The following is a 72089-nucleotide window of genomic DNA, read 5'->3' as shown; positions in this document are numbered from 1 at the left end:
TCTCATCCTTTTTGGGCACCTAGGGCAGCTAGGTAATACAGTAGGTATAGTACCAGGCCTGACACTAGCTGTGTTTTGTCAAGCATGTCATTTAACCCCTGTTTGCCTCATTTTCTTCATCTGTAAAGTATGGATTATAATAGCACCTAGCTCACAGGGTTGTCATGAGGAACAAATGAGATAACTGTAAAGTACTTAGCACAGTGTCTCATACATAGTAAGTACTATATGAATGTTAACTATTATTCTTGACCTCCCTGCAGTTTTTGACAGTTTTGATCATCTGCTGGATACTCTCTTCTCCTCATACTTCTGTTGCATTTTTTTCTCCTGGTTCTCCTCCTACCTGTTTGAATATTTTTTATCATCTCCTCTTACTGGATCACATTCCATTTCTCACCTCTACTCCTTAACAGTAGACATCTCCCAACATGTGTATATGTGTATGTATATACATATAGGTAAATACACACATATATATACATATAGTACATGGGGAGAGAGAGGAGAGAAATAGAAAATAATGAATTCTGTTTTACACATGCTTAGTTGAATATGCCTACAAGACATCCATTCGAATATATTTAACAGGCAGCTGGTCAGGATTAATTAGGAGAGAGCATAGGATTAGAAAAAATATATACATATATGTATATATGAGCTATATGTGTGTATGTGTGTATATATGTACTTATATACACACATAGTTCACGGCTATATTTGTGTGTGTATTTCCAGTCCAATTCTCTCTCCTAATTATACATGACTAGGTGCTTATTAAATATTTTCAAATGAATGTCTTGTAGGCATCTTGAACTAAACATGTATAAAACAGAATTAATTACATTCTGTCCAAATTCATTGTATCTTCAAATGACCCTTTTGAATGCACTGTCGTGTTTCCAGCCACCCAGGTTCAGAATCTCAGAGTCATATTTGACTCTTCCTTCTCCCTCAGCTCTCATAATCTGTCAATTTACAAGTCTTATCCATTTTACCTCTTTGATATATCTTTCATCTGTCCCCATCTCTCCATTTCAATGGCCACTACCATAATTGAAGCATTCATCACCTCTGTCCTGGATTATTGTAACTGCCTCCCAATTGGACTCCTGTTTTCAATCTTTTTCTTCTTCAATCAATTCTCACAAATAATCTTCCACAACTGGGCATGTCATCCTCCTCCCACTCAAGAAATAAATATCAGAGGCTTCCTATTGCCTCTCAAAAAGATAAACTCCTCAGTTTTGTATCTAAAGTCTTACACAATCTAACTCCAACTCATTTTCTTGGGCTTATTGTCCATCATGCCCTTTTATGAACTCTGTTTCAGACAAACTTGCCTACGTTGTTATTCCCTAACTCCAAAAGTCTATCTCTGACATCAGTGCTTTTGCACAGGTTTTCCTTCCCTCACCCTCAAAACATACTCCCTCTTCTCCTTCATCTCTCAGAATCGCTAACATTCTTCAATACTCACCTCTTTCCTGATTTCCTTGGTTGTTAGTTTTCTCCCCTCCTCAAATTATCATGCATATATTTATCCAATCCAAAAAACATTCATTAAATACTGGGGATACAATTAATAAAAAGAAAGTCCCTGCCCTCAAGCAGCTTATAGTCTACAGGGGGAGAAAATACACAGCAGAAGATAGGAAAGTGGGGGATGAGGGGTAGGAGGATATCAGGAGGTACCTGGTGTGGGGACATCTTATCCTATGGAGCTGAAATCAGTTAGTGCAGCAGATTGCAAAATAGAGTGATTTGAGAGTCCAGTTTCTGCCCTGTATAAAGGAAGGTACTGGAATGAGTTTGGTACTCTGCCCTTCAGCCCTCCAAACAGAGGAGAAAGGAGAATAAAGGTGGTGGAATCAATCAGGACTCTGTAGAGTAGCTGCAAGGTGAGTAATTTAGAAGTACTAAGTTTATCCAAGGAGGTACATCTTTTTTTTTCAGATGAGCTGAAATCAGGCATGGAGCAGAGGATGCATATATACAATTTGTAAATATCTATCTATTTCCAAGTTATAATCTATGGTCAAATGTAAGTGCCTTAAGGGCAGGGCTGTTTTTGTTATATCTTTGCATCAATAATGAGTGTTATATAGAAGGTGCTTAATAAAAGCTATTGGGTTGGATTGGAGATTTATCTTAAGTTCCACAGGAGATCAGGTCTGATCGTTGAGATGATGATTAAACATGACTCTGTTTAAATTTCACTTCCTTTAAGAATGACATTTTTCCACCTTCTCTTAGTCTTCTGGTATCAAATGGACTAATAACCATTATCCAGAATAGAACTTTTCCAAGCAGACTAGGAACAATTCCATTCTGCCATTACTCCAAATTTCCAGGTAGTCAATTACTCCCATTTCTGCCTTCTCTAAACTACATGACATTGGATCAATGTCAAATTACCCTTTGCTCATCAGTAAATGCTGGTGGACTTGCAGACAGCATGTGGATTTAAGAATATAGAGTTAATGCTCTATCTTAGAGTCATCATGAGTGTGAAATTCTTCAGGTAGATGCAAAGGGTTAACGGAAACAAAACAGGCTTACACAGATATGTGTCCATTCTAAAGAAATCAATAACTCCTCCTCCCTTCTCCTAACTTCCCCCCACCCCACCACTTTGATAAAGGAAGTTTTCTTAGGAAACCCTGGACTAAAGATTGACCTTGTTGAGTCAAGAAATGTAAGGGATGCTAAAAGATTTCCTGGGATCAATGATACAGTTTAAAGTACTTTCCATAAGCAAATCAGTTTCAGTTTTATGATCTAATAGAAGGAAACTTGCAGGAATCATTCCAAAATGTGCCACCCTGGGTCAAAGATGAAATCACACTGAAGTATCAAGCAATACCATCAAATACCTTTCCACCAAATTATGGAGTAAGTGGCTGGAGAAAGCTGAGTTTCCAGATTGGCTGCCAATGACATCATGTCCATGCCTATAATGCCCAGCAGTGAGTCTGGCTATGTGCTCTATTCTGATATATAAATTCTGTTTCATAATAGCAAAACAATACTCCAGGCAAGGCATTTCAGGAGGATTATTATGCTTTGCAATTGATTAAAGTTGTTCAACCTAAACGACCTAAGCAGAAAGAATTTTTTTTGCTTTCTATTCCTATTCTGTTTTCTTCCTTATTTGATAACCTCTTTGGTTTCTCTCTTTTCTCCTTCATTCTTTTCTCCTTTTACTCTGAGATTATCCTTTTTTAAAATTTAACAATACACTCCCTGCCAATTTTGGATCCCAATTTGTAGTTCCTCGATTCATTTTCTCCATTCTGTCTCCTGCTTTCCAATCTAGAGCTTAGTACAATTAACAATATATATTGATGCCCAATTTTAATACCTAAATAAATGGTATAAATATAAATAATATAATATTGATATTAATTTTATTAATTAATTTTATATTAATTAATATGATATAAATATAAATAATTAATTAATTATAATGAGATGCAATTATTACCACTAAATAAACAAAAAAAACCTCCAGGTTTTATGACTCGCTAAGTTAGCTCCAACCCTAGAAATATTATAAATGGATGTACAGTTTACTGCTCGTTCAATATCCCCACAGTGATCATAGCTACAATATATAGCACACATTATGTTGTGTTATGTTGTTATGAATGTTGTCTTTGCTCCTCATTGACATTATCACAACTAATGCTACTTTTATTGTTACCAAATATATGTATATGTATGTATGCATGTGTATTTTACAGATACCCGCACGTATGTCCTCTCCCCATAAACACAATGCATGCCAAAAATCTTGATGCAGTTTTAATTTTTAATTGCTAAAAAGTGCACTAAGACTTTTGAAACACCCTGTATTTCAGAATTTGAGAGGCAGCATGGTGCTGTAGATAGCGTGGATAAACCTTAAGTCAGGAAGACCTGGGTTCAGGCTCCACTTCTAACATAGACCGGCTTATGTCCTGGTCAAGTCACTCAAGTTCTTGAGGCCCAAGACAGCGAAGACTATAAAACTGCAGAAAAGGTGCTAGTAGACTGAATCTTTCCCACCCTAACCAGGATGTGAGCTCCAGACCCACATTTTCAACTATCTAGAAAATATCTCTGATTGGGTTTCCCTAGGGCAAGTCAAACTTGAAATATATAAAACTGAGTTTATTATATCTCTTCCAAGATTGTTTCTCTTTTCGACTTTATTATTTCTAGCTATGGTACTAGTCTCCCATGCTAGAAAACTGCCTATTTTCTGTGATCTTATTCTCGTTCATTCTTCATATCCAATCATTCCCCAAGTACTATATATTCTGTCTCTACAACATTCTTACCGTCTGTCCTTCCATATTGTACTACAGGGAGAAATTGTGCACCAGGGCAAGAAGAGGTTCAGTTTTGAGCACAAAAGGGTCTATACTATACTATACTATACTATACTATACTATACTATACTATACTATACTATACTATACTATACTATACTATACTATACTATACTACACTACACTACACTACACTACACTACACTACACTACACTACACTACACTACACTATACTATACTATACTATACTATACTATACTATACTATATACTATACTGTACTATACTGTACTATACTATGCTATACTATGCTATACTGTACAGTACAGGTATAGGTGCTAAACCAGCCACTCTGTTGCTCACTATCCAGTCACAGATCCAGAGCTAAGGAGATGACTTGAACCTAGGAACGGGATTTCAAGGTGATGATTGGTCTTATACTGTGTACTGGGCAAGAAGCAAGCTCAGAGGCAAACAACATTCCTGTGTCTCTGATCCCAGGAATGGAGTGGATCTCAGTTTCAGCTTTAAGCTAAATCTCAAGCCTGCAAAGAGATAACAGGATAGGAATCTCAAACAAAAGGAAAGACTACCATTCTGTTGCTTTGAACCAAATGAGCTTTTCATGTGGCTGATAGTGACTGAGTCCAATAACAGACTATTAGAACTTTCAACCAGCAATCATAATATGGTACAGATCCCAAACCAGGTCAGAATCTTGAAAAGCTCAAGATGGGGGTTAGAGATAAGACTTTGCCCTTGATCAAACCACTGTCAAATCACTAAAAGCTTGTAGGTTCCTAGCCTGAGCTGTTCCTGAAATTTTGGAATAACACAACACTTCTATTCCAAGGAAGCAAAAGCAAGATCAGCCTAGACATTTCCTCAACACAGAACATGGTCTTAACTTGAGGTCTGAAGTTAGTAAGTAGGATGGAACAATAGAAAATGAGTCAACAACAACAACACCTTATCACAAAAGTTGTTTTGATGACAGGGACACTCATGACACAAACTCACAAGAGATAATTACTCCAAAAGTCTACAAGAAAAGACTCAAAGAATTATTGGGAGAAAAAGTTACATTAAAACAATAGTTGAAATATTTTTAATAAATTAAAAGACAACATTAGAGGAAAAGGGAAAAGAAGTAAGAGAAGAAAAGATTGGAAAGTGAATTGGCACTTTGGCACAAGAGATAAGAAACCTACTCCCTAAAAATTAGAATGAGTCAAATACTAGAAAATAACTTCATGAGACAACAAGAAATATTACAAACAAAATCAAAAGACTGAAGAAAAGGAAAGGTAAGGTATTTCATAAGAAAAACAACTGAACTGGGAAAAGAGTCTGAGAAAAGGTAGTTAAAGAATCATTGAACTACCTGAAGGCCATGACCAAAAAAAGAGAAAGAACCTAAATAAAATATTTCAAGAAATCAAAAAATAAAACTGCACAGATCTCTTAGAACCAGAAGGAAACATAGAAATATAAAGAATCCATCAGTCACCTCATGAAGAAAAATCCAAAATGAAAATTCCCAAAACAACATAGCCTAAATCTAGATCTTCCAAGTCAAAGATAAACCACTTCAAGCATCCAGAAAGAAAGCACTGAGGTACCACAGTCAGTATCACAAATGATTTATCAGCCATCATTATAAGGGAACAGAGAACTTGAAATAACATTCCCGAAGGCAAAGGATTTTGGCTTACCACCAAGAATAACTTACTTAGGAAGCAGTATAATCTTACAGGCGGGGAAATGGATCTTTAATGAAATAGAGGACTTCCAAACATTCCTGATGAAAAGACTAGATATAGAAACTTTGAACTTAAAATGCAGGAGTTAAAAAGAGCATAAAAAGGTAAATATGAATAAACTATCACAAGGATCAAAACAAACATTTTAATATGGGAAGATGATATGTGTCCTCTATAAAAACTATCATTATCTTCAGAATCAGGGAGAGATCCTAATTAGCCAGAAGACCTGAAAGTACTTTTATTTACCTTGACGATCTTAAAAGTAAAGAAAGGGAAGAGGAATACACTTGATGGGGGAAAAGAAGGTTAAGGAAAAATTACCTCATATTACACAAGTAGAAGTCTATACAAACAAAGAGGAGAAAGGGGAGCAACTGACACATGAACTTCACTCTTATTCGAACTGTTCAAAGGAAGGGAGAACACACAAAGGTATACAGTCATCACAGTACAGAGAAATAGGTTAGAACTGGGAAAATGAGAAAAGGAATTAAGGAAAGTACATATTAAGGGGAGGGGAGAAGGATTAGCCCCAAGCAAAACAAATTCTAAGAATATACAAAAAATTTTATGGATCTTTTTTAAGGAGGCAAAGAATGAAAATTTGAGGAGATGTACATCAATTGGGAAGTGAATGAACCAGTAATGAACCAGTAAATGTGATGGAATACTATTAATCTGTAAGAAATAATGGAGGGGATTATTTCAGAGAAACCTGGGAAGACTATATGAACTCATGCAGGGTGAAGGGAGGAGAATCAAGAGAATAATTTATACAAAGACAGCAAATTGTAAAGATGAACAACTCTGGAAGACTTAGGAGCTCTCTTCAGTATAATGACCAACCATATTTCCAGAAAATCCATAACGAAACATGCTACCTACCTCTTGATATATAAGCGAAGGACATAGAGTACAGAAGGTCACTTTTTTTGGACATAGCCAATGTGCAAATTTGCTTTACTTGATTATATATATTGGTAACAAGGGATTTGTTTGTTCTTCATCAATAGTCTGGGAGAGGAAGGCTGCATATATTTGCTGTTAGAAAAAAAAAAAGTCCTATTGTGCTATCTTATTTGCCTGATACTCAAAACTCTGCTCAATCCAACATGACTCTCCTTCTCTAGCCTTATCTTGAACTACTCTGTTCCACAAATCCTACATTCCAGCAAAACTGGATTGCTTTTCCCCCATCTAGAACCTACTTACAATTTCCAACTTTTGTTTCTTTGCTCATATTATTCATTAAAACTGGAATGCCCATCCTCTACCCTGTTGAACTACAGAATTCCAGAATCTAAGCATTGTTAAAGACCTCAGAAGCCATCTTGTCCAACCCGTACCTAAGGAGGAATCTTCATTTTGTGCCTCACAAGTGGCCATTAAATGTTTGCTCAAAGACCTCCAGTTATTAAGAACCAATGACGTAAAAGCAATTCACGTCAAAAGTCTAATAATTAGTGCTTCCTGACAACATGGCTACATTTCCATTCATTGTTCCTAGTTCTTCCCTCTTCAGCCATGATTAATCCCTCTTCTATTTGGCAGTTTGTGAAATAATTGATTACAGCCGTAGTGCTCCCCTCACCCAAGCTTTCTCTTTTCCAGGTTAAATATCCTCATTTCCTTCAACTGATTCTCATTTGCCATGAACTCAAGGCCCTTTCTCATCACAGTTCCTTCCTCAAGATACACTTTATATTGCCATTATCCCACTTAAGTTGTGGTACACAGAACAGAACACAATAATTCTGATGTAGTCTGTCCAGAATTAAGAGTATTATTGTCTTCCCAATTCTGGACATCATGTCTCTCAGTGATGATTAAGATTATATTAATTTTCTTGGGTGCCAAATGATACTGTTGACTCATATTGAATTTTCAATGCACCAAAATCCCAAATTTTTTCAGAGGAAATCTAGTCACAATGCCTTATATTTTATACTTTTAATGTTGATTTTTTTGATGCAAGAGAAGGCTATTATAGCATCCCTGTAAAATTTCATCTTAATATAGTTGCTCTAATGTTTCAGCCTGTCAAGGAAAAACCTTTTTAAATCCTTAGTTGTCACCCAGTGCATCAGTTATTCTTTCAGGTTTGTGTCACTTATGGATATTACCTCAGAACTGTTTTCATTTGCATTTCTTTAATCAGTAGGGATTTAGAGCATTTCTTATGTGAGTATTGATAGCTTTGATTTCTTTTGATTATTTCCTGTTCATATCGTTTGACCATTTATTCATTGAGAAATCACTCTTATTTTTATAAATTTGGCTCAGTTCCTCATATAGTTGAGGAATGAGGCCTTTACCGAGTAACTTGCTATAAATTTTCCCCAGTTTCCTATTTTTCTTCTAATTTTATAGCTGCATTAGTTTTATTTGTGCAAAAGCTTTTTAATTTCATGTATTGAAAATTACATATTTTACTTCTCATAATGTTCTGTCTCTTATTTGCTCATAAACTCTTCCTTTATCAGATCTGACAGATACATTTTCCCACACTCCCCTAATTTATTTATATTACCCTTTATGTCTAAATCATTTTGACCTTATCTTGGTATGTGGTGTGAGAGGTTGGTCTATGCCTAGTTTCTTTCAAATTGATTTCCAGTTTTTCCTGTAATTGAGTTCTTAATCCAAAAGCTTGGATCTTTGACTTTTATCAAACGCTAGATTATTATGGTCATTTACAACTACATGTTGTATGCCAAATCTATTCCACTGAACCACCACTTTGTTTCTTAGTAAGGACCAGATTGTCTTGATGATTACCACTTTGTAATATTGTTTGACATTTGGAGCTGCTAAGATGCCTTCCTTTTTTTTTTTTAATGATTCCCTTGATATTTTTGACCTTTTGTTCTTATAAATAAATTTCATTATTATATTTTCTAACTTTATAAATAATTCTTTGGTAGTTTGATTGGTATGGCCCTGAATAAATAAATGACCTTAGAATGGTCATTTTATTATGCTGGTTACTACATTGACTCAGTTCCCTTCTCCTAGAACTTTCCTTAACATCTGGGGCTTTTGTCTCTACAAAGGGATCTCTCCACCATGCAACCCCCTTTCTTCCCATTGGTGAGTTCCTTTGTGGGGCCTCTATTATGGAGAAGAATCCAGGATAGCAAATCTCCATTTTTCTCTGAACTATGCTTCTGACTTTCCATACTTAATACCATTTCCCCAGTTGGGTACCTTCATTTCCATCCCTTCTGCTTTTCAGCTCCCTTTTGTATGTGGTTTTTCCCCATTATCAGATAAGTGCCATGAAGGCAAGGGCTGTCTTTCTTTTTGCCTTCATTTGTAGCCTCAGCACTCAGCATGGTTCTCAGCACTAGTAAGCACTTAATTCGCAATTCCACCAACAATGAAATAGTGTCCCAAAGTTTTTACCTTCCCTCCAACATTTGTCACACTCTCCTTCTATCATTTTAGTCAGTAGTGTAGGTATATGATGGTACCTCAAGGTTATTTTAATGTGCATTTCTCTAATCAATGATTAAGAGTACTTTTAATTGTTGATTTCTTTATTGAAAAACTGTGTGTTCATATTCTTTGACCATTTAGCAACTGAGGAACGAGTCATATTCTTATAGATTTGACAAAGTTCTTCATGTATTTTAGACATGAGATCTTTATCTGAAAAACTATTTATAATTTTTTCTCCCAACTTTCTGTTTTCCTTCCCACCTTGGCTATATTTCTTTTATTTGTACAAGCATTTTTTTATGATTGCGATGGAATACTACTGTGCTCTAAGAAATGATGAACTCAACAATTTTAGAAAAAACATGAAAAGCCTTACATGAAATAATGAAGAGCGAAATGAGCGGAACCTAGAGAACATTATACACAGTGACAGAAATATTGTTTTAAGAATAAATTTGAGCAAATAAGTTATTTTGACTATTATAAAAACCCAAATTAACCCTAAAGGACATATGAAGAAAGATGCTATTTGCATTCAAAGAAAGAATTGATATATAGTATATATAGAATAATTATATATATAATATCTATCAATATCTATTTATCTAATATATATGTATCTAATAGTAATAATACATATCTAATAGTAGCCATCTCTAGGGTGGGGTGGGGAGAAGAAAAAAAAAGAAATTTAGATGATAATTTTGTTGTGTACTTGAAAGGAATAGCAATTTGTGCATAGTAGATTTGCAGTTTCATGTGCAATATTCTTTTTTATTGTACTGTTATGGAAATACTTGTTTTATCCCATAAATTAAAAATAAAATTTAAAAAGAGAAAAAAATTTAAAAAGAATGCTTGTTGCCTGCCTTTCTGAAAAATACATTTATAGGATTTACTTGCTCTTCTTGTATATGTGTGTCCATGTGTACACATGTATATATGTTCCAGATGAGTAGATTAACTATTTGGAGAATAAGGAATTCATCTGTTCAGCAGTGATCAAGAAGCCTCTTTAGCAGAGAGAGTCTTAATTTTTTTGTGTGGTATGAGTCCTTTTGGCAATCTGGTGAAGCTTCTGGACTCTTTTTCAGAATAATATTTTTAAGTGCATTAAATAAAATACATCGAATTTTAAAAGAAACCAATTTACATTATATAGTCATCAAAACATCTTTTGAGTTCATGGTTAAGAATCCTTGCTCTTGGAAAAAGATTGAATGGTTCAGCCCTGGTCTCAAGGACTCTCTGAGAAGAGATGCTTATACGTTTCCTTTTCTCAAGACCTATGGATATTCTCTTTAATTTTCCTTGGTTTTTTGGCAGAGGTTTTCTAGATTCAGGGCTCTCAAACAAAACATAGAGTCAGGTCCTGGTAGGAGATGTCAGGCACTTTGATATCAATATATACACATGCAAAATTATATGCACTCATATAAATGAACACAACAATTTACAAAAAAAACTATATAATGCCTTAATTCTCACTTTCTATCATCAGAATTTTGAAAATTTTAGAATGTACTTCCAACATGTTTTCTCTTGGCCAATAGAGTCTGGTGTTTTTTCAAAGCACATTCTTCATTTCTGACTGGCTGCAAAATCCTTCTCTTTTTAGCGTTGTATTCACTTGACCACTGGCCAGTCCCAGATCCTTCCATCTTGAAAGATTACAAAGGATTTTTTATGCCACACATGTACCCTGTCTAATGTTACTGGTGTAGGCTTTGTAAAACTAGGACTCTTTCAATAATATCTGGTTCATGGTTTCTATGACTTATGACATATGTGCTTCCTCCAATCGGTTTGCTTCTTAGAACTTTGTAACTGTAAATGCTATCTTTCCATTGGGGAAATGGAAATGGGATGAAATATACACATGTATATCTGGTGACTCCTAAAGTCTTATTTAAACCTAACATTATTAATTAAAGAATTTCTCCCCTAGCAAGGATAATGAAGCATGCTCATATATTCCCTGCCTGGTTTCAGTGCAAGTGATCATGTTGAAACGTTGGGAAGTCATTTCTGGCCATTTGTGGCTGAGCTGTTGGTACTATATGATGATGAAAAGGCTTCTAATTGTTTGTGTAAGCAGAGGAACTGATGACTCTGTGGTTACAGACCTGGAAAGGGTTTTCACATGGTGTCACCCCATCTTTCAGAGTTTTGGGATGCTCTGAGAGAGGAGCTATTGGTTGTATTTCCCAACTGACCACAGTGCATTAAAAGGCACATGGTGCCTCTGTTTATTTTTGATTTCTTTCCTAATCTTAAGTGTTTGTTCTGTTTATTCCTTTCCTGATCTTAAGTGAATAAGTTTTCCAAGATGAAAGAGCCCAGGAAACCTAGTGAGTTCAGAAGATCCAGAGGTCTTGCCAGAAATTTAAGTCAGTAACAGAATCCATGGTAGTTAGGAGGTGACAAAGCAAGCTCAAGATGGACATACCTGGATAACGAATATTTCATCATGCTTCAAGGTCTAGACCTTCACTGGCTAGCATTCCGTTACATTAGCAAATGTGATATAAAGAAGGAATCTTCTGATCTCATATTCTCATGCCCCTAAACCAGTTACTGTGGTCAAAGGTATCTAAGTATAAATGTGAGAGTGAGGGGTATAGTTAACTCTTTGTTCTCCAAAAATCACCATTCCTGGAAGCCCTGAAAAAAGAAGCAGCATCTCTAATGTATTTCAGAGATGACATTTTTCCTATGTTAAAAAAAAAGGAAATTTGGGCATTTATTTCTAGAGTAGCTACCACACCAACACATTGGTTCTCAATATAGGCCCATATTTGGAGGATTGGTGCACTCTCTTACCTTCTCCAACTCAGTATAATGACTACCCCATAATAAGTCTCTTCTAGATGTCTTGTGGGTGGCTGTCCTCTTTTTCCCTTTTGTAGTGTAGACACTGGATTCTCTTATATCTCTCATTTGGGGAGAGATTTACCACTACAGGAATTTAAATCATTAGGAGAAACTGATCAAATATCAGCATTTTGAAATCACTCATTACTCATATATAATATGTACATATAACATATATGTATACATAAGCATAAATGTACATATATATATATATATATATATATATATATATATATATATATATATATTGGACATGACTTGAGTAGGTGCTTTTCTTTTCCCTTTGTCCAATGATGAAGGGAGGATTTGTAAAGGAGAGAACATAGAATTTTTGATGCTTTGATAATATGCAATCATATTAAACAACAAGAACCTCATTGAACTCCAGTAGAGAGCCCTGCAGTAAGTGACCCAAATTTAATCATTGTGCTTAAGAGTCAGAGAGGAAAAGAATTTGAATGCCTGTCCAGAAAATTGACTCATGGCAATGCAACTTCCTTAAAGGCTGTATGCTAAATAAAATCTCAAGGGGATCTTGGCAAAATCTTGGGCCCTATTTTATTGGCAAAATCCAAAGATAATTTATCCTAAACACAAGAAACCTCTGTTCTTGATGGTTTCATCAAAGAACTACATGAAGAATGCATGCAATTTACCAGTTGTATTTGAAAATCTAGTTATATAATATTGCTAGTCAACGATAAGTAGAGTTGCTTCTCAATACTCTGTCTTCCTAAAGTGAAGGACCAGGGGTGCAGAATCAGCTAGAAGAGGACCATGAGGTCAGCACCTGTTCCCTTTCTTCACATATGTGCCCCACTCAATACAGACTGAACTTGTGTTTTTTTTTTTTTAATTATGTTTTAAAACTTACTGGGGAGAGAGTTTCTCTGGCTTCCTCTGATAGTCTGCACAGTGAAACATAATGTTTTTCACTTTGCTTTACTTCTGGTACTTTCCCTCTTTCCTTCTTAAGGTTCTCTATGATGAGGAGAAGATCAGAGAGTTGAGCTCCTGATAGCTGTTTGAGGATGACAGTGATTGCCAGGCAAACTAAAAGCTTAATTTCTTCTCTATCAGAGGAATGATAAAGAGTCTTGGGAATTCCTTAGTTGTAAAATGAAAATAGAACTTCATAGGATAAAAATTTCATAAAAGAACACTAGTCTAAATCAGATTCTTTTAAATTTTTCACTTTTTATTCATTCAATAATTTCTATTCATTCATTGTCTATCATATGCAAGGTACTTTTATTAATTGTTATAGAGAAACAAAAAATGAAAGCAGCCCTTACCCTCTAAGAGCTTATGTTTTACCTAGTGTATATAATATGTACACAGAAGAATAGATACCAAAAAAAAAAAAAAAAAACTTGAGAAGGGATAGACATCAACAACTGGGAAGATCCAGAAAGGTTTTGTATAGAGTTGTTAAGTGAGCTAAGTCTTGAAGCAAGCTGGGAATGAATTTTCAAAGACTGGAGTAAAAAGGGAATGGATTCCAGGTATGAGAGCCAACTGTGTTAAGGAAGGATGACAGGATGTGACATTCCAAAACTTGATAGACCAGCTTGGCTGGAACATAGAGTATGTAAAATGTGAACAAGTCTGGAAAGGAAAACTGGAGGCAGATTGATGGGCCTTAGATCCAAAGAAATCCTTAGATCCAGTCCTCCAGCCATTAGGCATGTAAAGTAGTGGTGTCAAAATGAAATAGAAACTGGAAGGTTAAAGAGGGTCACTAATCCACACATAAGGATCTCTGTGGGCCACATCTTGACTTCTTCTAAAATGTGATGTTACTGTTATATTGTATTTTATTTGTTTTGTTAAATATTTCCCAATTAAAATTTAAACTTGGTCAGCTTTGCATAATGTTGTCTGGTAGTTTGACACCTCTGATGGAAGGGAGCATTGGTTTGGTCACTTTATAGAAGAGGCAAGAGTCCCAGAGAGTTTAATTAATTTGCCATACATTTGAAAACGATAGTTAAGGAATCCTTTCATCTTCTATTAAACCCCCAATTCCTTAAAACTTTAGTTCTGACAAACCTATTTAAAATAACTAATGTTTATATAAATAGAAATAAATTACATGCATTATTTTTTAGCTTTATTTTTTCAAAGTTTTTACCTATATTATCTCATTTAATCCTCACCACAACCATGGGTAGAAACTGTTATTTTACAGATTAGGATACTGAGGTTGAGAGAGGTTGATTTGGCCAGCATCACACAGCTAGTAAATGCCAAAGGCAGGATTCTAACTCTGGTCATCCTTCCTGATCCCAAGGAAAGTGCACTATCTACTATGTCACCTATTGATCCCTATGTGATCCCTAATGATCACCACTTTGATTACTTCTCTTCGTCTTCATAGGCCCAGGTCCAGTTTCTAGACTTTTTAAAATACATTGAAATAAAAAAATTAGATATAGTTTTCTTTCTGGAGCCTTGTAATAATGCTGAGTAGAGAAGTGAAATTACTTCCTACCCCTTTTTTGAGTAGAATTACCAAGAGTTTAAAGTTGTGAACACCCTGGTACTGATTAATATATACTTTGTAGAAAGATTATTTACCCTGTGAGATCTAAAATCAAACAAACTGTGTGGTTCCTTGAAGGGTGCTGATCCTAGAGCCATCCCTAGAAAAGGTATATTCCCTGAACTGCCATTTTTGTACAGGTGAAAATAAGTTACGGAGAACAGCAGCCTTGAAGGTGACCAAGGGCAGCCTAAGGAATCTACTATAGTGTGTGTGTGTGTGTGTGTGTGTGTGTGTGTGTGTGTGTTTGACATGGGGGGGGTGGCATTTGTGTGTTGTGTGTGTGTGTGTGTACAAGAAATGTTGCTTTGTCTACCATATACCACTTGTTTTTGCACCACCTGGTAAAGCAATCTCCTTCTCCCCTGTTCCCCAAGTTGCTTCCATGAGGAACCACTCCCTCCTCTAGCACAAAATCCTTCCTCACACCCTCTGAAAGCACTGAGTCTCTGCCAATTACCCTGATTTGCCTTTCCCTAGGTAAAACACCATCCCCATTACACAAATGAAGAAAGGTAAGGGAATTTCCTGCAGTCACAAATTTAGTGATAGAAATTCAAACAGAAACTCTGAACCTCAGGTTCCAAACCTCTGAACCAAATCAGGCAGTGAAGGCAATCCCAATGTAAAGTAGGAAACTTTTGCTCTTGCAAGCTAGAAAAAAATTATAGAGAAAGTACAGTTGAGGTGACTATTTGTACTGTATATTTTCCTCTGATCAGGATCTCCCAGAATTCTCTGAGACTCACATTCATAGAAGCAGACATCGGGGGTTCAATTCTTTATTTTTCCTGGCCCAACATTTTGAAGCCTGTCCAAACTCATGGACTTAGCTGAAAATTACAATCCTATCAGCTGTGTCCAAAACAGATGCCACATAATCACAATCAGATTAGCAAAGCTGGCAGCAGGAGGTAAAATCAGAACCCTGCCTCACATTCCCCCCCACACCCCCGACAACCTCCCCCACAGACACAATTTCCACAGTATGTCTCATCGCATTCAGGATTACTACTAAGGAACAGGTTACTTTGGAAAGTCTGAGCTTGGCTTTTTTTTCTTCCCAATGTCTTCAGAATTCTTTTATTTGTTTATTACGGATTGGATGAAAGAAAAGGAACACACTTATTTGAGTCTTTCCAGTCTTCATAACAGTCAAGGTTTTGTTTATATGTGGGTTTCCAGCTGTGCATGACATAAGTCATTGAAAACTGGCATATCTCTCCTTCAGCAAGCACTACACAACCACAAGCTTGGCACAGGCGAAGAGTGCCAGATGCCTTTACTGTTTCTTAAAGCTTTCTATGTATTCTAGGCACTCCACTTTTTTTTTCTTTTTTGTTGGAAACACTTTCAAAGTAGAACACAATGTTTTGGGTTGCCTGGCCAAAGTTTAGCTGTACTTTTGCATCTTTGCCAAACTTCCTGTTTTTAGCAAAAACAATTTATTATCTTTCTGGTTCTTGCAACCCAAAAGGATTTGCAGGCCCAAATAATGACTTAGTGTCCATGACTTTTCAAAGAATAGACTTGCCTCTTTCCTTTAATGATGCTGTAGACATCAGAATGGAAACATATTTAACCTTTGGGAGTGCTAGCAAGGTGCAGAAAAGGTTTTAATTATTTAAAATCTTTGCAGTCTGAACTTTAAAGAACAGACAATTATTTTTTCATATGCAAGGAAAATAATATTTTCCAGGTGGTTCAGCATGATTGTTGATCTGTCTTGTGTGGTATTTTCAAAGCGAGGTTGGAACGAGTGTTAGTTTAGAATCTGAAGTTGGATGAAAAAGACTTAATTAATCAGCAGCAATCAGAAAAGCCAAACACTTTTTTGAACATATTGACTGAGCTTTTGTTTCATCCTTTTGATATATAATATAGAGAAAAATTTGGGATAAGTCCTTTTCAATAAGCAAAGCAATAAGAGATAGAATGGGAGTAATAAATAGCATGCTATAACTGGTAACCCTGGGTTTTCATTCATCCCTGTTATTCATTGACTGAATGCTCATGGGCACATCACTTGGTCTTGTAGAGTCTCAGTTTCCTCATTTGTAAAATGGGGATAATGACTCCTGAACTACCTTCCTTATGGTGCTGTTTGAAGAAAGTGCTTTGTAAACCTTAAAGCATTACTTAAATGTCAGTTATTGTTAAAAATAATAGTATTTCCTCATTCCTGAAATATACTCCTTCCTCACCTTATCCTCCTAAAGGACATTCTCTCTTGAACTTATTTTTATATACTTTATATCTGCATACTTGTGTAGATGTTGCTTGCACCAGGAGATTGTAAGACCTTTAAGGGTAAGAAATGTTTTATTTCTTTTTTTTAATATTATATATCCCTTGTGTCCTTATGATCACAGGGTCTTGTACACTGTAAGCACTCAAATGTTTGTTGAATAAGAAATCAACAAGGTACTAATGATCAGACATATTTAGTAGAGCAAAGGAATGGGTTGGAATATAGATGTTTAATAAATGTTTGCTGACTTGAATTCAACAAATGAAAGAAAAGCCTGGGAAAGATTTATCTTCAGCAAAACTAAACCTCTCCCCATTGTCAAATGATATCTTCCCCCATGCTTTTTTAGCAATCAGATGTAAGTAATATCTGGATCTCAACTAGAAAATAGAAAGTGTAGACACTTGTCTAGTAATGCAGATGGAGACAGAGAACAAAAGACTAAGAATACAAGTTCTACTCTTGATCCAAGATAAAAAACACACTCAAATCACTCTGCTCAACTCTCCAAAAAAATTTATGTTTGTAATGACCCACTTTCCACGTCCCACTATCCTTTACACACACACATGTGCTGGTTCCTGGCTTCAAGGCATGGTCAGTTCTCCCTCCTTGGAAGTCTTCAAGCAAAATCTGGGATGATTACTTGTCTGATATATTAGAGTGAGCATTCCCTTGGTATACGAGTTGAATTAGATGCCCTGCAAACTACACCAAGATGGTAGATTTAGAGGCAACTCAGTGGAACTCTCTCAACATTTCCCTCAAACAACTTTAAAATAATGCCTCAAATCAACTTTTGGAGTGACAGAGTCAGCAAAGATCAGGATGAGACATTTTTCTGGTCTATGAAAACTTAGAAGATCAGAATGAGAAGTTTGGAGCCCATGCTGATAGTAACAACAACAGAGGCCACCGTAATAGTTTTAAGAGCCCTCAGCCCAGACAGAGTAGAAGAGTCATGCAACTGGTCAGAAAGAGGTTACAGAAAATGCTGACACTGGGTACAGCCATCCCTGACTGGGAACTCTTGCCCATATGCAGTTCTTGATTATAGTTCCAGAGTGAAAAGGAATATTGGGGATAGGGGGTCACAAGGGAGTAGGGGCCCTGGCCTCAGCTCTAAGACAAAGATAGTGCTAGGGCTTGCAACTATAGGGGATTAGAACCCTTCCTGGGTAAAGGTCAGAGTGCAGATCAGGATAGCAATTTTTATACCTCTCCCCAGATCATACTACCTTGTAAACACTGAAAATTTACAGAGACCCAGAACTACCTCTTAAAGCAGCATCAAGAAAAAGCATGAAGCTTAGGATAGTACCTGCCCACTCCATTGTGGGCACAACCTAACTTTAATATGAAGCTGAAAGTCAAGAAATAAACTAAAAAATGAACAACAACAATAAAAATAAACAACAAAAATAACAACAAAATATCAGGATAACAGCAAAAAAGAATTTTACTATAAAAAGCTACTACAGTGGCAGGGAAGATCAAGACATAAATTCAGAATAATATAATAATGTGGAAACAGCTATAAACAGTGCCTCAAAGAAAAAATGCTAATTGGATCCAGTCCTAACAAGAATTCCTTGAAGAGGTAAAGAAAGAAATAAGAGTAGTGGAGGAAAGATCAGAAATATAAATGAGAATGATGCAAGAAGATTATGAAAAGAGTATTAATTGCTTGGTAAAAGAGGCACAAAAAATACTGAAGAAAATAACACCTGAAAAAACAAAAGTAGCCTAATGGTAAATGATGTACAAAACTTCACCAAAGAAAAGAACTCTTTAAAAAGCAGAAGAAACTAAATGAAAAAAAAAGAGGTACAAAATCTCACTGAAGAAAATAATTCTTTAAAAATGTAGAATTGGGAGGTAGAAGTTAATGATTTTGTCAGACATCAAGAAACAGTAAAGCAAAGAATGAAATAAAATAGAAGAAAATGTGACATATCTCATCAAAAAAAACCCCAACTCATCTAGAAAATAGATCAAGTAGTAATAATTTTAAAAACTATTGGATTACCTGAAATATGTGACCAAAGAAAGCATCTCAAAATCACATTTCACAAAATTATCATTGAAAAGTACCTTAATATCTTAAATTTGGAGATTAAACAGAAATTGGAAAAATCTCTCAAACACTTCCTGAAAGAGATCCCAAAATGAAAATTTCTATGAATATTATAAACAATTTCAAGAACTTGCAGATCAAAGAGAAAATACTTCAATCAACCAGAAAGAAACCATTCAAACACCATGGAGTCACAGTTAGGATTACATACTGAGCCACCTATCTGAGGGGAGGGAAGTGCAGGGGAAAGTATCAGTAAACTATTTTTTTCTGAAGTTTTAAGAAATGCTATCTAGTCCCTGTAATGGCAAAGGAGAAAAAAATGTTGGCTTCCTATATGCGTGTCTTTCAAAGAACTTGCAAAATCTTTGATGGTGATTTTTTAATTGCTGTTAAAATAAAGGTATCTCAAAGCAGATCTAGACAAAGTAAGTAAGATGTCTTTAGAGGGAACAGTAATTATTGATGATAAAAATTTATTGTCATCCAATGGCAATTCTACATCAGAATTTTGAAGAAAATATTTTATTCAACATGAAGGAGAGAAGGAAACAAGATGGGTCAATTTGCATGCTCCTTTTTCTCTGAACTTCTCATTCAAAATAAAGCAATCAAGTTGTAAGATATTGTTAAGATGGAAAGACACTTGTGTTTCTTCCAGTAAATCCTGGCCAGAATTGGGAGAAGTTGAAACTATTTGTAAAATGTTAAGTAATTATTTGGAGGAGGGAGTTGAAAGGGTATATTTTTACTTTTGATTAGGAATTAATATTTAATCCATTTGTAGGGGTGGGGAGAGGGGTAGAAACAGAAACCTAGATGTAGGATTTAATTGTTATAGTAAAGAAATGCTCTCTACCAGTGCAAATCATTAAATGTTCTGAAACTTAAAGTCTTGGAGAGTTGTCTGGAGCAAGGAGACATTAGGTGACTTGCTCAGGGTCTCACAGTCACTCTGTGTTAGAGTCAAGACTTGAAGCCCTCTCTTCCTGACTCAAGGACAATCTCTTTATCCCCTCCACCATATTGCTTCTCGTTGCATTAGGACCTGAGCTGGAAAGGTTATTTAGTCCAAACCTTTACCTCACATAAGGGATATAGAACAAGAATCATCCACATACATGGGAAAAAGAGAAAAATTGCTAGTCTCACACACACACACACACACACACACACACACACACACGCACACACACACACCAGAATTTTGAATTATTCTAATAAAGTGACTAGAATGTCCCTGCCTTTTGACCCAGATATTCCACTGTGTTGTTTTTGTTGTCCTTCAGTTGTTTTTCAGTCATGTCTGACTCTTTGTGATCCTATTGGGGTTTTCTTGATAAAGAAACTGAAGTGGCTTAACATTTCCTTCTCCAGCTCATTTCACAGATGAGAAAACTGAGGCAAACAGGGTTAAGTGACTTTCCCAGCATCATATAGCTAGTAAGTATCTGAGGGCAGATTTGAACTTAGGAAGATGAGATTTCCTGACTCGAGGACTAGCACTCTCTGCCCTGTGCTAGGCATACTTAACAAGGCAATCACTGATAAAAAGAGAATCCCCATATACACCAAAATACTTATAGTAGCACTTTTTATAATAGCAAAGAACTGGGAACAAAGTAGATAGCCATTGAATTAGAGAATGACTAACAAACTATGCCACATGAATGGAATGGAATATAACTGTCCTATAAGAAACAATGAAATGAGGAGTACAGAGAAGCATGAACTAATGCAGTGAAATATACAGCCTGGGGATAAACTCTGGGCTGTGCAGATGAAATAAGATAATATAGGTAAAGCATTTTGTAACTTTTAGCTCACTATATAAATGCTATATATAATATATAATTATATTATAGTTATAATTAAAGATGTAGGACTATTCAGAAAATGAATGGTCAGAAAGCTGGATGCATAGCAGTGGAGGCAGTTTTAAAGTGAGATATTATCTATGTTTTATTAGATTTTTATTTGTTTTATGGTTAATATTTCCCAATTACATTTTATTATGGGTCAGGCTGCACTTGGGAGTCCCTGGGCTGCGTGTTTGACACTTCTGATCTAGAGAATGCAGGATTATGGATGTCCAATAATGAGTATCAATAGGAAAGGAACGATCGACTATATTAAATGCTATAGAAGAATCAGACTGAGGAAAGGCACTTAGATTTGGCTATTTTGACAAATTTATATCTTGGAAAGAGTAGTTTCTGGAGAGTGATAAATTATAAGACAGGAAAGATTATAGGACATAAAGGAATGTCTGAATGGTAAGAAAGTAAAGGAAGCTGTAGTGGGGGACAGCTATTTTATTTTTGAGAAATCTGAGAACAAAGGGGATAAGAAGAGTGCCATGGTTGCTGGGGGGCATAGCAAGAATAAGGAAAATTTTCTTGAGCAAAAGGTAGAGCTGAGCACGTGTGTTGTCTAGAGGAGGATGAACCCTAGTGGAGAAGGTAAGATTGACAATGAGAAAAAAGGAATGAAAAATGGAGCCAGGTACACAGAAAGCTGGGAAGGGGTACAACTGAGGTTTGGTGGAGAACAGACCTGGAAATAAAGGTCTCCTTTTCCTCAAAGATGGAAAGGAAGTCAGAGAGGACAAATGAAGATGTTGTGAGGTTTGGAAGTATAGAGTAACGGAGCCCACACGACCTCCTTCTGCTTAGTAAAGTAACAAAAACATAACTTTCACACTCCCTTCCAATGTGCTTTTGTTTCCCCAAATGAATATATTCAAAAGTGGTGCCTGAAGTTTGGGAATTTTATTTCCACAAAGTTAGCCATATTCACTATCTTTGATTCTCAGCTTAATTTTCTGAATCGTGCTGCTTTGGAAATTTATTGCAAAATTATTGTTCTCCAGGGAAACAATTACCATTCTTCCTTCCTCCATGGTATTTCTTTCCTCTGCATGGGAATGAAAGATAAGAGACTCAGTCTTTTGGGTAATTGTCTAGCAAGATTTGATGACTCTGATAGTAAGTCCTAATTAGAAAGGATATGTTTTATTTACCCTGAATTTCTTATTTGCATGAATGAAAGCAGCAGGAATGGTATAAACCCATGTATTATTGAAATTCAAGAATTCTATAAATCTTAAATGTCTTTGGGTTCATAGAACTGGCAACATCCATTATAAGAGCTCAAAGAACTTTACCAGTATTTCATCTGTGAAGTAAGCAAAGAGTAGGTATACTTCATTGTTATATGTTGATCTGGGAAACCTAAGTACAGGTGGGTTAGCTGACTTAGGGTCACACAGGAATTCCGTCTTAATTTGTGCATAAAACTAAGACCTTTCATCTTTAATCTATTCCCATTTTCTTCATGGCTTCGAATGACTAACATTCATTTTTAAAAAGGGTATTTCATATGATATGTTCATTACTTTAGCTACCAACAGAGCTGAGGAAAGGACTTATGAGGTTTGCATGAGGCAGTGTGGTGTAATGGAAACAACTCTGAATTTAGAGCCAGAAAATGTGTTTGAATCCCTCTGTTACTTCCCTGTCTTGGTGATGTCACTTCACCTCTCTAGGTCTCATCTAGAATAAGAGAAATTTCTACTGGATAAATTCTGAAATCACTGCTGGCTCGAAATCCTATGGTATATATTTCCAACTGTTTAATTAACATTTCTCCTTAACTGTTCCACAACTTAACATGTCAAAAACTGACCTCATAATTTTCAATCAATCAATAAACATTTATTAAGTTTTTACTACATGCCAGGCATTGTGCTAATCACAGAAAAAGAGGCAAAGGACAATCCTTGACCTCAAGGAGCTTACAATCTAATAAGGAAGACAATACATAAACAAATATAACCATGGCAAGCTATCAGGATAAACAGGAAATAATTAAGAGAAGGAAGACACTGGAATTAGGAGGGATTGGGGAAGACTTCCTGCAAAAGAAGATATTTTAGTTGGAATTTAAAGAAAACCAGAGAAGTCAGTAGGTAGAAGTGAGTAGGGAGAATGTTTCAGGCAAAGGGGACAGCCCTATAAAATGCCAGTAGCTGAGACTTGGTGCATCTTGGTCAAGGAACAGTCAGAAGGCCAATGTCACTGTATCAGAGAATACGTGTTAGGGAGTAAGGTGTAAGGAGATTGGAAAGCTTGGAGACAACTGGATTATGAAGAGCTTTCCTGACAAAACCTGTTTTCCTTTTCTCTGTGCTCTCATTGTCTGCTTCTAGTATTGGGCATGGAAATTGTTTTCAATTTGATTCTTCCTAATATAACTTTACACTGGACAATAAATGATACTCAGGTTTTCTCAGTTTTTGTGTGATGGTGTAGATTAAGCTACTCTCTGTGAGATTCTTGGACAGATGAGTCAATGAGAGAGCAAGAAGAACTAAAAGTGATTCAGAGATCCCTGATGGTTTTGAAAGCCAATTCATGACCATGAAAGGGAGGATGGGGAGGTGCTCCAGAAAGGATCTCCATTGACTCTGCCTCAGAATAACTATCTGGAACTAAGAATAGAGAGCTGAGTCAGGGGAAGGCCTAAGTTTCTTTATAGAACATACAGGAACTCTGGAAACTAAAGGGCTGCTGTGTTGCCAAGTCTGCCGCTGGTATCATTTTATCCTCAGTGGGTTCGGTTCCTTAGTTTCAGTGACAGTTGTAAAGGTCTGCTAAATTCACTATCAGATTAAAGTTGGACAGGACTGAGAGTGCCTAGGGGGTGTAGAGATGTGATGAGATGAGCAGACCAAGGTAACCAACCCTGCCTCATGGGAGAGAGCAGAGTGCTTAGACAGGTGCAACCATTTTGTCCCCTTGAGAGAGGGAGTTTGAGGATGAAACTTCTATTATCTGGGTTTGGCCTAAATAATCAGAGCAATATTTCCAAAGGAACAGTTAACTGCTTAGTCATCCAGAATAACTTAAAGCATTTCATCACCATTTTTGGCTACAGGAATGAATCCTATGAGGGCAGGGAGATCTGTTTTCTTCCTTAAAGCCCGTAGAGTATTTCACTTCCATTGCCTGTATGGGATATGGATATATTAAATGAAAAAGAAAAGAAAAGCAAAGAAAAGAAAAGGAAGAAAAAGGGGAGCTCATAAATTGAACGTTAAGGTTGAGAAATGAGGCCCAGGCATGGCAGGAAATTCAGAAGTAAGTGTTCCCCTAGCAGCTCTAACTCAGCCATTTTGCAGTAATGTATCCTTTTCTATTTCTGAATCCTCAGTGGAGCTCACGTTTCGTATGGACTTCAGACCCCTCAACTCCGCCAGAAGAAGTCTGCCTGGGTTCCTTTCCCCTCCCTCCCCCTCTTGTAGGTCATGGGAAAATCCTGCCTTGGACCCCTCCACCAGAATCTTGAACAGAGCCCGGCAAGAGCAAAAGCGCTTTTCAGAGCCCAAGGGACCAAACTGACCCCAGGAAGCTAGACAAGTCTCCTTCCTCTGGCCCCTCACTGAGAGCTAAAGGATTGCTTGGGGTTTAGAAACAGCAATTAATATATACATGCGCACATGCATGCACACACACACATACATGTGCATATACATGCCTACATATACATACACACATACACAGAAGATATATAGTATATAGATCCTGGATACATTAGTGGTCCATGCACAGCTGATGTGCTCAGACACCTCTTGGGGGCATTAGTTGCAGTAGCTGCGGCAGCTGGTGACTCTTCTTTGGGCATAATTTATCTATGCACTTTACTTAATGCGCAAAATGCAATTGATGCTGAATCCACATGTATTACCTCCGTGCATGTGCATGGCGTAATATGCCATAAAGCAAATCAGCACATTGAAGGCTCTTCCTGCGCATGCCCAGACCTGTGACTTTAATTGCTAATGGCCTTCCAAACATTTAATTGTGGTTCAACTTGACTAGATGCCCATTCCTCATTGAGGGCTGCCATCCTCTCATGGTTGAAAGTGCTTCCCATCACGGTGACTCCTGATAGATCCAAGGATAAAATGAATGATGACTTGCAGTTGGTATTTCTAGATTTTATGCTGTCTATTTTACTGCTGAGTGCATTTTAATTCATCTTGTGACTGATGATGATTATTCAAAGAGCACTATTTTCAAGATTCAATAGATAAACTAAATAGGTGAGGAAAGCATATCTAGTAAGATAGACATCATGGTGGAGAAAGGAACCCCATACTTTAAGATCTGGCTTTGCCACTATCTGTGCCACCATGGACACGCATCACTTTCCTCATCTCTAAAGCGAAGAGTTTAGACTTAGTAATTTTTAAGACTCTTTATGCATCTAAGAACTCCATGAATCAAAGAGAAGTATTAATCTACTGAAGTGGAAGTTTTTTAAGTGTACTAACACAGAGAGAAAAGCTAAGTTTTTAAACAGAAGAAGCTGCCTTTGGGATAGATTGAAAAAAAAACGAGTTAGAAAAGAGAAGTTGAGCAACTTTTGAGCAAAAGATTACATGCATGGAAAATAAACAATCTTGAACACAATTGTTTATATCATATTTCACTATATTAAATAGTAATTAATATGTTGATATCTAAATGATCATTTCATGTAGAAAGAGAAAGTTATTTTCTATGCAACTTCTATATGTACAAGAAAATAGAGACATGTAAAAAGTATTGTAACAAATGTAGAAATTTAGCATCATCGAGTCCAGAGCATTTGGTTTGCTAATCTCAGATTTATAGCTATAGGAGTCAGAGAAGAAAGTGAAATTGTGTTGTTTTTGTGAGATCAACTTCCTGTGGTTCTTAGTAAGTGACTATTAAGCTAGAATTTCAGAAAATTCATCAGGTTTCACATGAAAATATTTTAAGAAATGAATTCATGCTGGCAAGGAGCACTAAGGACATCAAAAATATTTAAAGTGTGAGGAAAATTGAGAATGAGTGCTTCTTATGATGGATATGCTGGATAACGTATAATGTATAAATAATTCAATCTGTCCTTACCTTTGCCTCACAGAAGCAAAGTATGTACGTACATAAGTATATGTGTGTGCATACAATACATGAGTATATAGAATAAAGTGTATATATCTACAAAGTATGAAATTTATATACAAAAATTATATATATGAGTACTCTGCCCCACAGAATCAAATATATATATTTATGTATTCCTATTTGTATATTTGTCATTTTAATGCATATTTATGTTTGGTTATATTTATATAATATAGAAATTTATTTATATATTTATAGAAATTACAAAGAAACTTATTAATATTGCATGAATGAATGAGTTTTATTTGAATTTATATAAATTATAAATATATGGGTTACATATGATTTTATGTATAAGTAAATGTTGACTATATGTAAGATATATAAACATATATAATTATATAACATACAAATACAAATAAATATAAATATAGAATATATTTATAAATCTATAGTATGTTAATATAAATAGATAAATACATGCATATATTTACTTTGACTCTGTGAGGTAGTGTATTCATATAAACACAAATGTATAATCATATAAACACCATCTATATATGGTACAGAACGGGGTATAGTATATATATACATATACATACGTAGGAAGTATATAATAAACATGCAAAATCTCTCTATATTTTATATAAACACACAAGTATATAGGCATATCATCTACATGGTACACAAAGTATATATAAAGAGAAATAGATACTTTATGTCTATATATACAATCCATATATCTGTATATATTCTGTGTATATATATATATGTGTGTGCGTATTTATATGTCAGTACTCTGCCTTGTAATCAAAACATATATGTACATATGAGCACATGACTATATACATACGATTGTTAGAGTACTCAGATATATTTCAACTTCCAAAGCAATTTTCTTAAAATGCAGGTTTGACGACATCAAACTCCAGGAGTCTCCCATTGCCTTACCTCCAGGGTCAAGTACAAAATCTTTTGTTTAGCATTTGAAGTCTCTCATAGCCTGACCCCGTCCTATACTTCTTGTCTTCAAACATTTTCCTTGCTGTTCCTTGCTGTGATACTTTCAAAAGAATCCGTGCCTTTTTCACGGGCTGTCCCCCATATCTGGAATACTCTCCTTCCTCTTTACCACCTCCTGGTTTCCCTCAAGACTCAGCTCACATCTAATCTTCTCTAGGAGGTCTTTCCCAGCTCCGTCCCCATACCCAAACTCCCATCATCCTCACTACTAGTGTCTGCTCTCCTTATTCAGTGCGCATCTTTTAATTTTTTTTTAATTTACAGAATAAAACTGATTGCATATGAAACCGCAAATCTATTACGTACAACTTGCTATTTTCTTTAAAGATATAATAAAACTATCATGTAAATGTTTTTCTTTTTTCTTTCCTCTCCTGCCCCCACCCTAAAGATGACTACCATTACATTCAAATATGTAAATATATGTAAAATCATTCTGTACATACTTCAATTTATCAGTTCTTTCACTGGATGCAAATAGTATTTTCCTTCGTATGTCTTTTGTAGTTAATTTGGGTATTTATAATAATCAGAATAGAGTTTCTTAATAATAGAGACCATAGCTTTGCCTTTTTATTGCCAGAGTATAGCACACTGCCACATAGTAAATGTTTTTTGACTGATTGATAAAGATAAGATGAAAGGAGTGTGATCATATAGGAGTTTATCGCCTCCAGATTGTGGAATGCAGGGTGGGGAAAGGCCATGTGATCACACCATACAAGGACCCACTGAAGTCACTGGTGATGTTTAGAATGAAGAAGAGAATTCTTCTTGAGGGGACAGTACTCATTCCACAATGTACTCTCTCCATTTTGCATTTTGTTTCTGTTGCCCTGCTTGGTTTCAACTTCATGGAACAAAATGATCCTTCCAGGATAAATTCAAAACTTCTAATCTCATCTTGTTCAGTTGTTTTCAGTCCTGTCTGACTCTTCAAATTCTCATTTGGGTTTTCTTTCTTGGTAAAGATACTGGAGTGATTTGCCATTTCCTTTTCCACTTCATCATACAGATAAGGAAACTAAAGCAAACAGGGTTAAGTGGTTTGCCCAAACTCACACATTGTCTGAAGCTAGATTTGAACTGAGGTCTCTCTGAGTCTAGGTCCAATGCTCTTTCCTCGGTGCCACCTAGCTGTGCCATCTGCTGCTTTACCTGGTTTCAGTTTCGTGGATCAAGATGTGATCCTCTGGTTTCCTATCCCTCACCCTTTCCTGACTCCTTTTATTGTTGTCTCCCCTTTCAGATTGTAAACTCTTTCTTTTTATCAATTGTATCCCAGTGCTTAGCACAGTGCCTGACAGTAGGACTTAATAAATGTTTACTGAATTGGATTTATATGATAGATGTCCCCAAGACTTTGAAGTGTTGCTATATGCTAAAAGTATTAGATTTATAGGACAGAACTAGAAGCAATGGGTGGACAGTGCAGACATAGATTTACACTTAATATGGAGGGAGGGCACTTCCTAATCTATTGATGAGCCTTCAGTTTCACCTGTACTTCCACCAGTGGTCCAGGTTGTTATCCTTCCTTACCTTTGTATACTGTACAGTTAAAGTCCATATATCTATACATCTGGAATCTCTGGTGTCATTGGGGAGGGAACTCCTCCCACCAATGCAGGAGTAAGGCTTACTGAAGACTTAGTAAATCAGTCTCAGGAGGCTGCCCAAAGCTTGGAAGAGTTAAATGGCTTGCCCCTGGTCATGCAGCTTTTAATGGGAAAGCCAGGATTTGGAAAAAAGAGCCCCATTTGTAGGATATTCTTCTTCCTCTCCACCATATTTTGAAGTCTCTAATACAGGCTCAATCCAGTTCCTTGACAAGGTCCCTCTGATTCCCATGGATGTTAGTAGCAGCAGCACCCTCTCTCCCACTACTCTGTATCTCCTTTGTGTGGATGTTGGCATTGACTTTTTTATATTCATTTTGCTTCCCCCCAAACCCCAATAGCAGGTAAACTTGTTGAGGGCAGGGGCTGCTTTCAATTTTGTTATCCACAGAGCCCAACATGGCTGCTGACACATAGAGAGCACTTAAAAAATGCTGGTTGAATTGAACTCAATTGATTATTGGTGTTAAGGAAATGAAGTTTTGTGGCAGATGTTTGGGAATAATTGTGCAACTTCCCAGATGCCAATCTGGACTGATCTCCTGATTTTTAAATTCTAAACCCAGCTCACTGATCATCAAGAGCACCTCACTGGAACTCTAGTAGTGGCTTAAAATAAGTTTTTTAAATTAACTTAAAAATTAAATCCTTTATTTCCTTGATGTGTGGACTCAATCCACTGAGAAAGCTTACAACTTCTCTATGTTTCAGTATTTGGTTCTCTGTGAGTTACTGTAGACAAATAGTATTTGACCTTGCTTCTATGTGACCACTTTTCAGCTCAGTATGTCTGGCTGGAGCATGGCTCGCCACTGGCGTAGCCTTTGGGAGCCTTGGATTATCTCAATGATTTCATGAAGTATCCAAGTAGGATCAGGCAAAAAAATGTGCCCTCATAAGTGGCATGAAGAAGAGCTTTAGTTACCCTAACAGGGTTCCTTATTATACTCAAGAGTAACACTATATTCCCAGTCATGCTGTCTCACAATCTAAGTGTCAGCCTTGACATTATCATCAGCACCATCATCATCATTGTAATTGTTATCATCACCATCATCATCACCACAGTTAACATTTACATGGTGCTTATTTTGTGTCAGGAGCTATACTAAATGATTTATAAGTATAAACTCATTTGAACCTCACAAGAACCCCAGGAGACAAGCACTATTATTTTCCTAATTTTACAGATGAGGAAACAAAGGCAAAGAAGATAAATGACTCACACGAGGTCAACATGGCTAGTAAGTGTCTGAGATCACATTTGAACTCAGGTTTTCTTAACCCTGGGAACCACTAGGTCAACTAGATTCCTCACTCTCACTCCCTCCATATCCAGTCAATTGCCAAGTCCTATGATTTTTTCCTCTGTAACATCTCCCATAAAGCATCATATTCTACAAGAAAACTTCGTCAGTATTCCTAAATCTTAGTGTCTTCCCTCTGAGAGTATATCCAATTTATATTGTATGGAATGTGTTCACACATAGTTGCCTACATGTTGTCTCCCCCATTAGGCTGTAAGCTGCTCAAGATCAAGGACTGCTGTTTTGTTCGGTTTTGTATTTTTTGTATCCCTAGAATTTAATACATTGCCTGGCACATAGTGGGAACTTAATAAATAGTTGTTCACTTGTCCTGACTTGAGCTGATAGAGACATCCTGGGAAGACACAGTTCCAAGAACACTAATGGGGAGACACTTCAGTTGGAGGGAAGAGAAGGGAAGGGCGAAATGTTTACCCAAGAATAATCTCATCTCTGCTGCTGCTGAAAGATTGTAGATGCTGTCAATACCCTCAGAATTTGAGGCTTGGAAGCAAAATACTTATCACCCCATCCTAGTTTGTGATCTGAGAAATAATTTGAATGGAGGGAGACCTTAGGAAAAAACAACAAAGAAAAATCAAAACTATTTCTCCATCTTGCATCTACAAAATCTAAAATGAATCCAGAGTTTTGAGCATTTATTTTCTGGTCATTGGTAGAGAAAATCCTTATACCTCTCAGCATTTCATTACTTTTATTATTTTAACTTGTTTAGCTACACATGTGCTTAGTTCAAATAAGGAAATAATCTGGTATGTTTTGAAAATCCAGCTCTTAAATTTAACTGAATGACTTTCTGTAATAGAATGCCTGCCTGAAATTAATTCTGAACTCTCCGTAGGACTGGCATTTGTTTTTTTTCTGCATGTTGAGAAGCATGGATTTTAGTTGTGTGATATATTTAAGACACATTTAATTCTGCTTATATAACTGAAAGTTGTGAATTTTTTAAAAATAAATTTATAGTCCTATAATTTCTTGGAAAGTCTCCTTTGATTCATGTTGGCCCTGGATCTATGATATTTACCAAGCTGCCTCTAGCCCTTCTTTCTGTCTGATTCAACACCAAAGCTTTTGTCAGCAAAGAGGTCAGTCACCTCTTAGCATAATTTGGAGATAGGGCTTTGGCAAAGGTTTCTGACAATGGGTTTATCTGTTATCTGCCAATGTTGTTTTCCTGAACGGTATCTGATCAAACTAACTCTGCAGTCTCTAAAAGAACCTAAGGGTGTCTTCATTGCTCTTTCTTCTGTCTCTGGTATCTATCAGTCAATGACCAGCCAAGGTACTATGTGATCTCAAGATAGAAATAATAGACAATTCTCGTAAACATTTCAGCATACATAGGCCACAGCAAGTTTAGGCTTTTACCCGTATTTTTATATCATTTCACTGATATTCTAATCTGTTCCCACCATGTCCCACATGGCTCCACAGACACTGAAACATAATCCCAAATCCTGGGATGAAAAGTCAATCCATTGGGTTGAAAATACTGCCCTCTCTCATGTTTTGACCCAGACATATTACTCACGAAACTTCAAGTGATAAGCCAAGGAAATGAATTATTTTAGAATCTGGCTAACTGTGGATCTCTGAGTTAGTGCAGTGTAACTTCAAACCTCTAATCTCCAGAATCCAAAATGACTTTGGAAACTGGAAGCAATTAAATCCTTCTCATTCAATGAGGGAAAATAATACAGCAAGGAGAAAGAGAGAGAGGGAAGGAGAGAGAAAGAGAGGAGGAAAGAGAGGGAAAGGAAAAGATAGGGGAAAGAATGAGAGAGAGAGAGAGAGAGAGAGAGATCAAGATCTTAACATACAATAGGCACATGTCTTCATACCAGAATTCTGGTTTTCACCCTTTAAAAAAGAAGTTTTCTTTTGAGGGGTTTTTGCTTTCTTCAGCAACTCAAGAACATGCCAAAGTGAATGCTAATAAAATTTAAACACTTCATGTTCTACTTGGGCTGCCTACAATCAATCCATAAATTCCTTGTTCATCTACATCTCGAACAATCATTATGGACAACAAGAAAGCTTCAGCAGGGAATCAGTCTTATTCTCTAAAATCTGGCCTGAAATTGACTTCTTCAGAGATCAATCATTTCACTGTGATGATATGGAATAGCCAGCAGCTATAGGGAAAAGCTTCTTCCTTTCCCACACAGGAATTATCCTAAGATTAGCAAGCACATTCCTGTCTAAACCTTTCACTACAAATCTCCTAAGCTCCTTTCATCAAGCTAATTATAGAACCAAGAAGCTTGAAGGGGAACTGGAAACATCATCTGGACCATCTCTCCTCTAACTTTCAGGACCACATTTAAAACATTCAGACAGATAGAAATCTATTCCTGTTTGGAAAGACATCCAGAGAAGATTCCACAGTCTCCATTAGTTACCCACTCAAGGCTGCATAATTCTGTCTCAGAATTCTTTATTACCCATCTAAATCTTGCACGTAGAACTTTAAGCCAATTTCTTCTTTTCTTATCAACTCATAACATAACTGAAGATCATAACTGGGTTGCCTTTCAATCTTCTCTCTAGGCTGATCAAATCCAATTCCTTTAACTCATACCTTATCAATTTCATTTAAAATCATTTAAATCTTAGTGATTCTCTTCTGTTTTAACATTTAGTAGTATTTTAATTTTTTTCCCAATTACATGTCAAGACAATTTTTAGCATTCATTTTTACTAGATTTTGAGATCCAAATTTTTCTTTCTCCCTTTCTCCCTGCCCCTCTTCTTAAAATGGTAAGAAATTTAATATAGTTTATACATGTGCTATCACATAAATATTAGTCATGGTTGTGAGAGAAGAAACAAGTCAAAAGGAGAAAAACCATGAAAAAGAATAAAGTGAAAAAAAGTGTGTTTTGATTTGCATTCAGAGTCCATCAAGTTCTTTACCTAGATGTGGATAACATTTTCCTTTGTCAGTCTTTTTATTTATCTTGGATCATTGTGTTGCTGAGAAGAGCAAGGTCATTCATAGTTAATCATCATACAATGTTGCTGATACTATGTACGATGTTTTCTTGGTTCTTCTCATTTCACTTTGCATCTGGTCATGCAAGTGTTTCCAGGTTTTTCTGAAATCTGCAGGTTCATCATTTCTCATAGGATAATAGTATTTCATTACATTCATATGCTACAACTTGGGGCATCTAGGTGGTGCAGTGGATAGAGCATCAGTGCAGGTGTCAGGAGGAACTGAGTTAAAATCTCACCTCAGACACTTGAGAGTCACTAGCTGTGTGATCTTGGGCAAGTCACTTAACCCCAGTTACCTCATCCTGGGTCATCTCCAGTCATCCTGATAAATATCTGGTCACTGGATTCAGATGGCTCTGGAGGAGCAGTGAGGCTGGTGACCTGCACAGCCCTCCCTCATTCAAAAAACAAAACAAAACAAAACGAGGTCAAGTGCAAGTCATGTCATTATTTCGCTGATGGCATGGTCTTCTTCGGCAATGAAGGACAAACACATACACACATGCTACAGCTCATCTAGCGATTCCCCAGCTGATGCACATCCCCCCCAATTTCCAATATTTTGCCACTACAGAAAGGGCTACAATAAATATTTTTGTTCATGTAGGTTCTCCCACCCTTTGGGATACAGACCTAGTAGAGATATGGCTGGAAGAAAGAACTGATTTATCTATGTTTATGTTGTTCATTTCCCCACCCCTAACAGAATGTAAGCTCTTTGAAGACAAATACTATTTCATTTATTTTCTTAGGATCCACAGTACCTAGCATAGTTCATGGCACATATTAAGTCTTTAATAAATGTTTACAAAGACAGAGAGAGAGAGAGAGAGAGAGAGAGAGAGAGAGAGAGAGAGAGAGAGAGAGAGAGAGAGAGAGAGAGAGACAGAAAGGAAGGAAGGAAGGAAGGAAGGAAGGAAGGAAGGAAGGAAGGAAGGAAGGAAGGAAGAAAGGAAGGAAGGAAGGAAGAAAAGAAAGAAAGAAAGAAAGAAAGAAAGAAAGAAAGAAAGAAAGAAAGAAAGAAAGAAAGAAAGAAAGAAAGAAAGAAAGAAAGAAAGAAAGGAAGAAAGAAAGAAAGAAAGAAAGGAAGAAAGAAAGAAAAGAAAGGACAAGACCTGCCTTGCCTATTAGACTTTGCTCAGGTCCACCTACTGGTCCTTTAATAATTATTTCAGCAGAGAGGAGGAAGCAGGTGTCTTGCTCTTTTGGTTTCAACCCACATGCTAAACCAGGTGCTCTAATTAGCAATACATGAGTAAGCATTTATTAAGTGCTAGGCATGCACCAGGAAGAGATGATACAAAGACTAGGGAGAAAACAACCCCTGCTCTCAAGGAGCTTACATTCTAACAAAAGAGACAACAGAAATATAGCTATGTAGGCATATATATGTGTGTGTGTGTGTGTGTGTGTGTGTGTGTGTGTGTGTGTGTGTGTGTTTGTATATTTTTGTGCATGTGTGTGTGTATTCTTACACATTATTACATACAAAGTAGATACAAGGTAACATTAGATAAAAAACACTACTGGTAGATGGGGGGGGGGGAGGAATAATTTTTGAAGAGAACCAGGAAATCCAATAGGCAGAGGTAAAGGTGGAGGATAGTCCATGAATGTGGAAGGGTCAATACAAAAAAAATTGAGAATAATTAAAGATTCATAGAATAAAATATTAGATTTGAAAAGTTCCTTAGAGACCCTAGAAATTACCTAAGTCAACTCCTTATTTTATTAAGAAACTGAGACCCAGAGAGGTCTGACGATTTACCTGTGGTTCCATAGCTAATTAGAACTGAGCTGGTTTAAACTATGGTCTCCTACCTCTGGAAAGTGGATTCTTTAGTATACCCACCTGCTTTCTGTGGCCTTATTTCTCCTCCTTTTCATTAATTCCTAAGTGAAGGAGAATTCATTACATTCTCCTTCCTAAGAACATCAGGTGACAAATATTTGTTGAACACCTACTATACCCCTAAAGCTATATGAGGCATTGTGAGGAATACGGGAAAAGCAAGAGGTATATTATTTTCCATTAAGAAGCTTCCAATTTAGTTACATATATCATGCTGCAAAAGCCAGTAGTGTAAGACAGAATATAATGAGAATATAAACTTGTGTGGGACCGATGGAGGATTGAACTGAGAGTAGTCAGAAATAATATGTTCTATCTCTCTCAACATGCAAAGCATGTCTCATTAATTAGAAATTTGTGATATTTCTGATTGTCTACATGGGAAATCTGAACTCATCACTGGAAAAAAATTCCTTCTCTTAAGAATTTCTAGGATCTTCCTTATGAGAGATTCTGGCTTAAGATTAGTGACTCCAATCAAGATCACACACACACATTATATTCTTAAAATACTCAAATTTCTGGATATATAAATTAATACTTCTATGTGAAGGGATTTTAAAGTTATGATACATAATTATGGAAAGTAGAACTATTTTGAATTTCAGTGCTTTTCTTTGTGGTACTTTACTTACTCATGTTAAGGTAAAACTTACGGTTGCTGAATTCTAAAGTCAGAATTATCAGTGTTCACAACTCAGATCTGACACTTTTACTGCCTCATATGTAACCTTGAACAAAATTATTTGACCTTTCTTTACCTTACCTCCCTCATTTGTAAAATGAGAATGAAATAAATACTACTTGCCTCCCAAGTTTTTGTTAGGAAATATTTTTTTAAATCATAAAGTGACAATGTGGTATAGAGGATAGAGAACTAGCCTTGGAGAGAGGAAGACTTGTGTTTAAGTCTGGCAAAAACTCAGTGTTATCTCAGGCAATTCACCTAACCTTTCAGCATGATTGCAATTCTGTAAATTAAAGGCAAGTTGCCCATCTACTTCTGTTGAAGGAATTTCTGTACTAGGAATTTCCCACACTAATAGCTCCCCAAATCAGTCAGTCAAAAAATATTTTAAAATAAGTTTTTATTGGTGTTTTTTCTTACATCATCATAGTTATAGCAATCATTCCTCTTCCTCTAAGAGACACTAGGGATGCAAATTTGAAGAATGAAATAATCTATACTGGAAAAGAGTGCATATTCTAAAGGAGAAATCTAGAAGTATATCTGAAATAAACATAAAGAGAATAAATACGAATAAATAAGTGTAGTTAAAGGTAAGATCATTTAGTAGGGAGAGCAAAAGCAACTGGGACAATAAGCAAAGGCTTCATGTATGAAGTAGAACCTGAACTATGTCTCACACAAAGAGAAGGACTCTGCGAGATAAAAATGAAGACAGAATACATTCCAGGTATGAGGAATCATCATTACAAATGCGTAGAGATGAGTAATAGAGTATTGTGTATGAATAATAGAGGGAAAGCCACTTTAATGGCCAAATGTAACAAGAAGAGGTTGGAAAGATAGGTTGAGGTCTGGTCAAACTTAACCAGAGGAGTTCCAGTTTTATCTGAGTCAATAGAAAGCCACTAGAGTTTACTTAGCAGAGGAATGACATGGTCCAGTCTGCTCTTCAGGAAATCACTTTGGCAGCTGTGTGGAGGACAAACCAAATGCAGAGACTTGGGGAAGAGAGGTCAATGAGGAGGCTGGTGCAATCAAAGGGAGAGGTGATGAGAGCTTAAACTAAGATGGTAGCTGCATGAAGAGAGAGAAGTTGTTGGGTGACAGAGATATTGCAAAGGCTAAAACAGCAATTCACTGGATATATGTGGTGAGAGAGAGTAAGGAGCTGCAAATTACACTGAGGTTAAAACACTGGAAAAATGGCTGTGCCTTTAAACAAAAACAGGGAAGTTAGGAATAAGGATAGGTTTGTGGGAAAAGATAATGCCATAACAAGGGACAGAGCTAGGATTAGGATACCAGGATTGCCTGTTATCTAGTGCAGCATTTTTTTTTCCCACCAATCTACCTTCTAAGAAGTTACGGATAAATAGAACCGGACTACATAAGAGTACACAAGTATGAAGGAAAAACTTTGGAAATTAAACCACCTGAACTGAGGAGTTAGTATTATTTCCCCCAACTAGGACTTCATACTGAAGTTCAATGTACAATTAGAAGTAATGCCTTGGTGAGATTATTTTCATCTTTTTTGATATGAAACAGAGATCTTCGTTGTTGTTCGCAATTATAAATCTCGTGACTGCTTTCTCAAGGGTAACAATTCAAATCTTTGCCAGACTTTAAGCAATATAATTATATTTTACCCTTACAGCTTCAAATCCATATTTGCTGTTCCATTCCTGTTCCATTTCATGTAAAGTGAATCCATAGATATCAACAGAACTGTGAAACTCAAAGGGTTCATTTTCTTTGCCTATTAAAAGATCCCTTGTTATTAAAAAAGTAACATTCTACTAATAACAGATGTCTGATATCTTACCTAAGTAATGTACTGCAATTAATGATGAAATGTGAAATAAAAATTACATTATTTATCAGATAGATGTGAGTGGGTGATTATACACAGAAATAAAATGCATAATAAAAAATGCAGGGTGATAATTTTTCCAAAAGGTGGATACTTTTTCCATGTCATATATATTCTCCATTGTTTCATGCAAAGATAACCATTCAGTCCCTTCCCTTACACAACAGTATGGTGTAATAGAAAGAGTACTGAGTTTATATTCTGAATATCTGGATTAAAATATCAGGTCTGCTATATACTACTTTCATGACCTTGGGCAGGTTACAACCAACATCCCAGGTCCTCAGTTTCTTCATTTTAAAATGAGCAAATAAAGCCAGATGACTTCTAAGGTCAGATCTTGGTCTATGATGGTATGATTATGTCTAAGATTTCATCTATAATTCCATTAAGCTTGGCTTAAAGAATAAAAATTTTATAAAATTTTATTTAAATTCATAGCCAATGGAGAATGTACTAAAAAGTCTATGTGAGTGACCTATTTCTGATGCTCAAAAATACTCATATAAACTTGGGAAATTACAACAATTTTATTAACCATATTTTTAAAAATTCTATTTGAAAGGAAAATACTCTTGGATATAGATTATGTATATCAGGTTTCCAACCTAAGTGAACTTTTATGGGCATGTTATAAAAATAGCCATTTATAATGAAAACTCTGCCAAACTGTTAACTATAATGCAACCAATAAACTACCATTATAATCCAACAATAATCAAGGTCATTATAACAAATCACCAAAAGAGAGGTTTCTAACTTCTCAAACCGTGAAAAAAAAATATTCCATTTAAACATGGTTTATCATCCAAGTGAAAGGACCCAATGCTTGTGGTTGTCATTCTACCAACATGCTCATTCCTCTTCATGGCTTTCAGGACAAGCTTCGGGTGCAAATTTACAAGGAGGTCCTTCCCCCTTCCCCTCACTTTTCATCTGTTCTTTCTATATCCAGAATAAACAAAAACAGCAGTCTATTGAAAGTTATTGCCTAACTGCATTATCTCCCTTTGTCCCACGATAACAAACCATTTTGATCATGAGATAAGAAACAGTGTTAGGCTAGCAATGTTTGTAAATATTCTGCATAAATGAGAGGAAATGCTCGTAGTTATTTTAATTAAAAACAGAAATGAATGCTTTATTGTTTTGTGCAGCTAGACCTTTAGTAAGTTTGAACTCATTCTCACATGTTCCAGCTTCAAAAGCATAGCTTTTATGAAATTCTACTGTCACTGTCTTCTAATCGACTGTTCGTTCAAATGCACTCTAAGGACTGTAGTGAGAAGGATATGTCTCATGCCCCGGGAAGAAGGAATCTACAGAAAAAAAAAACCCAACAAACCAAGAATCTAGCAATGAGCTGGTGGCCCAGGAGCATGAATGGCAGATTCCTCAGCGATATTACTCTTCTTAGCTAATTAAAGTCTTACAGTATATGATAGAATCACAGCATTAGTGTTGGAGGGATGTTAGAGGTCCTCTAACTCCAAATTCATCATTCTTCCCATTCTATATTACAATATTTCTTTGTTAATTCAGAAAAAAGTATGGAAAGACCATTTTGAATTATAGGTGATTTTCATTATCTGAGTATAACTGATCACAACAAAAGTCCACTTAAAGTGAATACATATAAAATGAAGACCAGGATTTCCTAATAAATAACAGGAGTGGGCAAGGGATTGTTTTTATTGTCACTTCATTCTGAAAAATGAAGCTAAAGTCATGAAAATGATATTATTTTATCTTATGTTAAATACAATTTTATTTTAATTAAAATGATGTGTTCATGCTCTTAGAGCAAAGAATAAATTAGGTGTTGCAGTTTTATGTCATTTTGAGGGAAAGGGATGTAAAATTGTGTGATAGCTCTATCTGAGCTCTATTTAACATCTCCCCTCTACTTCACATTTGCCTTTCTGCAGAGCAGTCACAAAAACGGCCATTTGTATTATTGGTGTTTATTGAATTTGAGTCTCCCTCTCTAGTCCAGGCTGGAAGCATAGCAGTTGCTCATGGACCTGACTCCTATACTGATCAGCCCAGAAGTTTTGAGCTGCTTTATTTCTAACCTGGCCAGTGAGGTAGCTCAGTGGCCCACCTTTCCTTGGTGCAGATACCTGATAAGTGTGGTCTTCTGTAAGTTGGAGCTCCCAAGCTCAAGTGATCCACTAATTTCAGCCTCCCCTTGTAGCAAGGATGACAGGATAACCCTGACCAGCCAGTAAGGTTCATGGTTGAAAACAATATTCACCTTCATTACTTGTCCCAAAGGACTTTTTTAATCTTTTGATATTTGAGTCATTCTATTCTTCTTTTGGAAGAATCTAAGAGACATATGTGAAATACTTTTTAAAAAATATCTGCCTCTGCTTCTTCCAAATTTGTATACACATAAACACACACACACACGCAAAGACACAGACACACACTCACATTATGCATAGCCAGAAATATGGGTATGCTAGTGCCTGTATGATAAATAGTAGTTTGGCTGTTTAATGTACCCAAGTATCCAGGAAATATTTTGAAATGTAGAGAAAGATTTCCAGAGTATTGTGAATTTTCTCAAGGTAGAATTAAGAAGGACATGGACAAGAAGTGAAGGATGAATGGGGTTCAATCTGTACTGGAGGAAGGACCATTCACACGAATGAGATCATAGAGAGATGCAAGGTTGAAAGTATAATATTTTAACTTCGACCACAAAGAGCTTGCCCCATATAAATTTATGATTTGCAACATCAAAATTTGATAGATCCACTCTAATGAATAGTTAATAATAATTACTAACATTTCTATAACATTTTAGTGTTTAAGTTCAGTTCTACTATGCAAGCTATTTGTATTTCATTCATTCAAACTCTTTATCCTCTGCTGTATAAAAAGCACCATGTTAGGCAGTAAGAAACATACAAAGATGTGATCCCACTCATGAATAAGATCCACATACAAATTTAAAATACCATACCATCCAAAGAATTATATGTTTTTTTAAATGAACATATCATTATTAGCTATTTCAGTTTTTCCCATCAGGTAGATATAGAACATGAATAAAATTATGTTTGAAAACATGATTTAGAATTAAAAATTAAAATGACCCCAAACTTAGAAGTTTTGTGACACTAGATCATGAATACACTTGACACAGAAGGTCTGAAAAATCTAATTACAATGAAATTTACTTTATCATAACAGATAGGAAATGACTTTACCACTTTATCACTATGAGAGTCATTTCCAAATCAGTTGTCTCTGTGCAGTCAGACTATTTGCTCACTAACAAAGGTCAAAATCAACACTAAATTAGAAGGATGAGTAAAGATGAGAAAGAGATAATGTCTAATGAACATGATACCATGACCTCCAGGTGAGAAATGTATAAAGGAAAATATACCAGCAATTACCATCATCATTTCCTATAGCAAAAAAAATTGAAATAAAACAAATCTCCGTAATGAGTAGACCAAAAAAGTCTAAAAAGTGGCTTAGATTGCAAAGACTTGTTTTCTTACCAAGCAAAAGGACATGGCATGACCAATGTGTGCAGTTTTGGGGGGGGGCTTTTTTGGGGGGTGGAGGAGCTTGTTGATTCATTTCAGTCATACCTGACTTTTCATGGTCTCATTTCTGGGCAAAGATATTAGAATTATTGGCCATTTCCTTCTCCAGCTCATTTTACAGATGATGAAACTGAGGCCAATGAGGTTTAGTGAGTTAAAATGACATTAAGTCATTTTAAAGAAAATGCATAGAAGAGAATAAATCAAAGTTCTGAACAAAGATGGAAAGGACTTCTTTGAAAGTAACAAGTTGAATGTATTATATACTTATTGAAAAACTCAAGATTATAATATATTGATTTATGGCTTCTTATCATAATCATCTTTTGCTTTTCTTCTTTGTGATAGGAAAATGCTCATTTTTTGTGTTTGTTAGCTGAAGAATAAAAAATGAAATTTTTAAAAATGGCAGCTATGGGCAATGTTGGTTTAGTATAAAGTAACCTCCAAGATGTTCCAATAATAGGTACTGGAAAATTCTATGCAGAATCAACCAATAAAACGTTGAAGAATGGGGTAGAGAAAACAAGCCTGGAGAAAGTTTGGCTTGGCACCTAACTAAGCAGGTCATCCCAAGAACATTTCTATATACAAGTAGAAGAGAGAAGCAAGCAGCTAAAAGATTGAGCAAGTCTGTTAGCATTTCTATAACAAGCTATTTTCATCATCTATGACAAACTTGAACTCTAACACACTTTCCTCAACGTGGCTTCATGAAGAAGCAGAAATAACAATAAAGAAAAGCAGAGACAACAAAAGTAGCTGGACCTGAGCAAGAAAGCAGAAGAAATCCAGCTGAAAGACCATACAACTTTGAAGCCCCAAGGGATTAATTTTCAAGATACTTGAAGGGAGAGAATAAACAATTAAGGAAAATCACAAATGATTTTATGGTTCTCCTCCAAAAAACAAGTGTTAGTCACTCAAATGCCTACTTCTTTGCTTCCATAAAAACTTTTATGAGAATGATTTACAAATGCATAAAAAGTTATCTTGGATGTTTTTAAAAACGAGAATTGAAGAGGGAGATTTTCTAAAACTGTTTTTTACAACAGATCGCATCTTACTGCATCTTTTTATTCACATAATTGACAGAGAAGTGTAGATAATACAAGACCGCATTGTGTTTATTGCTTGTTCATTACCAAAAAGCTTTCGACTATATAGAAGAAAATCCTCCCTTACAGACTCTCCTCCAAAAAGTTCCTCCTGTGTATATATTCAGATCATGCAAGATTCCTTAACAGTTGCAGTCACAAATCATTTTGTTTGAAAAATCCTCCAGGGCCCAGCAAGGTGGCCCAGTGAATAGAGTCAGGAGGATCTGAATTCAAGTCTGACTTCATACACAACACTTACTAGCTGTGACCCTAGCTTAATCCCAATTGTCTCACACCAAACAAAAAAATCCTCCAATTATCAGTAGTAAAGGAGATTGAAAAGAGAGAGACATATATTGATGAAAGTGTTTGCCCCAGTCATGAAGTATGATTTTAGCAATGATCGGGTGGAAGAGGATTTTCCTATGAATAGTGAGCTTGTTCAGATATTCCTGTTTGTATATGATAAACTGAATGAGTCAAGTCCCGGAATAATTCAGAGCCTCAACAAAGGACTTTATCTTAAACTACTTACTTTTCTCTCTACTGTTTTCATCAGCTCCCGTAGGTATAATTATCACCTATCTATTTTTATCAGCTTTATTTGACATTGCTGCCATTACCACCACTACCATCCCACAAACATATACAATCTATGACCCAGTCAAGGTAGTCTTCTCTCTGTTCCTCCCACACGGTATTCCATTTCTCATCTACGAATGTTTTGCCTATCTCCCATGTCAGATAGACAACCCTTTCTCACCTTTGCCTCATAGGCCCTGTCTCTTCCTTCAAGGGTAAACTGATGCAAAATATTTCATCTGAAACCTTTTCTCATCTCCTGAACTGCTAATCACTTCTCTTTTACCCAAAAAGGCAAGGTTCTCCCACTGAATTCTGAGCCAACTGCAGTCATCCTGATGAATATCTGGTCACTGGACCCAGATGGCTCTGGAGAAGAAAGCGAGGCTAGTGATCTTAGACAACCCTCCCTCACTCAAATCAAAGTCAATTGCAAATCATGTCATCATCTATCTGATGTCTTGGTCCTCTCTGAAAATGACGAACAAACACAACCTGTGGTAGACCAAGTTGCCTGAATGGGGACCCAGCTAGTTGGAAAACTCAGCTCATCCTTTCCTTTTCCCTCTCCTCCTTTCCAAATGGAGGTAACTTTGATGGCCAGAGGCTTCCCAGTTAACTTGGGGTCTACTAGCCAGATTTCTCTCTCTCTCTCTCTCTCTCTCTCTCTCTCTCTCTCTCTCTCTCTCTCTCTCTCTCTCTCTCTCTCTCTCTCTCTCTCCCTCTCCCTCTCTCTCTCTCTCTCCCTCTCTCTCTCTCCCTCTCTCTCTTTCTCCAACTTTTCTTTCTCCAACTTTTCTTTCTTTCTTTCTCTCTTTCCTTCTCTCTTTCTTTCTTTCTTTCTTTCTTTTTTCTTTCTTCTTTCTTTCTTTCTTTCTTTCTTTCTTTCTTTCTTTCTTTCTTTCTTTCTTTCTTTCTTTCTTTCTCTCAACCCTAAACCCAATTCACTCTGAAGCTCACAGATTGGACCACAATAGGTCCCTGCCCAAGCTCTTCTTAATGCCTTTATTTTGGGCCCTCTGGTTTTGAGGGAATATCAATCAATGGTAACTCTTTCTCTTTGAAACAGCAACCCTAAGAGTCTTCCCCTCCCAGACTGATTGATTCTTTTTTACTAATTAAAGGGGCCATCCTTTGATTCACTTCTTAAAGAGGCAAGGCCTGTTCACGGAATGGGAGTTACCTCACCTTGAGTACCAGAAAAGGTTTTAGCTTAAAAGGGCAAGGTTCTCCCATTGCATCCTGGGCCATCTGCAGTCATCCTGGTGAATATCTGGCCACTGGACCCAGATGGCTCTGGAGGAGAAAGTCACTTGATTTGTGACTGGTGATAAATTTTGCTTTCCATCTGTTGGCACAGAGATGAAAAAGAGATAGAGAATAAGGCATGCACCTTTAGACACAGCCAATGTATAAATTTGTTTTTTGTGGCCATACTTATTTGTTCAAAAGGGAGATTTTTTTTCTTTTTAAGCAGGAAAGTGCTGTAGGGAGGGAATAAGGATGATAGTGACTATGATACTCAAAAAGAGAAGGAAAGACAGAAAAGAAATTAATAGATAATTTAACAAATAGCAGAAAAGAGCACAAAGAAGTCAGAACAGTGTTGGAACTATCATTGAAAATTTGAATTGTACAAAAAAAGATCCAAGGTATATACAGTGGGGGAAATTTTAAAAAATGTACATAAAAGAAACTCACAGTTATCTACAATTCCCCTTTTTTGTTTTTCTTTCAAATGTTTGTTAATTTGTTAATGTTTTTAAGTTTTATTATTGTTTATAAATTTAATGTTTATTAAGTTCATAATAAAATAATTAAACAACAACAAAGATAATGCAGCATCTACCCACAAAAATGCAAGAGAAGATTTAGTGTTGTAAGGAACTTTAGAGGTCACTTAGTCCAGTCTTCACATTTTGAAGATAAGGAAACTGAGACTCAGGGAATGTGATTTCCCAAATAGCAGATCTGGAATTCAAACTCAGTTCATCTGACTCCAATACTTTCCACCTAAGCACAGTTTCTCAGGGAATCAATAAACATTTATTGAGCACCCACAATGTATCAGATACTATACTAGTCACTGGAGACATGAATATAATGAATGAAGTGATCCCAATTGCAAGTTTCTACTCACCTGTCTCATCATTATCTTCCAGGACCATTATTTTCTTTCAAAGCTCAGATGTGACCTAATCCAGGATGCCTTTTTGATTCTGCCCATTTCTTAATGTTCTCTTCCTCCTCAAATTATCGGACATTTACTTATATGTGTATACCTTTTACTCTCTAGTAAAATGGAAACTTTTTGAGAACAAGGACTATTACTCACCAAGAGGCTTGTAAGCACATAACTCTTTCTTCTTCTCCAAGTCTAAAAAAGAAAACCATTATGATAAATACAAAGTCAATGGAAACATTGATCTTGGAAGGATACGTTAAAGAAAAAAATGGTTGTAAGCTTAGACCCAAAGAAAAGAAAATGTACTGCCTACACAGCAGGGAAGGGGGTATAGATTTGGATGGGGAACACTGCATATATGTTACTGTCAGGGTATGTTGATTTGTTCATTTGCTTTTTTCTAAAATGCTTTTTCCCCCTTCTTTTTTATTCCTTGTTATAAGATATATTTCATTGGGTAAGGGAAGAGGAAAAATATATGCAGAAATGATGGTGATAAAAAGATATGTATTTTAATTGTTCCTATTTGAAGACCAGGATTGTTGACATTTTCACAGTATTTTTCTAGGATATGTCAATTTTAATACAAGGAGCATATTTAAAAGTTTAGCAACTGTGTGTTAATGAGAACACAGAAGAAAAATAATGAATATTGGAAATATTGTCTTTATTAAATGAAAATGGAAGCTATGAGAAGCTTGCTATTTATTTTCCTGGTGAAGGTGAGCTTTTCTTGCCCAGAACCAGGCTTCTTTGTCACTTCTTTGCCATCTCTAAACTGTGATACCTGTACTCTGGATATCATTTTCATTTTCCTTCTCTCTTTCTCTCTATAAACTAGAAACCAAGACTGGGATGCCAGGTTATGATAGGTGAGTTTTCAACTTATTTTTTCCAAAACTAGCCCTCTGTGTCATTTCTAATCTATTTCCAAACTTCCCCCACTCAATCCTTTCTAGTTCTCCTTAAGGGGTCATCTTTCTCTATTAGAAAATAAGTTTCTTGAGTTCAGGACCCATCTCCTATGTTTGCATTTATACCCTCAGCACCCTAGCACCATGCCTGCAACATATTAAGAACTTAATAAATCCATTATCCTCATCATCATCACCATCAGCAGCAGCAAATTTCTTTGATATTCTTTTGGCCTCCAAGTCCTACTTGAGAGGCAGCAAGATGTAGTAAAGTATATAATTTAGAATCAGTAAAACTTGAGTTCAAATGTTTGACACATATCAACTGTGAGGCTATGGAAGAGTCACTTAACCTCTTGGAGTTTCAGTTTCTTCATCTGTAAAATGGGAATAATATTTGTAGGACAAAAGAGTTGTTATAAGTCTTAGATGAAATTACATGTGAAGTCTTTTGCAAATTTAAAAGTGCTATGTAAATGTCAATTGTCTTAACTAATTTATAGAATGCTTATTTCCTGATTTTGACTAGTGATTTAGGACTAATATCTTAAAAATTAAATATAATTGAAGAGTTAGAAAGTCTTTCAATCAAAAAAAAGGGAAAAGGACCTATTTGTACAAAGATACTTATAGCTGCTCTTTTTGTAATGACTAAGAATTGGAAGTCAAAGGGATGCCCATCAATTGAGCAATGGTTGTGGTATACAATTGTAATGGAATATTATTGTGCTATATGAAATGGCAAGCAAGCTGATTTCAGAAAAACCTAGAAAAACTTTACATTAACTGATGCAGAGTGAAGTGAACAGAACAAGGAGGACATTGTACACAGTAACAGCAATAGTGTTCAATGAAGAACTGTGAATAACTCTGGGCTATTCCCAGCAATAAATGATCTAAAATAATCCCAAAGGACTAAAGATAAAGCATACTATCTGTCTCCAAAGATCTAATATTGTTTGAATATAGACTGAAGCATGCTATTTCTCACTTTCTTTCATTCTTTTTCTTTTATTCAAGTCTTCTTTAGAAAATTACTAATATAGAAATGTTTTACATAATTGTATGTGTGTAATCTATATTTAATCACTTACCATCTCAGAGAGGAGGAAAGGTAGAGAGGGGAGGAAGAGGAAAGGAGGAAGGGAGGGATAGAATTTGGTAATCAAAACTTTTTTTAAATGCTTAAAAAATGCTTTAATGTGAAATTGAGGGGAAATTAAATATATATTGAAAATGAAAAAGAAAAAAAGAAAGTCCTTTGGTAAGTTCCTAAGTTTGTCTATTATGAAATCATTGGGTCATCCAAAATATGGTATCATTGTTAGAAGCAAAAATTCTACTATAACTAAATCACAAGTGTGACCTATTCTATCAGACCTTAAGATTTTATGTGTTTACTAACAAGAAAGAGGACTTGTCCCGTTCTGGCTATATAATTTTTATTGTTTTTCAAAACACTTTGCGAACATTATAAACTTGAAAAAGAATGAACTTCCTAATCACCAAGGACCTTTCTCCTTCCTGAGTCCACACTTATCTGGAAAGCAAATATTTTCTTCTAGCTGTACAAGCAATTTTCCCCAAAGTCAAGTTCATCGAACTAATAGGTGGTAGAATCTAGAAGTAGGGATGACAATTGCCAGACTCCACTGAGGTCATGTTCAATTATGCTATTTTGATATAGCAAATACCTGCAGTTATTTACCCCTTTGAGATATTTTAAAGGTTATATTTTCCCTCCATGTGTGACCTGGCACCAAAAAAGTCTTCTCACTGAAGTTGTCATTTGCTTTTAACCAGAAAACTGAGAATATCACTGAGCACTATGGATACAGAAACAAATAACTCAATCTCATTCTTAAATAACGAATGGAGTACATCAGTGACCCTCTTAAATACTTTTTTCTTTTTTTGTAAGTGATGAGTATCTTTATACTGGTGGTGAGGATCTTTATACTGGTGATGAGTAAGGATGGGTTTCCTGAAGCCAGGTGTGCCAGGAAAGAAAAGTAATATCTTAGTAATCCATAACGAGGTTTACAGTTGCTATGATGGCACCATGACTGTTATTTTCAGGATTTCTGTTTTTCTGAGTTGCAGTACTCCTTTATACCACTAAACATTTCTTGGCCTCTATAAAATCAAACAGAAGAGCAAAAAATGAAACAAAACAAAAAGCAAAAGCAAATCGCTCTATAGTTCACCAGTAACTTTCGACCTTCCCACCTTTCTTTTTATCAATTATATAAAAAAAAAAAGTTTAACACACCTAGGAGCCTTAATTTAAGAAAGCACCAGTTTAGAAGTTAATCCATACTTCCTCCATGGTTACTTTTGAGTTCCTCTCTATTGGTGATAGGAATAGTTTTCCCTGAGAATCGTAAAGCAATTGTAGAAATCTTTTCCAAGAGAGTAGACGAATGAAATTTAGTTGGATGAGCACATAGACGATGGGCACAAACCATTTTGTATTTGCTCTTCTGCCTAATTTCAACTCCAAGAAACAAGATGTCCCCTCCCAGGATAAGCTCATCACTTCTGGCCCCTTCATCACGCTGTTCACTCAAGACTTCGTTGACACCATCTCCCTCAGCTTTCTCTTCCCTCTGATTGGAGGACTGGAGGGTAGCGTATAAAATTCCTCCCAATGCCTTTCTTTGTAGAGGGCAAAAAGTAGACTCATTCAGCTTTACATCTGCTGTCCTGTCTGTTTTCAACTCCACGGAACAAGATGGTCTGGTGCCAGGTGCCCCTTGGTGTCCCCCCAACCCTCATTTCCTGACTCCTTTTGTGTGTTGCTTTCTCCCACTAAATTGTAAGTTTTTGAGAGCAGGGACCATCTCTATTTGATTGTATCCACAGTGCAGAGCCCAGTGCCTGACACACAGGAGTTTCTTAATAAACATTTATTTGAATTACTCTATTTATATATCACCTTCAGGTTTTAAATTATTTTTCTAAAAATAGCCCTGCAAAGCAGGCATATTTTTTCTCTGTAATTTGACCAATTTTGCCTTCATTATTTGTTTCTCTGTGTGTGAAGGGCCCTTCCAAAGCATACAGCAAAGGACAATATCTTAAGGGCTTACCTGATCTATTTCCTGATGAATGTACTACAGTACTGGGAAGACAAATGCTCCCAAATCCTGTTTTAGGAAAACTGTGTAATGATGAAGAAATAAAAATAATGAGAACAATTCCTTACATTTCAGAGGACAAGAAGTAAATTTCTAATAATTCTACTATTTTCCAAATGCAAGGGATAAAAATGACCCTTGAGAAGAATCATACTCTGAACCATTCCTTTAAGATGTATTCTATGGGGGTTGCTAGATGGTGCAGTGGCTAGACCACTGGCCATGGATTCAGGAGGACCTGAGTTCAAATCTGTCTTCAGACCCTTACTAGCTGTGTGGCCCTGGGCAAGTCACTTAACCCCAATTGCCTTCAAAAATAAAATCTGTTTACTGCCACCTGCTTTTTTACATTGCTCTTCAGTTATCATTGCATTTATGCCTTTTTGATGTACTATCTGCCCTTTACTTTCTCCCCTTGCCCACAAGACTCATCCTTTGGTGGGCTTGGAACCTGACTACTCCCAAAGTCATTTCTAACCCTCTTACTATTACCAAAGTACAAAAAAAAAAGTTCATGAAAGTTTAGGTAACTTTCACAAGAGAGAAAAATCAGCTTTGGCTCTCTGATGGATCTATGGTCTGGTCTATGTGTATAGTCCCTCCAAAAACACTGATAGCAACCCATGACAGTCCTTTTATCCTCTAAATTTTTTTGTCCATGTCCTTCCATAAATCCTCCACAGAAAATCTACTCAATACACTGAGGACCTTCTTTTAGTACTCATGACAATTATTTTTCTTAGGACAATGTTTTCCAAAGTTTTCATCATCTTGCCTCTATTTGTTTGTATAAACATGTATACGTACAGATACATCTCGATATATGTGCATATGTATAATATGTACTGTTAATGCATTTTTAATGGAATTAACATTTTTAGTGAAATGGGAAGGTCTTTCCCATCCATTAATAGGCCTATGTGACTGGCTTACCTCACATGGAAACCTAAATCACTTGAGTTTGAGTCACATGAGTCTGTAGTGGGAGAAGCTTGCTGAGTGAGTGGAACAGAAAGAGGTGAAGCAGGAAGAGGGGGAGCTGGAGCAGAGCTGAGAAGAAGTTGGTCAGACTAATCAGAGCTGGGAAGGACAGAGGAAGTAGGCAGTTGTCTGTGAGTGAGAGAAGGGCATTTTGCTTAGGGGAGCCTGCTTGCGGGATGCCTGATGATGTGTATAGACTTCTTGGTTACTATGATAGATTTCTTTGTTGCTATGATGGATTTGGTTTTCTTATGTTGGGATTCGACTTTCTGGTATTTGAATAAATGTTTTAGTTCTCTCTTCCATGTGGAGAGTCTGATATATTTTGTGATTCACAACTGGGCTGGTATATTCATAGCCATAATAGGCAATGTGAATATTGCATTGGCACTACATATGTACAATATACCTATCTACATACATAATTATAGTTGATCAAGAAAAGCACTGTGAGAGAGCAGATGAAGTGTTAGAATATGAAGTCAAGAAGACCTAGATTCAAATCCTGTTCCAGCAATAATTGTATGAGCAAATCATTTAAATGGGCAGAACCTCAGTTATCTCTGTTAGAGGAGAGATCCCATACCAGATTGTTGTGGGGATTAAAAGAGATAACTTATACAAAGCTCTCCTGGCCACATGACAAGCTTACCTTGTTTTCAGGCCCATACATCTCTAATAATTTGTTTTACCATGCTTAGGCAATTTGTGATGGTGATATAGCTGATTTAAGATCAAACCCAGAGTTCCCCTTCTCATTGTTACCTTCTCTGCTCAGCCTCAGGTAAGAGGAGCATCAAATAGGGAAAATACTCAGGAGCTGGACAGAAATGAGAAAACAGACAATGGAAAATGAGAAACTGGGAGTATGAAAGTTGGCCATAAGACCAAAAAGCCCATTAGATCAGTCTATAAAACTAAGTCCACAGTTACTGTTGTGCTACTGTTCCCCAAAGCAAAGAAGAGAGCTTTAGAATTGCTCCCACACTTTGAGTCACACAGTAGTTTCAAGCATTACTAGTTTCTTAGATTCCATGTTGGGCATTCTCTGGGAGCAAACTAGGTACTTGCCAGAGACTGAATAAGTTAGCTAAGGACATGTCTCTATGTGGTTTCCATTTATTAAAGGAATCAGTGGAACTCATATTTCTTATCTCTTCTTACCTGTATTATGCTACCTCAAATGTCACAATAGGACTCACCCAAATGCTCAACACTACTAGTGAATTCAAATAAGCCATTTGAATGCTCAACACTGAGCTGAACAAAAATAATGAAAAACACCCTCCTCCACTGAATATTTTTGGTCTTCATTATAGATTAGTAGTTTTGTGAGATGATGTGGAAATGTTCCTTATTATCACAGCTTTATTGCCTACCTCTATACATCTGTTCCAAAATTCATATAGAAATGGCCAGACATTACAATAATCCAGTATGTCTTGGAATTTTCATATATAGTTTCTGGTGCATTAAAACCTGGGTAGAAAGCTGGTACTTTTAAATTTACAATTGCACAGACCGCACAACATCTGGGTAGCTTTGCTCTATTGCCTTCCCTGTTCCTTTAAATTTAGACTGAAGTTATGATGTGCATGAAAGGCTAAAGACCTTGTGTGTGGCAGGTGTTAGTTCAAGCTGACAAAAACCTCAGTAATGTGCTCATTTTACTTTGATACAGCCTGTTACAAAGTATGGGGAGCACCACTTCCTCCCTTTGCCAAAGAGCTTAATTCAATTTGGGGAAAAGAAAGGAGGGGGTTGCTATCTTGGAAATAGAAAGTTTTGAATGATGCATATTCACAAGCAAAAAATTGGCTCCAGAATTCATGATAATCCCTTACGATTTCCCCATTTATTCACTAAGGGTATAATGGAGTGTGGGGTGGTGTGGGGTGGTGTGGGATGTGTGTGTGTGTGTGTGTGTGTGTGTGTGTGTGTGTGTGTGTTTTGAATCCAATTTGTTATCAGAGGGTTCATGGTTCCCAACCAAACCAGCATTCTCCAACTTGAATACGCTGAACCTAGACAATCCTTTTTTAATGTTGCAAAAAGGAAAAGGGAGGGGCAGGAATTGGTAGAAGGAGAAGGGAGAGGGGAAGGGGGGGTGAAAAGTATTTGAAATGGCATGTGTGTGCATATGTGCCTGTAACTCAATCCACACTAATGACAACTTCTTAATTCCTATGCCTCTTTCTAACTTCCATTGTAAAAACTGTTGGAGGTCTCATTGTCCTCTCTCTCTCTCTCTCTCTCTCTCTCTCTCTCTCTCTCTCTCTCTCTCTCTCTCTCTCTCTCTCTCTCTCTCTCTGTCTCTGTCTCTGTCTCTCTCTCTCTCTGTCTCTCTCTCTGTGTCTCTGTCTCTGTCTCTGTCTCTCTCTCTCTCTCTCTCTCTCTCTCTCTCTTTCTCTCTCTCCCTCCCTCTCTCTCTCATTAAAAGTACAATTTGAGTAACCCTGGACTTGGGGGATTTGCTTCAGGTTTAAGATAGGGAAGGGCTGTTTTGCCAGGATAGGTTGGATCAATCTGAATTTTCGACCTGACCTTCTTTTCACCCCTAATAACTTCCTGGTTCCTTGGTCACAGAGTGATTTATGAGCAAGAACAAAGAATGATGTGTCTATCCCAGCAGTGAGGGAAACTCGAAAACTTATTAAGAAAAAAAAAACAGCAGGAAAGAAAGAAAAGGGAAGGAGCCAGAGAGAAAGGACTTGTCTCTGAAAGAGCTGCCTCAGTTTCCAGTCTGCTGTAATTACCTAGTCGCAGAAGAAATAAAACGTTGAAAAGTCAATTTTATAAAAAAATCAATGTTTTAAACAATTTGAAGAGCTCTCATAATTTTAAATCTCTTGACAATGTACATGTTCAGAGCCCTGATCACCTTCAAAGGGAAGTGCTCCAATAATTTTAAATTGTTCTGCACTGAGGAGGCTCCAAGCGCCCGCTCACTTCCAAATGGAAGCAATCTTGAAAATGTGAAGTACACCAATAATTTCGAACAGCTCTTTCTTCCTCCCTCTCTTTCTCCCTCTCTCCTTTAACCTCTCTCTCCGTCTTCCTTTTTCCCTCCCCCTCCTCTATCTCTCTTTTCCCATGTTTCTTTTTGTTCTTTTTTGCCCTCTTTTCTCAACTTTCTGTGCTCTATCCTAGTTTTAAATGGAAAATAACCTAAATTATTTTAAAAATAGCTACATAATTTTGCTTGTTTTTTTTTTACAAAAAACCTATATCAAAAAGCCTTGTTATTTATACAAATATATAATTTTATTACATATTAATAATATTAAATATGAGTGTAATATACCTCTTTATGTAACTTAATCTAAAAATTAGTCATAAATGTTTTCTTAATTCTCCCAAAAGACAAAGATTAAAACTCATCAATTTTATCATTTGCTAGTTACAGCCTTACAAAGAATGCAATTGAACGTAGCATTCCAATCTCAGCCACAAAGACTATAGCCCCTATATAATTAAAACACCTCAATCCTCTTCAAATTAGAAAAGCAAATTGTTACATATCATAAGTAGGTGCTTTTCAGTCTAATGACAGTCACTGGGATGATTTATGAGACACATTATTTTATATCAAAGGACAATGAAATAGGCATTACCAAAGGTAATCTCTGTAATGTCTGAGCAGGGATCGGAAACCTCAGTGCAACAATGAATGCTGTATTTAAAATGCAAAAGCGAAAGACATTCTTATGGCTTTGATTTCTTATGCCACAGCTCCTCCTGATCAGTTATATTACATAGCGGCACAAAGGGTGTTTTTCCTATGTATGCTGCTAAGATAACAGACGGGGAAAATGAAATATAAAGTCAATTTTCATGCAGAAATTGTTATCAGAGGAATGATAAAGTAAAACTGTATAATCATAAGACAAAAAAATTGATGAAGTACAATCTCAGATATACTGAGCTGACTAGGTCTGGTTCTGGTTCTTAAATGCTCATCCTATTAAAATACATAATAAAGTGTTAAGATAATATATAAACAAATCCAATCTGGGAACATACTGGTTATTAGTTAGACACTAGGTTCAGACACGGCTTTTTGCTGGGCTCACCCAGCATCAGCCTACATGTGCTCATTGGAAGTGGGGGAAAGGCTCCACTGAATGTGATCGTAGATAAAAAAAAAGAACTAGGAAGGAATTGAAAATCTGACTGTGAGCTTCATCTTGGGTGAAAAATTTGTAATGTCAATGAACGGTATATAATCATGTTGGGAAAAAATGTAATGTAGTTTTCCACTTTGGGGGATAAAACGAGTTTAAATATGCCCCCCAAACCCCCCCCCCCCCAATATTCTCTACACAACAAGATTGCCTGTCTACCTAAGGAGACTCTCTGTCTCTCTTTGTCTTTCTCTCTCTCTGTCTCTGTTTCTGTCCCTGTCTGTCTGTCTCTCTCCCTTTCTTCCCTCTTCCCTCTCAGTCTCTGTCTGTCTGTCTGTCTGTCTGTCTGTCTCTCTCTCTCTCACAGACACACACACACACACACACACACACACACACACACCACTTCTATTTATCATGCAATTAGAAGATAGGAAGGTACCTAGGGGCAGTGATTTTTGCTTTGGGGACCAGAAATTAAACTTAGTCCACTGGGTAAAGGGTTTACTATTTAATGCCTTTGGTTGTAATGTTTTAATTAGCCATTAGGAAGATAGAGGCAGGTTTAGACAGGGAACAAAAAGGAGGTTTGGCAGAAATACGACCTTCTCCAAAGCAACATTGGTGCAGCTGACAGAAAAGGCCCCTAGTCTCCAGAGGCTCCCTCGATAGAGTCTCTCAGGACACATCCCCTTACCTCATGGGCTAATCTAATCTTGGCTGTTTGAAAGCCCTGAGTCTAGCCGGAATTCTTGAACAATGTCATGTTTTAGTCCCTGACTTGTACAGCTTTAGAAGGAAAAGGCTTAGAAAAGAAGAAAAAGTCAGAACAAAAACCAAGCTCAGAGTATATTACACACCTATGTTTTCAGCAAAGGATTTAAGTTAAGAGAGAAAACAGTACAATTTCCAACTAAGATACATAATATCACTATTTTTTTTGTCTAACATCAATATTTATATCCAGGAGACAGAGGAGAGAAAAATGTAAAAGACACTAGAAATTATGTATCTTTTTAAAATAACATTTTAAGTGATACATATTTTAATAGAACTGTTGCTCAAAGCACTGGAGAAATAGTGATCATAAGATCATATATTTAAGGAGGGAAGAATTCTTCGAAGTCATTTAGTCAATTGCCTCATTGGGTATGATGAGGAGGCTGAAACTTAGAAATACAAAATTATTTCATTGTCTAAGGATCACAAGAGAAGTAAAGCGTAAGGGTAGGATTAGAACTCAGATCTTGTGACTCCGAATAAAGGGTATTCTCAGAGTCTTTGTGCAGTTTTAAGCTTTAAATCTGTATTCAAAAAGGACTACATAGGTAGAATGTACCCCACATACATTCTCCGAAAGTCTCACAAAAGCCCTAAAGTTAAGTAATGCACATAAAATTACCACCATTTTGCACATGAGGAGATGGACTCAGAGAAAGACAGTGATTTGCACAAGTGACCCAGCTTGTAAGTCATATAACCAAGGCAAGAAGTCAGGCTTCTAACTCCAAGTCCCAGGCTTTCTCTGTTCCTGCAGCTAGATGCTCCATATTGTATGCAAACTTTTGTATCCAGAAGAAGGAGCATATGGCGTTTTTGTGACATCTCCAGAGAATTCGAACTGAAGAGGTGATTTTATATAATAAGAAAGGTGTCAAGAAAACAGAAATAACACCAATAGGCCAAAGTATGGCAGTAAAAAAGAAAAAGAAAGAAAAGTTATAAATGGCAAACTGTAACTTAATGAAAAGATACATATACGTGAGTGTGTAAATATGTATACATGCATATATACATACATATATACATATACATGTATGTATGTATATGCACACACATATACATATATACACAGAGAGAGACAAAGGGAGAGAGAGAGAGAGAGAAAGAGAGAGAGATTTTAGCCTAATCAGGAAAGAATTGAAAGGTCCAAGGCTCCCAAGTAGTTAATAGAAGGGCTGCCACCCATGCCACAACCTCCACCAAGGACTTTACTGTTGAGAAATGCAAACTTATGATTTTGGAGATAGAAAGAGGACCTCTTCTTACTCAGTTGCTCCATCTCTACTTTCTCATTCATTCCCCTACATTTGAAAATTATGCTCAGTTCTCCTAACCCTTAAATGAATAAATAAATTCCCTTGATCTTTTTCGGCACCTTCAGCTATTGTCCTATATTTCTTGTTTCTATATGTCCTAAACTTTTGGAAAGAGTAGTCTACATTACTTGCTTCCCTTTTTTATACTTCTTACTTACTCATCTATTCCTTGCAATCTGACTTCTGTTTCTCATCTAAAACTGCCTTAAGGGGTTGACAATGATCCCTTAATTAATAGATCCAATCACATTTTTCTTGGTTCTTAGCCTCCTTATCATTTCTGCCATTCTATACCATTTGTCTCCTCCATTGATGGTACTCTTTTCTCTCGGTCATTGAATTATTACTCTCTCCAGGATCCTCTTCTTTTTTATATGACTACTTTCTTTAAGTTTTCTTTACTGGTTCATCTTCCTTCCCTCCTCCCTTAAGAGTGAGTATCCTCCAAAGCTCTGTCCTTGGCCTTCTCCTTCCATACTCACTCCCTTGACAGTGCATCCAGACTCTCAGAGTTTCTAGTTGGAAGAGAAGGACCTCAGAAACCAGCAAGGCCAACTATTGCTTGAACAGAAATTCTTTCTACAACAAGTGATCATCCAACCTTTTGTGAAGACTTTTGTGAGGGGAAACCCACTGTTATAAGAACCAGCTCATTCTGCTTTTACATGTCTTTGTTAGGAAAAATCTTCCTTATATCAAGCCTAAATTTACCTTCTTGAATTTTCCCCCCATTGCTTCTACTGCTATTCTCTTCCTGGCTTTAATTATCTATTTCCATGGCTTCAATTATCACCTCTACAGATGACCCCAAGTCTACATACCTAATCCACTGCCAGCTAGACATAACCACTGGTATGTCCTGTGGATACTTCAAACTTATTATTTCCCAAACTGAACTCATCATCTTTTTAGTATCTTCTGCCAGAAAAAAAATACTTTCTCTCTTTCAATTTCCCTATGTCTGTTGGTATTACCATCACTCTTCCTGTCACCCATGCTTGAAGTCCGTGAGCTTTTGATTTTTCTCTCTCTCTTGTCACCTACATCCAATCAGTGGACAAGGTCTATGGAGTCTGCTACTGAGTATCTTTCACATTCATCCCTCCTTTGTATTCCAACTGCCACCACTCTAGTTCTTTCCTGGACTACTGTAAGATCCTTCTACCTGATCCCCTGGTTCTTATCTCTTTCCTTTTTCAATACCTCCTTCTGACAAAGAGAATAAACTTCCTAATGCATATTCAGAAAACATCACTCCTCAGCTCAAAAACCATCAGTGGCTCCCTGATAACCTAATAAGCTATATAAACTTCTTAGTTGAACATGTAAGACTGTCCATAATTTGGCTCAAGATATGGTACTTTGATGCCATAGATAAACCTTTAGGTATGGTACCAGTGGGAGAAGGAAGTAGAAATAAAAAGACTTGGTGTAAGGCCCATCCTTAAGCACATCTCTCTTCCTATTAATATTCTTCCCTTTTCTCCCCGCAAAGGTTCAACTCAAATGTCAACTCAAACATGAAGCTTGCCCCCAACTTAATGTAACCTCTATTTCCTTATGTTTCTCATATAATTTTGTCTAAACCCCTTTTTTGCCGTTATCAAAATATCAGTGTTGAAAAAGATGGCTTTGCATCAGGATGAAAGTTAGAGTCATTGAAAGTAGTACAGATTATCTCAAATATATTACAGCTTTCTTTCTTCCCCTTATTCAGTTCTGGGCAGAGATTATTGTCTATCTACTGTTGCTATCCAAGATATATGTACTGATATCTGATAATATACATTGTTTATCCATTCAGTTTTCTTTTTTTATTAATTAATTTTATTTATTTTCAGTGTTCTACAATAACTACCATATAACTTAGATTATTATTTTCCTCTCCCTCCCTCTCCCTCCCCGAGATGGCACACACACACACACACACACACACACACGCACGCACACACACACACAAACATGATCTGCTACAATCTGCAATTGAAATCCATAGTTCTTTCTCTGGATGTGGAAGGTATTTTGCCTTAGAAGACCACTGGGAATTTTTTTTTAAGTCCTTGCATTGAAATGAAGTTCCAAGTCCACCAGAAAAAACTCTTGCACACTGTGGTCATTGCCATGCACAATGTTCTGGTTCTGCTCCTTTCGCTCAGCGTCAGATCATATAAATGTTGCCAGACCTCCCCGAAGTCTTCCTGTTCATCATTTCTTATAGCACAATAGTATTCCATTACATTCATATACCATAATTTATTCAGCCATTCTCCAATTGATGGGCATCCCCCTGATTTCCAGTTTTTGGCCACCACAAAGAGTGCTGCTATAAATATTTTTGTGCATGTAGGACCTCTTTCCCATTTTTATGATCTCTTGAGTATATAGTTCTAGAAGTACTATTGCTGGGTCAAAGGGTATGCATATTTTATAGCCCTTTGGGCATAGTTCCAAACTGCTCTCTAGAATGGCTGGATCAGCTCACAGCTCCACCAACAGGGTAGTGTTCCAGCTCTCCCTCACCCTCTCCAACAGCTATCATCTTCTTGTTGTGTTATGACTGCCAGTTTGATAGGTGTGATGTGGTACCTCAGAGTTGTTTTGATTTGCCTCTCTCTAATCAAAAGTGATTTAGAGTACTTTTTCATATGACTATAGATACCTTTAATTTCTTCCTCTGAAAATTGCCTATTCATATCCTTTGACCATTTACCAATTGGGGAATGTCTTGTATTTTTATACATTTGACTCAGTTCTCTCTATATTCTAGTAATGAGGCCTTTATCCCCAAGATTAGCTGTAAAAATTCTTTCCCAGTTTTCTACATCCCTCCAAATTTTGGTTGCATTGGGTTTGGTTGTACAAAAACTTTCAGTTTAATGCAATCAAAATTATCCATCTTGCACTCCATAATGCTTTCCATCTCTTCATTAGTCAAAAATTCTTCCCTTCTCCATAAATCTGATAAATACACTATTCCTTGCTCCACCAATTTGTCCATAGTATCCATCTTTATACCTAGATCGTGTACCCATTTGGATTTTATTCTTATGTACAGTGTCAGGTATTGGTCTATGCCTAGTTTCCATCACACTTTTATCTAGTTTTCCCAGCAATTTTTGTTGAACAGTGAGTTCTTATCCCAGAAACTGGGGTCCTTGGATTTATCAAACAGTAGATTGCTATATTCATTGTCTACCATGTCTTGAGTAACCAGCATATTCCACTTGTCTACCCTTCTGTTTCTTAGCCAGTACCAAGTGGTTTTGATAATTGCTGCTTTATAATACAATTTGAGACCTAGTAGTGCTAGGCCACCTTCCCTAGCATTTCTTTTCATTGGTCCCCTTGATATTCTGGACCTTTTGTTCATTCAGATGAATTTTGATACTATTTTTTCCAGCTCTAGAAAATAATTCTTTGATAGTTTAATTGGTATGGCACTAAATAAGTAAATTAATTTAGGTAGAATTGTCATTTTTACTATATTGGCTCAGTCTACCCACGAGCAACTGATGTTTTTCCACTTACTTAGATCTGACTTTATTTGAGTGAAAAGTGTCTTGTAGTTGTGTTCATATAGTCCCTGGGTTTGTTTTGGCAGGTAAATATTTTATAGTGCCTACCCGAACTTTAAATGGGATTTCTTTTTCTATCTCTTGCTGATGGGCTTTGTTACTAATATATAGAAATACAGAAGATTTGTGTGGGTTTATTTTGTAACCTGCAACTTTTCCAAAGTTGTTTATTGTTTCACCATTTAGTTTTCTTTAGGTAAATTGATAATCCAGTCTCTCTTAAGTTACCTTGGGTCTCACTAAAGAGAACTGGTAATATTCTGGAGTTTGATATAATTAACACAATGTCATCTGCAAACAGGAGCATCCTAAGAATTCTATCTTCATTGGAAGTCCTTCATTGTTAATGTGTAGAATTAGTTATTCTGTCTCACTTGATATTGTCAATTAATCAACAACTCATTGAATAAATCTATGTCTATGAACCTACTTATCAAGGAATCACTCATGATTTTAACATATACATAGATAAGATATTTAGCCCCAAATTGCTAAGAGGAGAGTCTTTAAGCCTTTGTTCTCCTGAATTAAAAACAAATGAAAGAAATACGCATCAACAGATCTTGAATTCTAAAATATATAACTGTGAAGGTGTGATTCATTAGAAAGAATCCTCTGTGAAAGACCAACAACTCCCTTTTCAAATTTGGATCAGGAATGTTCTCTATCTGTGTATAACTCCATGAAGATTTTATATAAAAGTGAGTAAACCAGGAGAAAACTATATGAAATAATTTCATAAAGATAAACAAGTTTGAAAGACTTGAGAACTCTAATCAATGTGGTAACCAACTATCATAATAAAGGATTGATGATGATAGCATGCGACTACCTCTTGATAGAAATATGAGGGGTTCAAGGTGAAAAATAAAAGAAATTTTTAGATAACTAACATAAAAATCTGTTTCTCTTGATGACATATATTTGTTAGAAGCAATTTCTTTTCCTTTTCTCAAATGAGGAGGAGGAAAGAAAAGGAGAATAAAGTTATAGCAAAAAGGGAAAAGAAAGAAAAAAGGGTCATTGAGGTATCTTTTTTTCAAATGTAGAGAAAAGAGCAAAATGTCAGAAAGAACAGACAAACAGGGCAACTTGGAAAACTACAGGTTGAATTTATATATTTAAAAGAAAAATCAAAGTATATATAACATGAGTTATTATCAGTTTCATATATAGTCATTTTCTATTCTACTGTGTGCATAGAAATGTTTTGTTAAATTAAGAATGCTACCTTCATTTTTTAAAGATTTTATAGACAGGGGTGGAGCCAAGATGGCGGAGTAGAAAGACGCAAATACACATAGCTCCAAACCCACAACCCATACAACATCAGTATAAAGTAACTCACGGCGAATTCTGGAGCAGTGAGGCCACAGAACAGTGAAGAGAAGGAGATTTCTATTCCAGAGGGACCTGCAAACCTCTCGCAAAATGTCCGTCACGCTGCAGACGTGGAGCCCAGCCCAGCCCAAACCTGTTGTGGCTGCGGCACCAAGGGAAAGAGATCCGAGCAGGTTTCAGGGACGGGATCTCCAGCGGCCACACAAGTCCCTCCACCCACAGGTGACGGGGGTCGGTGAGAGAGTCTCTTTGGCGGGTCGAGAGGGGAGTGGGGTGCCCCCATAACTCGGGCCCCCCCCCCCCGGGAGGTAGAGGCTGGGAGGCGGCTGCAGACAGGGGCTCCCCAAGGGGGCAGGAGCCGGGATCCATTGTGGAAGGTCTGTGCATAAACCCCCTGAGGGAACTGAGCCTGAGAGGCAGCCCTGCCCCGACCTGACCACCTGAACTTAATTCTCACACTGAATAGCAGCCCTGCCCCCACCAAAAGCCCTAAGGCTGGAAAGCAGCTGGCTGGGAGGATCAGGAGGCGAGGTGGGTGTGAGGAGAATATTCAGAGTTCAAGTCACTGGCTGGGAAAATGCCCAGAAAAGGGAAAAGAAATAAGACTATAGAAGGTTACTTTCTAGGTGAGCAGGCATCTCCCCCCTGCCTTTCTGATGAGGAAGAACAATGCTTACCATCAGGCAAAGACACAGAAGGCAAGGCCTCTGTGTCCCAGCCCACCCAATGGGCTCAGGCCATGGAAGAGCTCAAAAAGAATTTTGAAAATCAAGTTAGAGAGGTGGAGGAAAAGCTGGGAAGAGAAATGAGAGACATGAAGTCAAAGTATGATCAACAACTCAGCACCCTGCTAAAGGAGACCCAAAAAAATGTGGAAGAAAATAACACCTTGAAAAATAGGCTAACTCAAGTGGCAAAAGAGGTTCAAGAAGCCAATGAGGAGAACAATGCTTTCAAAAGCAGAATTAGCCAGATGGAAAAGGAGATTCAAAAACTCACTGAAGAAAATAGTTCTTTCAAAATCAGAATGGCACAGATGGAGGCTAAGGACTTTGTGAGAAAGCAAGATATCACAATACAAGCCCAAAAGAATGGAAAAATGGAAGATAATGTGAAATATCTCTTTGGAAAAACAACTGACCTGGAAAATAGATCCAGGAGAGACAATTTAAAAATTATGGGACTACCTGAAAGCCATGATCAATAAAAGAGCCTAGACATCATCTTTCATGAAATTATCAAGGAAAACTGCCCTGAGATTCTAGAACCAGAGGGCAAAATAAATATTCAAGGAATCCACAGAACACCGCCTGAAAGAGATCCAAAAAGAGAAACTCCTAGGAACATTGTGGCCAAATTCCAGAATTCCCAGGTCAAGGAGAAAATATTGCAAGCAGCTAGAAAGAAACAATTCAAGTACTGTGGAAATACAATCAGGATAACACAAGATCTAGCAGCCTCTACATTAAGGAATCAAAGGGCATGGAATAGGATATTCCAGAAGTCAAAGGAACTAGGACTAAAACCAAGAATCACCTACCCAGCAAAACTGAGTATAATGCTTCAGGGGAAAAATTGGTCTTTCAACGAAATAGAGGACTTTCAAGCATTCTTGATGAAAAATCCAGAGCTGAAAAGAAAATTTGACTTTCAAACACAAGAATGAAGAGAACCATGAAAAGGTGAACAGCAAAGAGAAGTTATAAGGGACTTACTAAAGTTGAACTGTTTACATTCCTACATAGAAAGACAATATTTGTAACTCTTGAAACTTTTCAGTATCTGGGTACTGGGTGGGATTACACACACACACATACACACACGCACACACACATAGAGACAGAGTGCACAGAGTGAATTGAAGAGGATGGGATCATATCTTAAAAAAAAATGAAATCAAGCAGTGAGAGAGAAATATATTGGGAGGAGAAAGGGAGAAATTGAATGGGGCAAATTATCTCTCATAAAAGAGGCAAGCAAAGGACTCATTAGTGGAGGGATAAAGAGGGGAGGTGAGAGAAAAACATGAAGTCTACTCTCATCACATTCCACTAAAGGAAAGAATAAAATGCACACTCATTTTGGTAGGAAAACCTATCTTACAATACAGGAAAGTGGGGGATAAGGGGATAAGCAGGGTGGGGGGGATGATAGAAGGGAGGGCATGAAGAGAAGGGTGCAATTTGAGGTCGACACTCATGGGGAGGGATAGGATCAAAAGAGAATAGAAGTAATGGGGGACAGGATAGGATGGAGGGAAATATAGTTAGTCTTATACAACACAACTATTATGGAAGTCATTTGCAAAACTACACAGATTTGGCCTATATTGAATTGCTGGCCTTCCAAAGGGAAGGGGTGGGGAGGGAGGGAGGTAAAGAAGTTGGAACTCAAAGTGTTAGGATCAACCATCGAGTAATGTTCTTGCCACTAGGAAATAAGAAATACAGGTAAAGAGGTATAGAAAGCTATCTGGCCCTACAGAACAAAAGAGAAGACGGAGACAAGGGCAGAGAGAGATGATAGAAGAGAGAGCAGATTGGTCATAGGGGCAATTAGAATGCTTGGGTATGGGGGGGGAGGGGATAAAAGGGGAGAAAATTTGTAACCCAAAATTTTGTGAAAATGAATGTTAAAAGTTAAATAAATAAATTTAATAAATAAAAAAAATTAAAAATAAAAAAAATTAAAAAAAAAGATTTTATAGAGATAAGTATTTATATGTCATACTAGTGGCTGGTGTCTTCTGGGCAGAGTTTTTTGTATCTTTATGATTTTTCTGCTCTTCTGGAATCTTCATGTCTTTAAAATGCCAGAATACTAGAATGAATTCCTTCAAAATTATTTCCTGCTCCCTCTCCCCTCCCTTCAGCAATCATTTCTACTGAAACATTAGGTTCAATTACTGTTTGTAGCATCATTCCTTTTAGTGCCATATTATAAAGGACTGAGAAGTTATGGGCCAATGTGGTGGTTTCACTACTATGATAGGAGCCTTATCTCCCAAGGACCCTGGTATGTATGCTGGGGTAATTTATCCTTAAACTATGCTGAAAACATCCTAAAAACTTAATCGGTTCAAGGGAATAAGGTTCAGGACAATGACAGAGCTTCCTGGTTGCCCAAATACACAATGCAGACCATAAGAAGGCAGGAGTTGTTCTCCCTCTGGTGTGACCAACATAGAAGCAGGGAAGTTTCACTAGAGATGTAGTGAAAGTAGGAACCACAAGATTTGGTGAAAGTTTGGGAATGTGGGGTGAATGAGAGTAAAGAATCAGAGATGACACCAAGGTCATGAGCCTGGGGGAACAGAAAGAGGGTTGTGTCTTCAAAATTAATCAGTAATTTTATAAGATGAAAGGCTTTCTAGAAATATAACTTGCTCTTTTGAACATATTTACCTTGAAATACCTATGGGATACTCAGTTGAAGATTCCCAAAAAGTAGTTGGTGATGGAAGCTGCAGTTCAGGAGAGATACTTAAGCTGGAAAATATATTAGATTTGGCAGTTAAGGAGTAGCTGGTAACTTTGAATGGGGTAGTTTCAGTTGAAGAATGAAATTGGAAGCCAGATGGAAAAAGATTAAGAAGAAAGTGAGAAAAATAGAAGCATATAGTGTACTGTCTTTTTCAAGGAGTTTAGCAAAGATAGGATGATAAGAAAGGGTGGTCAGGTTAAATAAGGTGTTTTTGTTTTGTTTTGTTTTTCATTATGTACAAAGTATGTGGGAGTATTTGTAGGTAGAAGGGAATGATTCATTAGACAGAAACAGATCAAAGATTAGATAGTGTTAATGATAGTGGAGAAAATCTTCTAGAGAAGATAGAACAGAATGGAATGAAGGGTATATGTAGAGAGGGTGACCTTGACAAGGAGAAGCCTACCTCTTTATATGTGAAGGAGGAGATAGTGAGGAAATATATGTGAATAATGTTGAAGATGATAATACGGGGAGAAGATGTTTTTGTCTCATGGCCAAAAATATTTCAGTTAAGTATGAGCTACAATGATGAACTGATGAGATAGGGAAGGAAACTTGAGAAGAAGTGAAAAGATTTAGGTCAACTTTTGTGGAGAGTAGAATAGTAAAATAATGCCTACTAATGTCAGGATTGTATGATTTGAACAGCATGAAACTCAAAGAAACAGCAAAAGAAGTAGTGATGGTGATAGAATGATAATAAAATGGTAGAAGTGGCAAAGATCATTTGGAGTGTTTCACCTTGACCAGTAAGTTGGGAGCATGAGAGTAAGTGTAGCTAGTACTGGAAAAGATGGCAAAGGAAGCAATGCTTTCAAGAAGAATCCAGGTCTCAGTGAGTGCCAAAAAACAGGAAGAGTGAAAAAAGATGTTTAAGATGAAAGATGGTTTGTTATTTGGAGCATGTATTCCAAAGAGCATGGCAGAAAAAGCAGGTAGATCTAGAATTGAAAATGGAGGTACAGAGGGGCAGGAATAGTACTGAGGTAGATGGAAGTAAAGAATTGAGCAGTTAGGAATGGGAACCAGAGGTTCAACATCATTGAGGCAGGAGAGGAGTAGGGCATGGGATGTGCTAAACATTAAGGAGAAGATCCAAGTAGAACATCAGTAATTGCAGAGAGATCCATTTAAGGAAGACAAGTAAATAGGCTGTTCAAGTTCCTCATTTGAGGTCAGGTGATCTTCAGAATCTTCCTAAGACAGTTCAAATGGAAGTGATTCAGTTTCCTGGCATGGTGCTGGTAAACTCTCTGTGTTTCACAGACATACAACAATGAGATCAGCACATCAGCTCTCTAGACCTTCAGTTTGTTACTCAATCTAATACCTCTTCTCTCCCATACTTTTTTTCAGAGCTTCCCAAACACTGAGCTAGCTCTGACAATGCTTGTGTCAACCTCATTGTCAAAGTGTACATCCCTAGAAAGTATACTACCAAGGTAAATGAATTTATCCACAGCATTCAAAACTTCTCCCTTTGTTGTAACTGATGGTTCCACGTATGGATGGCGTGGTGGTAGCTGATGGAGTACCTGTGTTTTCTTGGTGTTAATTATTAGGCCAAAATTAGCACAGACAGAAGAGAACCGATCCATACTTTGATGCATCTCAGCTTCAGAGGCTGTATTTTTTGCACAATCATCTGCAAAGAGAAATCATGCACCAACATTCCCTCCACTTTAGTTTTAGCCTTTAGCCTTTTCAAATTGAAGAATATGCCATAAGTATTATAGCTGACTTTGATCCCATGTTGAAAGCATTTGCCAGAATGGCTGAAAACATGAAGGTAAAAAGCATGAGATCAAGCACACACTCCTGTTTCACTCCACTGATGACTGGGAAGGCACAAGAGCATTTGTTCAGAACCCGGACAAACATGCCATCATGAAATTGACGTACAATACTGATGAACTTCTCTGGGCAACCAAATCTTGACATAATTTTCCATAAGCCCTCATGACTAACAGTGTCAAAGGCCTTGGTCAGATCCACAAACATTGTGTACAGGCCTCTGTTCTGCTCTTGGCATTTCTCAAGGAGTTGTCAGGTAGCAAACACCATATTGACTGTTCCTTGGCCCTTTCTGAAGCCACACTATCTCTAAGGTAGATAACAGTCTTCCAGGTGAAGGATCAGTGTATTAAGTAGGACTCCAGCAAGAATCTTGACAGCAATGACTAAGAGAGAGACACCTTCCACCACCCCTCCCCCCCCCACCCCATGATTGTTGCAGAGCAATCTATTTCCTTTACCTTTATAGAGATGGACAATAGAGGCATCCTTGAACTCCTGGGGAATAACCTCTTCTTGCTCAGGATGCAGTGGATGATGTTGGCATCTTCCCTGTCTAACCAAGTTCTAAGCAATCCACATCACCTTCTTCAGTTGCCTTCATGGTCATTGGAACAAATTGTCCTCATCTGCCCATTCTACCAGGGGAATTCTTCACATGTCTGGGGTAGACACTCCCCTAACTCACCAATGGGGTTTGAGACCCCTTGGTTACCCTCAATCTGGTTTGGCCCATCTGCCGAAACAGTTTACCAAGGTATGGCTACTGCATATTCAGCAGCTTCTTGGAGCCACAGGTGAGAGTTGGGTGGAACAGGTGGACACCAAAGGTGGAAAGCAGCCCTGAAAAGGGTTCCACAGCCATCACACCAAAGGTACTGTTCCTCCCTGAACACACCCTACACTCCAGGGTGTGCATCTACACAAACAAAGAAGAGGAAGTAGAAAAGAGCAGCAGGCACTTGAACCTCACTCTTATCTAAACTTGATAAAGGAGGAAAACGTATATGCACATACATATATATATATATATATATATATATATATATATATATATATATATATATACATAGTGTTCATTACAAAACTACTAAGCTGAACAAACTCTAAAGATGTACAAAAATATTTATACTTCTGGATGTGGCAAAAATGATAATCTGAGAGAGTACTCATAACTTGGGGAATGGTTGAGCAAAGTACAGTATAGAAATTGTTTTGTAAGTGATAATGAAGAAATGGTTTCAGAGAAACCTGGGAAAACATATGAAGTGATACAGAGAGAAGTAAGCAGAACTAGGAGAACAATTTATATAATGACAACAAATATTGTAAAGAAAAACAACTTTGAAAGACATAGGAATTCTGATCATCATAATGATCAACCACAATTCAAGAGGACTATTGATGAAAAAGGCTATTTATTTTCTGAAATAAGTGAAGGACCCAAAGCAGGGAATAAGTTATATGTGTTTTTTGACATGACCAGTGCAGAAATTTGTTTTGCTTAACTGTACGTTTGGACCAGTGGTTAAAAAAAAAAATTATGTATCTCCCAGAAGAATTAAAAAAAAACCTGAATACTATATGGCAGAAAATAATACAAGAAATTTGCTTTGAACTTTTGGATATAGACAACAAATTCCTGATTTATTGAATTCACAGATTTGCACCAGAGACAACCCCTCATTTAAAACTCCTAGGCATGCAATAGCTAAGTTTCATACTTTCAATACTTTTTGAAAAGAATCCGGAGAAGGGACTTCAGCTATAAAAGAACATCATTAAAAAATTCAAGATTATCCTTCAATGATGAGAAATTTCAGGAAAAGAATAAATAAGATATTTCCAACAGGGAAGATTCTAAATTTGCAACCCAGGAAACTTGTCTTGAAAAGTTGATCCTAATCATGAATGAAGGAGGGTAGGGGAATAGTGCTTTTGAAGTATTTCTGCAAAATAAATAAACAAACAAAAGTGAGCAGAAAATTCATCTTGCAAACATTTTAATTAAGATAAAGAAAAGAAAGTTAAATAAATACAACTATCAAGAAAGATTAAGCTATTAAACAATTCTTCCATTTTTAAGATATTAAAAACAAAAGAAATTGGATAGAGGTATCAAAGTGCAAAGGAGTTCTAAGATCTAACAACTGAAGGGAATATTAAAGATTTAGGAGAGAGGAAAAAGAGTAAAAACTAAATTAATATCCCCTGAATGAAAGCCCACTCCTCTGCCCCATAAGAGGAGAAATACCTTTTGTGAATAGAATAATACAGTGCAAAGTCACTTAGCAGAAAGGGAATCAAGAAACAGAGTAAGCAGGCCTAGAGATGTATCTGACCTAGGCATGGGTAAACAGAGAAGGCATAGTAATTTCCTTAATCCCTCAAAAAGAATGTGGGAGTGGGGAGGAGGGCCTTGTGTTTGTACTTCCTTGCAAAGAAGACCATGCCATCAGAAAAAATGATGACTGGACTTGCACTTGACTTTGTTTTGAGTAAGAGAGGGCTGTGCAGGTCACCAGCCTCACTTATCCTCCAGTGCCATCTGAATCCAGTGACCTGATATTCTTCAGAATGACTGGAGATGACCCAGGATACACTGGGAAACCTTGGCCCCTTTAGGCCAAGGTCTATGCAAGTACTCACTTAGGGTGAGGTAACACCCATTCATTGAATAGCCCCCTTTAAGAAGTAACCAGGGCAGGGCCCCTTTAATGAAGCAAAGAAAAGAAAGACCTCAGGCTGAGAGGGAAACAGCAACAGTTACCACTGATAATCTCTTGGAAGCCAGGAAGGTCCAGAAGAAAGCCCTTAGGAACAAAATCAAGGAGAATTGGGGGGGGGGGAGGGGAGGAGTACTGCAGAAGAAAAGGGATAAATGCCTGGAATGAGAGATTGTGAAGGTATCATCTTTACAGAGGAAATCAGAGTATGCCAGTAAGGGATATTCCCATGCTGGTGGAGGGGAAAGGAGGAAAAGAGCAGTATCTGTTTGTGTGGTGAACAGGAATCTTATAATGGGTTTAATCCAGGTGAAAATGGCACAGTAAGAGATTATTTTTTCCAAAAGGGGGGGAGAGGAGGGAGGAGAGGTACTACCCATGAATGAATCCCATCTTAAGAAAGTATATGTATAAGTCCTTGGAAGTAATCTGCACCTGACAGTAGGATACAGACATTCCCCAATAAGTAGGTGGTCAAAGACTATCAACAATTTTTCCAAAAAAGCCAAACATATGACCATCCATTTGATAGTTTTTTTTTCAAAATCACAGAAAATAAGACAAATTCAAACTAGATAAATCTAAGGTTTCACCTTATATGCATCAAATTGTTGAGGGTAAAAAATGGCAAAATAGGTAAATGTTGAAAGAACTGACATCTTGACATGCAAATGCAAGTAGAGTTGTAAATTGTTCTACTTACTTCTTAAAGTAATTTAGAATTAGGCAAGAAAAATTACTTAAATATCTATATCGGGGCAGAGTCAAGATGGCAGAGTAGAAAAATGCACATACTCTAGCTCTTCCCCCACAGCCCATAAAATACCTGTAAAGAAAGACTTTCAACAAATTCTAGAGCAGCAGAAGCCACAGAACAACAGAGTGGAGGAGATTTCCAGCCCAGGGTGACCTGGAAGGCTGATGGGAAAGGTCTGTCACACCAGATACAGAGTGGAGCCCGGCCCAGCCTTGGCTGTGGCACCAGGAGGAGCAGGACCAGAGCAGGCTTTGGGGACAGAATCCCTAGCAGCAGCGACAGTTTGCAGATCCCTTAACCCACAGGCACCAAAGATCAGTGAGAGGGCTTTTTCAACCAGAGCAAAACAGGAGCAGTGTCCTCCCCTAACTCCAACCCAGGCTGCAGAGGCAGCAGCAGCAGCAACTGGTGGCAGGCAGTGGCCACAGCAGAAGCCAGGGTCCATTGTTGGAGCTACTCAGCTTAAAGCCTCTGGTGAATTGAGCAGCTGATCTGAATCTCAGCCCTGAGTGGCAGTCCTGCCACTGTCTAAAGCCCCTAGAGGAATTGACAAGCTGATCTGAACCTCAGCCTGAAGCACAGCCAGGGAGTATACTCCTCTTCCTTGACTGTGCCACCTTGGAGGAACTGAATACTTAGAGTATACCCTACTTTTGACAAAGGACCCAAAAGTCAAGCAACTGGTTGGGAAAATGCATAAAAAAGGGGAAAAAGAGACTATAAGTTACTTTCTTGGTGAACAGGTATTCTCTACCATCCTTTTGGATGAGGAAGAACAATGTCTACCATCAGGGGAAGACATAAAAGTCAAGGCTTCTGCATCTAAAACCTCCAAAATAAATATGCAATGGTCACAGGCCATGGAAGAGTTCAAAAAGGATTTTGAAAATCAAGTAAGAGAACTGGAGGAAAAATTGGGAAGAGAAATGAGAGTGTTGCAAGAAAATTATGAAAAGTGAGTCAATAGCTTGTTAAAGGAGACCCCAAAAAATGCTGAAGAAAATAACACCTTTAAAAATAAGACAACTCAATTGGCAAAAGAGGTCCAAAAAACCGATGAGGAGAAGAATGTTTTAAAAAGCAGAATTAGCAAATGGAAAAGGGGGTTCAAAAGCTCACTGAAGAAAATAGTTCTTTAAAAATTATAATGGAACAGATAGAAGCTAATGACTTTCTGAGAAACCAAGAAATTGTAAAACAAAACCAAAAGAATGAAAAAAAATGGAAGATAATGTAAATATCTCATTGGAAAAACAACTGACCTGGAAAATAGATCCAGGAGAGACAATTTAAAAATTATGGGACTACTTGAAAGCCATGATCATAAAAAGAGCCTAGACATTATCTTTCATGAAATTATCAAGGAAAACTTCCCTGATATTCTAGAACCAAAGGGCAAAACAAGTATTGAAAGAATCCACTGATCACCTCCTGAAAAAGATCCCAAAAAGAAAAACTCCTAGGAATATTGTAGCCAAATTTCAGAATTCCCAGGTCAAGGAGAAATTTTTGCAAGCAGCTATAAAGGAACAATTCAAGTATTGTGGAAATACAATCAGGATAACACAAAATCTAGCAGCTTCTACATTAAGGGATCAAAGGTCTTAGAATATGATATTCCAGAAGTCAAAGGAACTAAGATTGAAACCAAGAATCACCTACCAGGAAAAATGAGTATAATACATCAGGGGAAAAAGATAGCTATTCAATAGAATAGAGGACTTTCAAGCTTTCTTGATGAAAAGACCAGAGCTGAAAAGAAAATTTGACTTTCAAACACAAGAATCAAGAGCAGCATGAAAAGGTAAACAGGAAAGAGAAATCACAAGGGACTTAAAGTTGAACTGTTTACATTCCTACATGGAAAGATAATATTTGTAACTCTTGAAACTTTACTCAGTATCTGGGTAGTTGGAGGGATTATACACACACACACATATATGTATATATATCTAGATATATATCTAGATATAGATATAGAGATATATATATGGAGAGAGAGAGAGAGAGGGGAGGGGAGGGGGGAGAGAGAGAGAGTGCACAGGGTAAGTTGAATCAGAAGGGATCATATCTAAACAAATAAAATTAAGGGGTGAGAGAGGAATATATTGAGAGGAGA

The sequence above is a fragment of the Notamacropus eugenii genome, chromosome 1, assembly GCF_028372415.1.
Source record: "Notamacropus eugenii isolate mMacEug1 chromosome 1, mMacEug1.pri_v2, whole genome shotgun sequence".
NCBI lineage: Eukaryota > Metazoa > Chordata > Mammalia > Diprotodontia > Macropodidae > Notamacropus > Notamacropus eugenii.
This window is presented reverse-complemented; position numbering follows the sequence as displayed.